At 36.7% G+C, this 72,089-nt stretch overlaps 4 protein-coding genes across 4 annotated transcripts; 2 read left to right on the top strand and 2 right to left on the bottom strand.

Annotated features, from left to right (window-relative positions):
* Positions 1–24,773: 24,773 nt before the first annotated feature.
* Positions 24,774–26,357, top strand: LOC140982364 (nuclear transport factor 2B-like). Its single transcript, XM_073448844.1, has 2 exons — positions 24,774–25,161; positions 26,057–26,357. Exons 1-2 carry the CDS (start codon positions 24,865–24,867, stop codon positions 26,129–26,131), a joined length of 372 nt encoding a protein of 123 aa, XP_073304945.1. The 5' UTR covers positions 24,774–24,864; the 3' UTR covers positions 26,132–26,357.
* A 14,326-nt stretch (positions 26,358–40,683) lies between these two features.
* On the bottom strand, positions 40,684–47,241 carry LOC140982735 (calmodulin-binding transcription activator 4-like). Its single transcript, XM_073449400.1, has 12 exons — positions 47,009–47,241; positions 46,232–46,357; positions 46,006–46,121; positions 45,561–45,649; positions 45,270–45,315; positions 44,504–44,939; positions 44,255–44,386; positions 43,962–44,173; positions 42,576–43,255; positions 41,856–42,444; positions 41,266–41,556; positions 40,684–40,925 (listed from the first exon to the last, which is right to left on the bottom strand). Exons 1-12 carry the CDS (start codon positions 47,019–47,021, stop codon positions 40,830–40,832), a joined length of 2,826 nt encoding a protein of 941 aa, XP_073305501.1. The 5' UTR covers positions 47,022–47,241; the 3' UTR covers positions 40,684–40,829.
* An 11,017-nt stretch (positions 47,242–58,258) lies between these two features.
* Positions 58,259–58,695, top strand: LOC140982211 (uncharacterized). The gene has a single exon (XM_073448635.1). The coding sequence runs from the start codon at positions 58,425–58,427 to the stop codon at positions 58,632–58,634; it is 210 nt and encodes a 69-aa protein (XP_073304736.1). The 5' UTR covers positions 58,259–58,424; the 3' UTR covers positions 58,635–58,695.
* Positions 58,696–59,876: 1,181 nt separating this feature from the next.
* On the bottom strand, positions 59,877–61,895 carry LOC140983545 (uncharacterized). The gene is made up of 2 exons (XM_073450632.1): positions 61,194–61,895; positions 59,877–60,240 (listed from the first exon to the last, which is right to left on the bottom strand). The coding sequence occupies exons 1-2, from the start codon at positions 61,579–61,581 to the stop codon at positions 60,224–60,226; spliced, it is 405 nt and encodes a 134-aa protein (XP_073306733.1). The 5' UTR covers positions 61,582–61,895; the 3' UTR covers positions 59,877–60,223.
* Positions 61,896–72,089: the final 10,194 nt, after the last annotated feature.

The raw sequence follows: 72,089 nt of genomic DNA, 5'->3' as shown, positions 1-72,089 counted from the left end.
TGCTCTGTAAATTCGAAGTAAGCGTAAAGAAACTGAAATGAAGCGGGGTATAGTATATATATGTGTGACGGTTAAAATTTTGGACACGTGTGAGTCCATGAAAATTTGAATAAAACGTGCGGTTGTGTGATAAAAACGTGTGTGGGACATGTGGTTCCATGTTTTAGAATACTATTCATTGAAAGACAGCAATTAATGCGCACACAAACAGTCACATCACTTATTATGGAATATTTAACGATTAATCAGTTAACTTATGGGGGAAGATCAGTTGGGTCAGCAACTGAGTGATCAGTTGTGAGCTGATTCAGTTCAGTTGAAGACTAACTGACTATTGTCTTCTCAGTTAACCATTTAAATCCGATATTCCCCCTCAATAAATGCATATAAATAAAAGATATGGTAAGAAAAACTCAGTCTGGATAAGTCAAAAACTTTCAGTTGACTTGAGTCTCTTCATCTTCTTCTATTATTCAGATAACAGTATGACTATACATAGGAATAAAGATATTAGATAACAACAAATGTAACGCCCGAAAAATCAGTCTACGTAAACCGTATGCATGCAAAAGCATTTTAATTGCTTAACTGTTTTAGTTAATTGATTTTAAATGCTAGCATGATATTTTTATACGATTAAATGTATGATTGTATGATTAAACGATAATATGACATGATTACATGAAATTAAGGATTTTCAAGACAAGAATATTTATTTTTCTTTAAATAATGACAAGGCTTCCTAATATGATTAAAAATGATTTAATTTTTCCTAAAAATGTTGGAGTTCGAATTATTTTACGAGCCGAGCTCGATTTTTCCCGGGAACTCGGTTTTGGGCAAACAAGGAGTTTTAAAAGATAAAAAATATTATTTTATGGAAACTTATTTTATAATCTTTTGTGTTTTAATTAAATAAGTGTTATTGGGTCCAATTTAATTAATTAAGTAGGCCCAATAACCCCTAAGCTTGCAAGCCCAAAACCAAAGTCTATTAGTATGCTAATTAAATTATAAATAAGTTTCTAGGTGTTTTAAACCTCATAAATCTCCTTCAATCAGCCGAAATCCTCCACTTGCACGCACAATAATTTTCGAAAAAATAAGGAGAAGAAAAGCTTGCGTTCTTCGTCGCCCGTTCGTCCTTCCTCGCCGACGATTGAAAATTAGAGAGTTATAAACACAAAGGCACGTTTCTTAAATTTTTTTAAACGTCATACAAATTATATTATGCATGATTTAATTGTTTTTGTGTGAAAAAAATAGGTGTTTAAATATTTTTTACGGTATAACGTTTATTTTCAAAAATACAATGTTTTTATGTTTTTATGAAAAACGTTTTTGGATCCAACGAGTACGCTGCCAAAACATGATAAAATATGATTAAAATATGAGCAAAACATGTCAATTTTAACAAGAAAAGCATGCTGGAACCGAAGGGAAAAATTCAGAATAGTAGCCGTGAGTTGTGTTGGCTTGGACAAGATGATATGGCTCGTTTCTTTGCATGGGTTGGTGGGGCTCGTCCAGGGCTCGTACAGGGGCAGTGGTGGTCTTGGTGTGAGGGTCTGGTAGAGTCCTAAGGGCTAGGGCTCGCGCAGCAGGGCTGGGGAGGAGTCCACGCTGGTTGGGGCTCTTCTCGGAGGTAATTTCTGGGGTGGTCGAGAGTTGCAGGGTGTGGCTCGGTTTGGGGCTGGGATAGGTGGTCCACCAGGGTCCTAGCGTGATGGGCAGGGTTTGAGCTAGGGGCTGGAGTGGCTTGGGTCACTGCTGGCTCGAGCAAAACGTGAGGAGCCAGGGGCACTCCAAGTAGCGCAGCTGGTGTCTTCCGAGTTCAGAGCTTCGTGCTTTCCAGGGCTGGTCTGGGTAGGGTCTGGCCGTGGTCCAGGGAGGGTTATGGTGTGCTGGGCTCGGTGGTGGCTCAGTTGGAAGAATCCTAGGCTAATTAGGAGTCCTAGAGCTACTATGATACACGCACACACACACATGCAGTACATGGTCACGTTTCAGCATGGTTTGAGCGAGCTAGGGCTAGGTTCTATGGGTTAGGGTTGGTCAATAGGGTCCCTAGGTGGTTTGGCTACGGTTTGGCTTGGGCGTGGCTCGAGTAAATTTGGAGATGGCTCGGGTGGTTCGATAAGGTGTCAAATTCAAAAATTAGAAGTCTAAAATTGAATCCATGGGTCCACGGGTGTGGCTCATGACTTTGAAGGGTAGAATAAATACTAAAAATGTTATGTTTAAAATTTGGGATCAAAATATAGAGTTTTGGATTTATCCGAGATTTTATCGCCGCATGAGACGCTAATTAAAAAATTAATCAAAAAACCTAGTTTTGAGCTTCATAAAATTTTGGAAAATTATATTTAAGCTTAAATAATTATTTAGAATTATCCCATGTCATTATAAGTGATAAAAAGATAAATTCGAGAATTTTTACGTCCAGGGGCAAAACGGTCTTTTTACACTTAGGAAAATAAGAAAACGGTTGGCAGCGTCCCGAAGAATCATAACGCATGTTAAATGTAATTATATGATTTAAAATGATGATTTTGATGATAATATGTATTTTTATTATTTATGGTAAATCTGTGCAATTTATAATGTTTAAAATGCTATTTTTGGAAAGCTGTCTTATTTTATGATTTTTAAAAGAAAAGAAAAAATATTTTGAGTGATGTGAATTGACTGTGACAAATGATATGATATATGATATATCAGATTGTGGAGATGACGTGAGGGCCAAAGCCCCAGAGGGAACCCATATTCGGTCCAAGGCCCCAGAGAGAGACCCTGTTTACGGGCCAAGGCCCATGGGGACCCCGTCTATAGGAAAAGGCCTTAGAGGGATCCCGACGATCGTATTTCTATGATGGAGCCTAGTGCCCACCCACATGGACCTAAGACTGCAATCGACCAAATGATAAAAGATAGTCACTTTCAAGGATCAAACTTCACCCAAAATGATATATGATTGAAAGCTTATGATAAAAATGATTTTATGATATATGATTTACGATGAGGATTAAAGCTATTTTTAAAATGATATAATTATGCTTAAAGCTTATTTTAAATGATTTTTTTAAAGGATTTATTTATGCTTAAAGTTATTTTAAAATGATTTTACGATTTATGATTTAATTATGCTAAAATAATTTTAAATGGTTTATTTATTTTCAAAAGATATTTTAAATAAAAATATGATTTTAATGCGTGTCATTGTATAAGTATTATTTGTTATCCATGTTTAGAACGTGCTGAGTCTTTAGACTCACTAGGTTTGTATGATGCTGTAGAGGCCTAAAAATCCTTACTTGAAAATTTGCGGAAAATTTAAAATTTTTCTTTTAAAATAAATGGAGTGCCTCATTCATACCAAAAACTGATAAAATATTTAACGTTCAAAACAGCAGCGGAAGAAATTATTACTTGCCAAAATAACAAGTTAAAGCATTCAATAACAAATAAAATATTTGAGCATCAAAATGGCAAGTGCTGAAACTGAGGTCCTCGGGTGCCACTACTGTCGACTCGAGCTAGCTCACTGGTCCCCGCCCTCGATCCCGACATCATCAGTACCTACAACAATCAAGTCTAGTGAGTCAAAAGACTCAACATGCATATATCGTAAATAACGAGTAAATATAGTAAAATTGCATGGGAGTAAAATTTCATGTCATGAGGCATATCGTAAAATGTCGTGTCATGATTAATTATAATACGTGCATAGCTGAACTGAAAATCATAGTGAAACTGTTTGCTCCTTGGAGCCCTGTACTGAAATAGCATATAATAATTTTCTGTGAGATTATGGTCTACGCAAGTGGTCCCTGAACTGAACTGAACTGAGCTGACCGATACTGGTGACCGGACCGATACTGGGGATCGGATTTACGTCTGATCAGACTACTGCCACAGTACTGGGTGAAACAACTGAACTGACCGGTAACTGGTGACCGGGCCGATACTGGGGACCGGACTTAAGCATGATAGTAAAGTGACCACAAGCAATATCGCATAAATCTCAAAATTTGTATTTTTGCACGTAATATAATTAAATAACTGAATTAAATATCCTGTACCCATTTTACTGCTTGGATTGGATCGCTCCCAGCCTCGCTGCAACCTAAATATGCCATGAAAATATGCAATAGATTTATGGGACCAACTATACCATAACCTTCAAAAATGTGACAATTACGCCTACCGACTTCGTATTAAATCATGACTCCAAGCCAACCAGAACCAACACTGAACCATCATGTAGTCATGATTAAAATACGTCTAAAATGATCAAATAATGCTCCTAAAATAGTGAGGGCCGAAATCTAGGTGAATGGAGGCCAAAACATGAAACGCTCTTTCGAGGGTCAATTTGGCACATCGCACCGTAAATTCTCGTACGACCTCAAAAATGATCCGAATCACGAATGGCCAAAAACATGACCTTCCTAACTTGGTGAGGTACTGTCCAGTCCAAGGCCATGGGCTAAAAGCCAACCGAGAACTCGAACGAGCCACTGAACCGTCACAGCAAGTTGCTGTCCAGAAATACAGCAGCTGTGCTTTGGTTTCTTGTGTCGTTTGCGAGACTAATGGCCATTGGGGCTTGAACCACCGACCAAAATCTCTTACCAACATCCCAAGGAATGATTTGAACCATGGCTAAGGGCTTTAGACCAGCCACAATTCGAAATATTCCAGCAACGACCCAAACGTTACAACCGAGAACAAATTCTGCACGTAGGATGCATTGCTTTTGTTTTGCTGTCACGAATCGTTCCAATGGCCATTTGATTGACCATGACACGATCTAGACATCTAGGGGCATGGTATGAACCGTGGCTAAGGGCCATAGGCCAACCAAGATCCACACCATCCACCAAACCAAAATGACACATGCTGTAAAAATGAAGGGCCGAAATGGGGTAAGGGCTGTTCTTGATGTTTTAGTTGAAAACCGAGTAACCATGGACCGAGCCACCAAAAGGGCGACTTAGTCACGTCTTAGACATGCTAGGGAAGTGATCCAACCATGGCTATAAGCCCTTAGGGCAGCCAAGATCAGATTCATTTCCCTTTGACAGCAACATGAGAAAATCGAAACTCAATATGGCAAGAATGGGAAGCTGCTGTCATTTCTTGTTTCCAGTGGGTGTGGGGCTCGAATGAATGGACCAAAGTGATCCTAATACATCCTATTACATGTCTAGATGTCGCCTTGGGAGCCTGGAATCGAACCAATACCTGAAACCCACAAAACAAAGCAACCCGTGAAGCACAAGAGAAAACCGAAAAATTCTGCATGTTGCATTTTCTGAAATTTCTTGATGTATTTCGGTTCATGCATGAAATGATGATCATAAATCATAAAAATAATGATAGTATGACTTGATTGAAGAGTCAAGGAAGAATATATGCATGCCTGGTTTCGTTTGAAAGAAAAACGAAAAGAACGAGACGATCCGGCGCGGAGGAGGTGGAGCGTTTTCTTTCCTTTTCTTCTACTAAATTTTCTCTCTAGTTTTCTCAAGTGCTAGCCACGATTTTTCTCTCCACAAACACTCTGGATTTCGAGACTTATGGAGGGGGAATGGTGGTTAAGAGGGTGAGGAGAATGGGTGCAAAATATAGGGAGAAAATATCAAGACCAAGTCTACTCTTTTTGAAATTTGAATTCTTGTTTGATATCAAATGATTTGTTGGTGCTTGTTGGGGTGAGGTGGCCGAATACTCATGTTTTCTAGACTAGGATAATGCTCACTAATTAATTAATTAAGGTGGATAAAGAATTAAAAAGATTAGTATGCTAACTCAACAAAGAATGGGTCAAAAGGGTGATGAGTTGGCAATGACTAGTCTAGATACTAAGGGGCCGAAAATTCACTAATATATGGAGAGGAAATGTTGATTATTTACTAAATTTATAACCCTTAAAAGCCTTACTTATTCTTTAAATAATTTAGTGAACTAATTCCTTAATTATGGAACTTAAACGAATTTATTTTCTACTCACCTCAAGTTGCTTAAATAAATTCTCAAACCTCCTTAATAACTTAAATTAACTTACTTGCTAGCTAAATTAAATTCTGGAAAAGTTTCTTGAATCTAAAATTTTATCTCTAAACTCCAACTCCAGTCCGGCCTAACTGAAATAACTGAAATGATAAAAATTTAAACTACTACGTAAAATAATCAAATTTAGAAACTCATGCAATAAAAATCATTTTAATTTAAATACTAGAATTATGCATGACTTATACGTAGTCTAAGTTACGGGTTCTACAGATGCATGATTTGATGATTTATGGGAGGTGCTGACGCTTGAGTGGATCGAGTGCAGCAGTACACACCCGAGGGCCATTTATGTTCCGCATTAGCTAGATAGATTTATGATTTAAAGATTGATGTTAATGATTTATTAAAGATATTTTTATGCTTTATTTTTATTGTTAGTTGATCTTTTCAAAGGTCAATTTAGGAAGTTTTGGTTAGTCGATGATTTAGGATTTTATTTTATGCACTTGAGATTTCATATGTTAAATTATTGCGATGGTTGATTATGTTAAATTGTTTTATTTAGTAATTTAGAATTTATGGTTTAAGATTAGGAAAAAAAATCGAGGTCGTTTCAACAAATCAGCAAACATGTCTAGTTTAAGCAGTTCCAACTTCTCGGTTTCTTCATCAACACTTCGTCAAATAGAGACTTTGAAAGAAAGCATCGAAGAGAAAAGTCTGGTTAGGTGTCATGTCTTCTTGGATTAAGGTGCATGAACTCCAGAGAATACGTCGTCATGGAGAGGTCCCTACAGCCAGACAAGGAGCTATTGCTAAGAAGTACTTTCGGCTATTTGAAGTCACCCATGTTTCACAGCTAGTTACTGATCAAGTTCTGGCAAGATGCCGTAGAGAGGAAATGAATCGTGTAGTTTGGTTCCGATTTTATTCAAATTGAATGAAATTTCGATTCATGGCTGTCTTTTCTTCAAGATTCATTGACATCAGTTGACAAATAGTTCACTAGCTGAATGAGTAATAACTGATAAAAGACTTAACTAAATAAAAGTGAATATCAACTGACATAGCAGAAATAAACTGATAAACTGACTGACATAACATTAACAAATTGATATAATTAAGATAAGTCAATTAAACCAAGTGTATTTCAAAAGTGATAAAACTTAGTCTCTGGTAATGGTTTGGTGAAGATGCCAGCAGCTTGTAGTTCAGTTGGCACGTATTCCAATCTGATTTCTTTCTTCAGAGCATGATCTCTGATGAAGTGATGCCTGACATCAATGTGCTTGGTCCGAGAGTGAATAACTTGATTATATGTGATTGCAATTATGCTAGTATTATCACAAAATATGGGAGATTTTTTTGTATCTATTTCATAATATTTCAGTTGTTGTTGAATCCAGAGCAGTTGGGCACAACAGCTTCCAGCAGCACTGTATAATCTGTATCTGAATATCCAACTAAATTGAAAGTAGAATCTTTAGCACACCATAATCCCACATTTTGCGTATCCTTGAGATATTTTAAAATGCATTTAGCAGCAGTAAAATGTGATTGCTTAGGATCTGACTGAAATCTAGCACACATGCAAACAACTAATACTATATCAGCACGACTAGCAGTTAAGTACAATAATGAACCTATTAAACTTCTGTAGAGTGCCGTCTCAACTGATATCCCCCCTTCATCTTTGTCAGTTTAAGTGATGAGATCATGGGAGTATTTGCAGCTGAGCGTGTTTCCATGCCAAATTTCTTCAGCATTTCCTTCGTGTATTTGGTCTGACTGATAAAAGTACCAGTTTTCATTTGCTTTACCTGTAGATCAAGGAAATATGTCAGTTCACCCATCATACTTATCTCAAATTTTTCCTGCATTAACTTAGCAAATTTCTCGCATAATTTGAGGTTAGTTGACCGAAAAATAATATCAACATAAATTTGAACAAGTAAAATGTGATCATTTTTAGTAAATTTGAAGAGAGTCTTGTCAACTGATCCAACAGTAAAATCATGATCAGTTAGGAAATTTGAAAGTGTTTCATACTGCAAGCTCTTGGAGCTTGTTTAAGACCATATAAGGCTTTGTTCAAATAATACACATGATCAGGGAAAGAATGATTGATAAAACCTGGTAGTTGTTCAACATAAACTTATTCTTGCAACTGACCATTTAGAAATGCACTCTTTACGTCTATCTGGTAGACTTTGAATTTTTAAATGATGCATAGGCAAAGAACATTCTTATTGCTTCTAGTCTTGCAACTGGTGCATAAGTTTCATCGTAGTCAATTAATTCTTCTTGCTTGTATCCTTGTGCTGCAAGTCTAGCTTTATTGCGCACAACTGAACCATCTTCATTTAGTTTGTTTCTGAATACCCATTTTGTACCTATAACAGTTTTAGACATTGGTCTTGGAACTAAGTTCCAGACTTTGTTATAGGTAAACTAATTTAACTTTTCTTGCATAGCATTTATCCAGTTAGAATCACCAAGAGATTCATCAGTTTTCTTTGGTTCCAGTTCCGAAACAAAAGCTGAATGAATAAATAAATTAAGTATTTGATTTCAAGTTCTTACCGGATCAGATGTATTACCTATCACTAATTCTGGTGGATGTGATTTCTTCCATCTGTACAAATCAACTGTTTTATCCATTTCATCAACTGCTTCAGTTGGCAAATGAATGTTTTCTTCAGTTTCAGTCAGAGCTGTATCAGTTGGTAACTGAATATCTTCATTTTGCTCCACCAACTGATTATCAGTAACATCTTCCTATTCAGCTGATTGATCCAGCACTTCTGGTTCTGGCGTTTGAAGGATATTTCGAATAATATGATTCTCTTCTTCATTATCATCCTCCAAACTAGTATTTGTTAAGCGATCATCTAGCTCAACTGGATCAGTTGGCTTATCAGTTAGCACAGATTCAGCAAAAACAACATGAATAGATTATTCAACGTTTAAAGTTTTTTTGTTGAAGACTCTATAGCTTTACTAACTAAAGAATATCCCAGAAATATTCCCTCTGCAGATTTTGCATCAAAGGTTTTTAAAAGATTTTTGTCATTATCAAGAATAAAACATCTGCAGCCGAATATTTTGAAATAAGAAACCACACTTTTGCATCCATGCCAGATCTCATATGGTGTTTTCAAATGATTCTTATTAATCATCGATCTGTTCTGAGTGTAACATGCAGTGTTTACTACTTCTGCCTAAAAATTTTGAGAAATACCTGAATCAGCAAGAATTGTTCTAGCAGCTTCCTTAAGGGTCCGATTTCTTCTCTCAGCTACACCGTTTTGCTGAGGTGTTCTAGCTGCTGAGAGCTCATGCTTGATTCCTGTACTCTCTAAAAATTGCGAAATATTTTGATTGATGAATTCAGTCCCTCGATCAGACCTTATTCGATCAATCCCAGCTAATTTTTCATTTAAAAATCTTTTGAAAAGCTTAATCAGTTGTGCAGCAGTTTGGTCTTTTGATTTTGAGAAATATAACCCTAGTAAATCTGGAAAAATCATCAACAACCACAAAAGTGTATTTCATTCCCCCTAAACTCATTACTGGTATAGGACAAAAAAGATCCATATGTAACAGTTCTAAGCATCGGGAAGAAGATTTACAACATTTGTTTTTAAATGAAGATCTTACTTGCTTACCTGCTTACCAAACTGACATGCTGAACCAATTTTATCTTTTGAAAAATCTAATTTGGGCAAACCAGTTTCAAGATCATGGTTACTCAGATAGGCAATAGATTTAAAGTTAAGATGGTTCAATCTCTTATGCCATAACCAGTTTTTAGACGAATTGGAAGCTTTAAGACAAACTGGTGCATAAGGTTGTTCAGTCCAACTGACTTTATATGTGTTTCCACAGCGATTGCAGTTAGGATAACCTCATCAGTTTAGTTTCTAACTGAAAAAGTCTGTCTATCGAACTGAACTGAGAAATTGTTGTCGCATAACTGACTGATGCTAATAAAGTTATACTTCAAATTCTCAACTAATAACACGTCTTGGATAATAAAGTTACCATGGATAAGCTTACCCTTACCCACAGTTTTACTTTTGGAGTTGTCTCCAAAACTGATGTTTGGACCATTATATTTGATTAGTTGGGATAGCAGTTTTGCATCCTCTGTCATATGTCGTGAGCATCCATTATACAGATATCAAATTGATTGTTCATGTGTACCTGTCACCTGCAATCACGCACAGTATATAATTTTGGTACCCATATCTATTTGAGTCCTGAATTGATTAGTCCTTTAGGAACCTAGACTTGAATCAGTCTAACTGACTTTACAGTAGCTGTGTTCCAAATGGTATGTCTTGGCTTGTGTGTGCTTCGTGTGTAGTGTGGATATGAGACGATATGAGTTTTAGCCTTTTTCAACTGGTTGTTCAGCCGATATCTTTTCTGAACTGGCTTGGAGTTATAGTTATAGAAATAGCCATTTGAAAAATTGTTATACCTTTTAGGTGACCAACTACTTGAAACATTTTGAGTTTTGAGGCTATAATCAATACCATATCTCCTGCCCTTGTTCTCATTTACAGTAGGCTGAACTGCTGGTTTACTTGGTTCAAATTGTTCTTGTACCACTGCTGATTTTACAAAGTGAATATATTTCCCTTCGTTTATGTTCAGCTTTGGCTGCGTATCACTGATGAAAGTTTCATCTTGGCTGCTGAACCCTAGGCCAGTTTTATCATCAACTGATTTTTGCTTACTTTGCATTTCAGTTAACATTGCTGATGATTTATCCCATGCTTTAATCAGCTTAGTTTTCTTTGAGTTCTCAAGTGCCAACTGTTGAATCATTAATTGATTCTTACTTCTTTCAGCATTGAGTTCAGCAATATCCCATTTAAGACTCAATAGATCAACTGACTTATCAGTTTCAGTTTTATTGTCTTTGTGATTAGTTTGTTTGCTCTGGCCTTCTCAAAAGATAAGGCAAGCTTGTGATACTCATTAACCATGTCATGCAGTGTGGAAATGAGTTAGTCTCGTGTAAAATCAGTTGAGCTAAAATCAAATACATGCTGACTGGTTGACTCCAGTTCTATGTCATCTGCCATCAGGCACTTGACTTCTTCCTCATCGTCACTAGAGCTACTCAAGCTTTCAGATTCTGACTCACTATCAGATTAAGCCCACTTTGATTTGCTTTTCTCAGCTAGAAGCACTTCATGCTTCTTTCTGTATGCTTTCTTGTCATCTCTTGATCTTCTGTTGTGCTCGTGAGGTTTCTTCACTTTCTTAGTTGAACTTCGACTGTCCTTCTTTGGTTTAAGACAGTAAGCAATGAAGTGACCAGTTTTGCCACAGTTGTAAAAGCATTGCGTTCTTCCTTTGAGTGATTCTTCTGGTACTGTCTTTGGAAGTTTCCTTGGCTTCTTCTCATGAACCTTCCAAACTTCTTGACAAACAATGACATTGCGTCATTACTCAGCTGATCAGCAGATTTGTCAACTGAACCAGTTGGTTCCATTTTGACAGCAGTTAAGGCGGTTGTTGCAGCTGGTGTAGAAGGTTATCTTTCTCTGATTTGCAGCTCAAACTCATATGCTTTTAAATCTGCAAATAAATCATGGAGTTCAATCTTGTTCAGATCCTTCGATTCTCGCATCGCCATGGTCTTAACATCCCACTCCTTGGGAAGACCTCTGATAAATTTCAGAACCATTTCTTTATTTGAATACACCTTTCCAAGTGCATTCAGCTCGTTTATTATCCCACTGACTCTTTCATCGTAGTCGTGCATGTATTCACCAACTTTCATTTTGATATTATCAAATTTCTGAACGGCAACTGATAGTTTGTTTATTTTTGATTTGCTCATTGCCTACGCAGAACTGTATCAGTTTGTCCCAAATTTCTTTGGCAGTCTTACACATCATTATCTTGCTGAAAGTGATTTTATCCAGCGTTTTGTACAGTATGTCCTTAGCCACATTATCCAGATTGGATTTTCTTTTGTCTTCATCTGTCCACTCATCTCTTGGCTTTTCAATGTGTTGAGGTGTCCCTTCAGTTAGGGCAACAGCTGTATTGGCTTTCAATATCTTCATGGGTCCGTCAGTGATAACGTAACACATGTCTACGTCTTGTGCAGCTAAGTGAGCCTGCTTTTTGATTTTTCAGTCATCAAAATCTTCTCTAGAAAACATATGAATTTTGTTGAATGAAGACATAGTGATCAGTTTGGTGTATAAGAATATTCAGGAACAAGATTCAACTCCTCTGATACCAGTTGATAGGATCAGTTAATAGCTGAAAGTGTGTTTAGAATAGGGGGTTGAATAAACACTTGAAGATTTTTACAGCTTCATCGAATATTGAGTCAGTTTAGTCATAAACTGAAACTCAAGAATCTCGTCAGTCAATATCAGTTGGTTAACAAGAAATTGTGCGGAAGTAAATCAACTGAAAGATAACATATAAAACTGAAATAGGAACACAAGATTTTTATGGATGTTCGGAGATTTCAAACAATCCTAAATCACCCATTATATGACAAGGATATGATATTCACTAAAAAGATTTGATCGATACAAGGAATTGCAAAGACCCACTTCAGTATTGGACTTAACAATGCCAAACTGAAACTCTTAGTTTACAACTCAGTAATTATGTGCTAGAAGCTCTGAATATAGCCTGAATGCTATTTGATAAAACAGTGAGTGTGAGCTTTCATTTTTTGATAATTTCAGCAGAGTGATAGCAAGTAAGTCGTAAGTTTCATAGTGTCTTGTATTTGTTCAGTTGCTCTACTCTGCTATTTATAGGCTTCTCTTCCAACGGAAACAATAAATATATTTGAATCTTTTCTATCCGTTGTTTGCCATGTCAACATTCTTTTGACATTCGTACACTGAAGCTTTTCTTAAATTCGGCACTGCCATTATAAGTTCCAGTCTGTTTTGTACAGTTGTCGGTTGGATGTCCTTGTTGTTGATGTATACAGTTGAGAGATCAGCTGATATGCAACAGCTGATAGGCTATAACTGTTTGTAGCAATTGATCAGTTTCCAACTGATCAGTCAGTTGTCTGCGTAGCTTATTCTCGCTTGTTCAGTTGCCTTAGATTTTCTTCACATTAATCTTCAGTTAAGGCAATCAGTTGGTACGCGTATTTTGATCATTTACCTTCAGTTCTCTCGATCAGTTAGTTCGAATAAATACGTACACAATTTGTCAAACCAATGAAATTAAGTTTCCAACACTTGGCCTTACATATCATCGTATTAACGTATTCGTATTAGTCACAACGAACTCCCTTCTTTCAAAAACATGCCATCATAATCATCACTTAATAAAACATGCATATACGTAAATTTTTCTTAAAATCAAGCATGCAACGTATTTTTCATATTTACATAAAAAGTCGTATCCATGATGACATAAACGTTTAAAACATGTAAAATCGTGTTTAGAGCGTTGCCAATACTAAAAACTCGACCCAAGTGAAAAAAGACTATTTTGCGTCTAGAAACTTTAATTGACCATTTTACCCCTGGATCTCAAAATTTCAACCTGAAGCCAACCAAACTCCTTAAAACAACTCAAAACATATTTATAAGGGTTTCTTAGACGTAAACATGAGCTCGTTACAAAACTTATATGATTCGTTTTAAAACTTGGACCGGGGTCCCGGTTTTAACTCGAATCAACCCGAAACTCAACCAAAACTTTCCCAACTTAAACCATGACTTGTACCTACTCGAACAGCCCCTAACCCACTCATTTAAGACCCCTTTAGGACCTACGAACCACGCCTGAAAGTTGTTGGAAATTTCCAGCGCACCTACCACGAAACCCTAGCCTCGATTTCTCGACTCTAGCCCAAACGCGATCACCTGAGAGCCACCCAAGAACTCCACCCGCGACAAACCTTGCTTCCTACACTCGATCGGCTTCGTGACCAAGTCCAGCAGCTTTCGAGCCATCATAGACCATGGCTTAGAACCACAATGGTCTGGTTCATGGCTAGGAACGATCCATGCACTGTCGGCTCACTCACTTCCCCCGATCTAACCAAGCCAAGCCTCGAAATATAACCAACCCGTCGACTTACCCTACAACCTGACCAAACACTTGACCCATACCCCTAACCAGCATGATCCTCGATGATGACAGCCCCCTAGCACACAAAATGGCAGCCCCTTACACACCAAATCAAGAAAACGTGAGTTATCTATGAAACATTGCATAATTCATGTCAAAAATTTGCAAAAACGATGCTACATGATAGAACCAAGAATTTATCATGCAACTACATATACATCAGCATATAAATGGATTAAATGAGGAGAAAAAGAGATACAAGGCGTGCCTTAATGTTTTTGTGCTCAAAAACTCGAAGATGCGTGCGTAGGACATGCACCGGAGAGGAGGGGATCAGTTTTTCTTGAAAACTAAGGAGGATTTCGAAGGAGGCTGCTGGTTTTTCTTTTGAAAAGCTGCTGAATGAGAAGGAGGGGGCGGCCACAAAGTGAATAATAGGTAGGGTTTAGTTAATTAGGTTTAAGTCATAAAATAATACATTAATGGGCCCTTAATTAAAAATTAAAGTGATAAAAATTGTTTTAGGCCTATTAAGCAATAAAATAAATCCGTCAAGCCCAATAACACTCTCGAAAAATATTTCGTTTAGGTACTTTTTTGAAAATATTGCCCAAGCCCTCAAAAAGTCCTCCGAATCGATACAATTTGCGTACCGGTTTAAAATACGGCTCTGCGAGTAAAAATACCCAACCAAGGCCCATTTTCGAAATTCTCCCTTAAATACACCTTATATTATATAATTAAAATTAATTATTCAATAAAAATATTTTTCCTAAATATCACCGATCTAAAAGTTTCTCGTTCGAGCGCGAAATTGCAACTTAAAAGCCATTATGCATGAACTTTAATAAACCATGAATTAAAACACATATCCATGCAATAAACATGCATTTAATGCATTAAAACAATTTAATAAAATACATAAATAATTCGATACCTTACATGCATGTGGTTCATGTGGACCTTTAAATTTTCGAGACGTTACAATGTGGCCCAAGAATGCCACTTTGTCAAGCCATAACTCACATTTACTAGACTTGGCATACAATCGATGGAACTGCAGAACCTGTAGTGCTGTCCACAAATGATGACTATGCTCCTCTCTGCTCTTTGAATATATCAGAATGTCGTCTATGAAAACTATGATGAACTTATCCAAATACGGCTGAAACACTCGATTCATGAGATCCATGAAGATCGCTGGCGCGTTCGTCAGTCCGAAGGGCATCACCATAAACTCATAGAGCCCATAACGCGTCCTGAATGCCGTCTTATGCACGTTAGACTCTCTTACCTTCAGCTGGTGGTATCCTGATCGGAGATCTATCTTCTAAAATATTGATGGTCCTTGAAGCTGATCAAATAGATCCTCAATCCTGGGCAGCGGATACTTATTCTTGGCCGTGACCCTATTCAGTTTCTTGTAATCAATGCAGAGCCGCATGCTGTCGTCCTTCTTCTTCACAAACAGTACCAGTGTGTCCCATGGAGAGAAACTCGAGCGGATGAAACCCTTGTCCAGCAAGTCATGTACCTGATCCTTTAGCTCTTTCATTTTTGCAGGTGCTAGATGATAGGGTGCCTTAGAAATATGCACTATACCTGACATCAGCTCGATAGAAAAATCAACCTCTCTGTCTAGTGGAATGCCTGAAACATCGTCCGGGAAAACACTGGGAAAATCCCTAACCACCTCGACGTCCTCTAGCCTCTGGCTGGCTGGCTCGGTCACTGTCATAATACACGCCAAAAAGCTTGGCAGCCTCTCCTCATGAGTTTTCTCGCACAGATGCAAGAAATGATGTGCGGCATCTGCTGTTGTCTGGCTACCTAAAAAATAAATGGCTTTCCGCTAGGCGGTCGGACAGATACTGACCTCCATCGAAAATCTATAGCAGCTCCGTTCGAAGAAAGTCAGTCCATAACCAGAATAATGTCGAACTCCGACAACGATAGCACAATCAAATCTACCTGTACCACATTTTTCTGAACCTCCAAACTCATCACTATCTGCGAGGTAACATCTGATCTCCGAACGGAATTGAAACCCTGAATCCCAAATTCATAGCCTCTGGTATGATTCCTAGTCGCTTGACAAATGACTCGGATATAAATGAATGTGTAGCTCCGGAATCTAGAAATACATATGCGGCTATACCTGAAATATATATTCTTTCTGCGACAAAACATACCATCAAATCTGACCGTGTTGAAATTTAAGAAATTTTCCTATCATTAATAATCCCAAAATTCTCGAAAAATCACTAATTTAGTCCTAGTGTTCTTTCGGTATTTACCAAATTTACCCCTAAAAATTTCGAAAATTGCAATCTCACCCCTAAGGTTTCTAATTTTTTACAATTTAGCCCTTCAATTTTTCGAATATTTCATCTTAGCCCCCAAAAATTTGAACCTACTCAATTTAGGCCTTAAAACTTTCAAAAATTATTAATTTGATCCCAAAGTTTGAAAAAAACGAAAATAGTCCCTCAAATTTTGATTTTCGCAATTAAGTCCTTATAATTTTTGGCTATTGCATTTTGGTCCTTAAAGCTCTTAATTAGATCAATTCAATCCCAAAGTCCACCTACTAGAACATGCAACCTATTTTATTCTATGTTCTCAATCCAAAATTAAACCCAACAAACAACATAATATTCCATGCAATCGAGGCGATAAATAAAAATTTTAAACATAAATGTTACCGGTTATCAGTGTTGAGTCTGGCTCAGCCTCCGCCTCCTCGGCATGCATCACATAGGCCCTGTCAGTCGTGGAGCCCTTATTCCTAGGGCAATCAGCTGCTTTGTGGCCCTCTTCCTTGCATATAAAGCACTTGAAGGTCCCTCACATACACTGTCGCCGTCTCTCATATCCAAGTACTAGAAGTGCAGCTCCAGTGATCGTATCCAACCCTCCGCCACAAAAGGGTTAGTAGTACCCCCGAACTCCTTCGGGTTGAGCCATCTGAACTGCTCAAAAATATCTGTCTGGGGACTTGGAGCCTGCTACGCTTGCTCCATCAGTCTCACAATACCCTCAAGGTCTCAGGTAGCTGCGTCTCCTGGCGGTGGTGGTGGTGGAAGGCCTCTATCGCCTCCAAAAATATCATTCAGTCTGTCAGTGCTAGGGACGCGTCTGGGAGACATAGTATCTGAATACATTCCAAATTCTAAACGTAATTCATCATGCAGTTTAATCTAGTTTTCAAAACATTTAATCCTTAAAGCACATAAACAGCTAAACGTATACCGTAAAATACATATCATATAATCATGCAAGTGATAGCATTAAACTATTTAAAACATTTAAAACATGCAAACTTAAAGACTTGAGGATTGACGAAGAAGCTTCTGAAGCTGGAAGTGACACAACCCTTTACAGGACCCTTGCTCTGATATCAACTGTAATGTTTAGTGATAAAATACTACTAGAAATATATATATTTTTTCAAACTATTTTCGAAAATTGCTCAACCACAACCATTCAAAAAAATATCATTCAACTACTAAGTGAAAATACTGCAGTTGAATAATTTTAATCGCGTCAAAGTCCTATACCATGGTTTTAAGAAATTCATAAGTAACATCCAAAATTTTGCTAAATCATCAACATAGTAAAAGATGAAAATGTATTAAAATAACAATGTTTTGCTCATGACTCATAAACATGTAATGTGGAAAACGTATATTCCTTGGGTTAACGTGCACACACCCAGCTCCGCCTACTCAGTTTTCAGCGCCTCCAGTCTCCACATCATCATGCTTACCTGCATCATTCACATCTAGTGAGTATAAAGACTCAACACACATGAACCGTGATAGCAAGTACATATAAATAACATACAACAGTGAAAAGTACTATAATTAAAATATCTTTCATGATCTTAAAAGCATGAGCTTAAACATAACGTGTCAAATCATAAATATGTCCATAACATATCTTATCATGTCAACATATACGTGTTCATTTTCATTATTTGAATTCAGATCATTAGTTATGACTTTCATATCAGCTCTAGTCGATGGATCCATCTACGTATAACCGCGGTACTCGGCGGCGGGGACATCAACAACAATATTACCCATCCACTGAGCCTTGGGCTTACATGTTTGTGTTCGTGTTTTTATTAGTCACAACTAACTCTCATCCTTCAAAACATATCATCATATTCATCACTTATAAAAATCACGCATATACGTAAATTTCCTTAAAATCAAGCATGTGACGCATTTTGATAAAAATTCATGTTCATAATATCATATACATTTTAAACATAAAATTTTTGGGTTCAAGGTGCTGCTAGGAGCGCTAACTCGACCCGGGTGCAAAATGACCATTTTGCCCCTAGAAGCCCTAACTGACCGCTTTACCCCTGGACTTCAAAATTCGATTCGAAGATAAACGAACTTATTAAAACACCTCAAAACATAATTACAATCATTTCGTAGACGTAACCTCGAGCACGTTCCATAACTTTTATGATTCGTTTTAAAAATTGGACCGGGGTTCAGGTTTTAAGCAAAATCAACCCGAAACTTAACCAAACTTTCCCAAATTTTAACCACAACTTATTCACACCCTATCAGCCCCTAAACAACACAATTCCAGCCATTTTGAACCCCTTAAAACCTTGTTGTAAATTTCTTCACCTTGCATCATTCAAACCCTAATGTGCCTAGCCCTCAAGAACTCGATCCTAGCCAAAACTAGACAAGACCAGCCCCAAACAAACCACTCCTAGCCCAACTTTGGACCCTCCTGGACCAACCTAACCACTGCCCTTATTCCCAGGCACACAACAAATGAGATCCACACGACGCAAGCCTGAAACCTTATCATGCAACCCTAACTCACGGCTAGTCCCTTCGATCTTCCCTTCACCCGAGACCATCTATGCATGGACCTCCCTAGACCACGGCTTGGACCCACCAAGGTCCGCACCACATCCTGGTTCATCCCTTCTTGGTCGTAGCTTCCTCCTCCCTTCACCCGATCACCTAATAACCCTAGATCTCCAAAGATCTGATTGGTCCTCTCACCTAGCCATGACTCGACGTGCTCTCGGCCCTTTTTCATCCTAGATCTCGGCGTGGACAGCCTTTTAGAACATAGATGTAGTAGCCCCTTGCACAAAACCATAGAAAACGTGAGGTAAATGAATAAAAGTATCCATGTTTCATGTCAAAACCATATAAATCCGGTGCACACGATAGATCTACGAATTCCTCATGCAAAAACGCACAAATCAACATATAATGATGCAAATGATGAAAAAATTGAGATTTAGGGCGTGCCTTTGCATATATACGCTCGAAACCGTTGAGATATTTACGTAGAACTTGCACCGAAAAGACGAGGAAGGAATATTTTGCAAAACTTTGAGGAAATTCAAATGTTGCTGCTGGTGTTTTTCGAAAGTGGCTGCTTCTGAATGGGGGAGAAACCGCCAAAGTGTTTAGGGTAGGGATTAGGGTTTTCGATGGTAGGTTTAATATAATATTTAGTGTGTAATGAGCCCTTAATTAAAAATAATGAGGTTAAGTAAAATTTTGAGCCCATTATGCATTAAATAATCTCATTAAGTCAAAAAACACTCTCGAAAAATATCTCATTTAGGTATGTTTTTGAAAATATTGCCCAAACCCTCAAAAAGTTCCCCGACTTGCTAAAATTTGCGTATCGGTTAAAAATATGACCCGAAGAGTAAAAATACCCTACCAAAGCCCATTTTCAAAATCACCTTTAATTACACCATTTAATTAAAATAATTATTTAATAAAAATATTTTTCCTTAATTGTCCCCGATCTCCGTTCCTCGTTCGAGCGGAAAATACTACTAAAAGCCCTAATACATGAAACCTTAAAAAACCGTGAAATAAAATACATATCCATGCAATAATCATACATTTAATGAATTAAAAATAATTAAATACATATTTTAGTAAAACCCTAGATTTCATGCAGTCAGGTTATGTAGTTCGAATTTTCTAGCCCTTTTAGGTTCGGTCATGGTTCGGGGTTGGTTTAGGGATTTGGACAGTAGGTTAGGATGTGGTTCATGTGTGGGTCGAGTCCTGAGTCGATTGGTACATCCTAAATGGTTCTATTTAATTCGAGAGTTGCACGCGTCCGAATGCATCATTAGGGGCTGTTTTGGGCATTATTTGAGGATGTTGTGGCAGCATGTCCGGGGAAGATCCAACGAGGTCCGTGATGTTCGTAAGTATGTATGACATGCAAAATAATTATTTTTGAGGTATGAGATTTGTCTTGTGGACAATTATGTTTATGGGTTTGTAAGCCGGAGAACGTGTACGGGAACCTCTCCAACTTCTTCGAATGAATTATGTTGTATGTTAGGGAGTAAGCATCCAGTCCAAGGGCTGTGGTGATCCCTGCCTGCCCAGTATTATGGTAAGTTTGATCAGACGATTTTTTATATGGACCACTTGCATTGAACAGAACTCTAAGCAAAATCATTTATGATTATGATTATGTATGACGAGCTTGAAAATATGATTTTATGAAAATTTTTATGCAGGAAAGTCGCGTTATACATATTTATACTCATATTATTCTATGTACAATTTATGTTTAAATTGCATGAATTTTATTGTGTATTACTTGTTATTCACGGTTTATGCATGTTGAGTCGTTAGACTTACTAGACTTGATCGATGCAGATGGCTTAGATGAGGAGACAAGATGCGATGACCAGTGGCTGTGCAAACCCGAGGATCTTGTAGATCACGATATTTCATTTACGCACGTTTTAAAACTATTTACTCTGATTTTTATTTATTAGTGTTGGAGACAAGCATGTTGAAACTTATTATGTTGTGTTAGATTTTTCCCAAATTTAAGCAATCGTTATTAACTTGGGATTTTTATTCTTGTGGTATTCAAATGGTGGAATTTATTATTAAATTTATTTTGTAAAATGCATGGTGATAATTATTTTATTTTAAGAGCTATGTTTTTAATTAATTATATAGTAAGAAAATTTTTATTTTTCCGCAAATATTAAAGTAATATTATTTTAAGTAACGGCTCGTTATACACGGAAAGCTTATTTTCTTTGTTTTACTCATTCCCTTCACAGAACTGAATCAGCTTCTCTCAAATTTCTTTTGCAGTTTTGCACATTTTTATCTTGCTGAATATGTTTTGTCAAAGGTTTTATAAAGTATATCTTTTGCCACATTGTCAAGATTCGCCTTCTTCTTATCCTCATTGGTCCATTCGCTCCTTGGTTTTTCAAGCATTTGAGGAGAACCTTCGGAGATGGCTATAGCTGTATTAGCTTTTAGTATATATCCTCATCGGTATTTCTGTAATGACAAACCACATGTCATATTCTTGAGCAACTAAGTGAGTGTAGAGCCCAAATTCAGTACACATAAAACCCATGCATTTATTAAATTGTCAAATTGTTTATTTAAGTTTAAGAATGGGGCATTTTAAATGATTTATCTAGTTTTTAGCATTTTAAATCCAAACTTATTTATTTGGTGATTTTAGGAATTTAAAACCTTTAAAGTTTATCAAGTTTGTATTTTAAACTTTAATTTGAGGCTTGTTAATAAAGTTAAAGGTGGGTTAATATTTCAATTAGTATTTTAATTATCATTCTTAATTGTGTAATTAAGCAATAATTTTTCCCCTAATTACCCAAATGCACGCACACACCCTTTTTCCCACACACACACTCACTTAAAACACACACACAATTCTTTGCACTTCTATTTCAGATTTTGAGAGCTAAAAACCTAGGGTTCATAGAGAAAACTCAGCAGCCGTCCCCCTCCCTTCAAAGATTTCAGCAATTCTCGCCCTTTTCTTCAGGAGAAATCATGCCACGTTCGTCTCGGATCAATCCTCGCATCCTTCCCGCTTCGGTGTCGTCGTTTCGGTAAATTTAAAGATTAAAAGCATGTATAATCTTTTGTTTCTGCATCGATCTCGTCATATTATGCGTTGTGATGTTCATTATGCGTAAAAATCCATGTATGTTGTACAAATTTTGAGCAAAAAAAATTTATTGGATCGATTTTGAAATACTTTTGGATCTAAAAACTCAAAATTTGTTGTCATTTTAAATACTGCGCTTTTTTGGTCAATTTTCTGGAAAAGCTTTCAACATATAAAATATATAACTTTTTGATACCTTCGATTTGACAGTAAATTAGTAATTTTTAGACAAGAAACGAGTGAGTTATGATTGTTTTCGTTGGAATGCTCAAACTGCGTTTTTATGAAAATGTGTTCTTGACGTGTTCTTGAAGTTTATTTGTTGCAGGCTTCGTTAGGAACCGTTGGGTGATCGCTGCTATGTTTAAGTATGTTGAGTATGATGTTGGGATGATTTTTGGTGTGTCAGTTCGAGTCGATAGGCACTTGATTTCGTTTGAAGTCGTAGGATGTGTTTTGGTGTCAAAAGGTCGTGTTAAGAGTTGTGTTGAGTTGGTTGGAGTGCGTAGTTTCTTTGGGACGTTTGTTTGAGTTTTTATCAGTGCCATAGCATCTTAGGATGGGTCTCGAGGTGTTGGTTCACGGTCTGTATGATCGATTGAGTAGAATGAAGTCACAAGTGTAGGGAATTCCGTTTGTTCACGATTCCAGCACTTACACGGACCTGAAGCCGGACCTGTGCACGGGGTCTGTGCACTTTTTTCCTTCAAAATGTGATTTTCCACCACCTACACGGACCCCGTACAGGGGTCCGTGTCCTTTAAAAAAAATAAATTTTTTTAGGGATTGTTTTGGGGTTTGATGTTATAATTTAGTACGATTATTAAACAAGGTCAAGTCCCGAGAGATTTAAAACGTTTTGTCATTTTTGGGTGTGAGCATGACTATACGTCTAAGTTATGCAAGATAGGTATTCGAACTCATTTTAGTATGTGCAGTAGTGGCCCCAAGCGAGATCCAATACGGGGTCCGTGTCCTTTAAAAAAAATAAATTTTTTTAGGATTGTTTTGGGGTTTGATGTTATAATTTAGTACGATGATTAAACAAGGTCAAGTACCGAGAGATTTAAAATGTTTTGTCATTTTTGGGTGTGAGCATGACTATACGTCTAAGTTATGCAAGATAGGTATTCGGACTCATGTTAGTATGTGCAGCAGTGGCCCCAAGCGAGATCCAACGAATCCCTCAACGCCAAGTAAGTATGTTCGACGTGCAAAAGAAAATACTTTTATGTTTTTTAGTTATGCTAAATGTCTTGTGACCAAATTATGAATGGGTATGGAAGTCGGTGAACGTGGCCGAGGACCTCTCCACCCAGGTAAAGCATGTCCGGGTTTAGATCAGGATTAGAAAGCGGTAAAGTATGACCAGGGAACAATCCACCCGTTAAAGCATGAACGAGGATCTCATGTATGTGGTAGTGGACTTTCCCTGCCAGCCCAGTACTGTGGTTTAGTCTGATCAAGCACTTTTATGTATGAGTCACTTGCTTTGAAACATATCTCTACGCAAAATGATGTTATGTATGCTCAAGTATGTATGATGCAAGTATGTTTAAGAAAAGTTTTATGATGATAGCACGTCTACGTTTATGCTACTACGTTCATGTTTCAAGTATGTTTATGCTAATACGTTCAAGTTTCAAGTATGTAAGTCCTACTTTAAAGATGTATGTGGTTTTATTATATATTACTTGCTATCTACAGTTTATATATGTTAAGTCTTTAGACTTACTAGACTTGATCGATTTAGTTGAGGATAACTTTGAGGAGACGAGGGGTGGGGACCAATGAGCCGGCTTGGACTGAGCAGGAGTCTAAACACGAGGACCGCCCATGTTTTTAAGAAATTATGTAATGTTTCAAATACTCTGATTTCACGTTATTGTTTACGATATTTAAACAAGTGTTTTTAGCAAACTTTATTTGTGATATTTTCATTGCTAATATTTTGAATGATCAGTTTGTTGTTATCGCAAATTGAAGGTTTCTATTTAATTAAGAAATTTTTTATTTTTCCGCAAATTTTAAAGTAGTTAAAAGTATGGTACGTTACAATGAGTCTGCATTCTTATTTTCTAGATGAGAATTTTACTGAATGAAATCATTGTAATCAGAAATATTTAGAATTCATAATAAAATTGCTTTGAAAAAAACATTACTTTGATTGCATCATCTTCTATTTAATCATTACAAGAGATAATATATTTTAAATTCAAATCTTTTGTTTCTAATTAGAAATTTTTTTAGAGGAAAAGTTAAAACTCTTAAAATATCTACTTCAGATGAATAAGAATTTCAGGAAGAAATTAATAAAATAAATTGACAGATAAACACACTTATCATTATTAATAATAATAAGATAATAATAAGTTCAAATTCGGGAAATCATTAATAATTTTGAAACTGAGATATTTGTGGAGATGAGGATTTGATGTCTGCGATTACTTCCCGAACCCAAAATTACGAGAATCGAGATGAATATGGAGGCAGTGATAAAATTCGAATATGAAAATAAAGATGGTAAAGCACCTCGCCCTGTTATCGCCCCTACTCGGAGAATACTCAGTTCAGGCATCTTATACACCGAAGTGAATAATTAAATTGAAGCATCTTTGTTTCGTGCCTTAATTATTTTTTGGGCCCAATTGATTGACTATTTTACCCTCGTTTATTAGCTTATAAACCACCCCTCGTCTCCTCTCTTCTCTTCGTCAGTAATAATCGGCGGTCGCGAGCGCGTAGTAAGAACCTATCAACGGAAGGGAGTATTCGTACAGTCAATCGATGGATCCGGAAACCTTGTCGAAGGCATTTGTTGAACACTACTACACTACATTCGACGCAAACAGGGCTGGGCTGGCGGGCCTTTACCAAGATGCGTCGATGCTGACTTTCGAGGGCCAGAAATTCCAGGGCAACCAAAACATTGTTAACAAGCTTACCAGTTTGCCCTTTCATCAGTGCCAGCATCAGATCACCACCGTCGATTTCCAACCTTCCGGTCCCGCCGGCGGGATGCTTGTTTTTGTTTCCGGTGACCTTCAGCTCGCTGGGGAGCAGCATAAGCTCAAGTTTAGCCAGGCAAGTTTTTATCCTTTTTGGGTTTTGGATTGGATGTGTCCCCCACGATGTATGAGTGTCTTGGTATTGATTTTGGGGGTTGATTGATTGAATTAATTGGAGCGTGGAGCATGATTTTGTTTTAGTTTGATTTATCTATGTTTTGTTGGTGCAAAATTTGTGTCGAGCGGTGGATTATTTTTCACTAGGTTTCTAATTGGGATGGATTAGAATCGTGTTATTGAATGCTAATCACACCTTTTTAGCTCGGCTTAAAAATGTGTTGATGGTGAAACTTTGGTGATTCAATAGGTTGTGAAGTGCAGATCGTTTGAAATTTTCTTTAGATATTAAGATTGGATTTATTATTTATTCTGTTTGATAAAGTGTGTGGTGCTCAGGCTTTAAGAAACTCATGCACTTTACTGTGCTAATGAAATTTAGCTTGCCTCTGATAATAAGCATCAGTGTTTGATGGTTGGTTGATATCTTGGAACAAATTTAATTTTTGGAACTGTAAATAGCGTGGTGAAAATCTTTTTTTATTACGAAGGATTTTGATTCCTCGTAAAGAACTAAGATTGTAATTTCCATTCTGGTTTGATGTAAGTAGACAACTGTGAGAGCAGAGAAGTGGAAGGCGTTGTGCAGAATTTCCATTCTAGCTTTTGTTCGCCTTATTTCCTAGTACACTTATCTAGTTAAGGAACATAGAATAAGTTACAAAATGGGGGTGAGAATGTGTATAATTCTGTAATAAAAGAAGTGTTTTTTAAATATATAAAATTTTATCCTGTATCACTCTGTTTAAAGTGATGTTCCACAAGCATTTTTAAAATGCAGTCTTTTTTACTTGTACATACACCAATTATATCTCAAGTTTTTATAAATCCCACCTTGTTTACTTGTTTTCCAGATGTTCCATTTGATGCCGACACCGCAGGGCAGCTATTATGTGTTGAATGACATCTTCCGGCTTAACTATGCTTAACAGCCATTCATCAGAGATACCGCTCAAAGTTATTGTTGTTTCAAGTGCTCTAAGAGGGCACATATCATATCATATCATATCTTTGGTGGTCAAGGCTCGTTGAAACGGACACCTAGCGATTTTATGGATGCATCTTTTTTCTCTTTTTTATCATGATTTATTTCATGCATTTGGTTTGTAGCATGATTGAGATTTTATTATTGATGGTTAACTCAACTATCCCGAACTGTCCATGCATTTTCTTCGATGTGATTCTTGTGACAAACTGTTGTGAATCGTGTTTTCTCATGTCTAAACGCAGCGGAAGTTTTAAAAATTTTTAAATCTTGACATTCAAGATATTGTTTTGAGCATTCGTATGGTTTTAATAAACAAACATATATAGGATGTTTATTATATATTTTTAATGAACAATTATCACTTGACTCCAACTACTTCGGTTAAGCGGACGTAGCTCTTGTTGTATATACCTACGAACTTTCTTCAAATCTTCTTTCTTCAATATCCTAATCCGGTCCATGACTGGATTACTTGTTCCTCTTCCAACTTGTAGTAGAAAGTATAGAAAGATTTTACGTTGAGATGGTAGCCGAAATCAAGGAGAATGAAAGGAGATGTTTTTCGAAAATCCCTTGGCTTGGAGGCTAGGGTTTCGAAAATTGAGAGTGAATTATTGTGTTTAACCTTAAGTCTAATACACATATGTATAAGTTTAAGGCTCGTTAATTTAAATTAAATACTTAATGGACTTAATCAATTAATTACTCTAGTCCAACTAGTTTAACTAATTAATTAATATTTTAAAGTCTAATTAAGAACCTTAATAATATGTATGTTGGTCTTGTACTTCTACAAGCTCATTATACATATACCCATTACATTTAATTTAAATCATTTATAAATTCAACATTTGAATTTAATATTTAAATTATAAATTCAACTGCTTGAATTTATTACTTCCAAAATTTAATAGTCATAATTTCAACTCTTTGAATTTATTTCTCAATGTTTTCTATAAATTCAACTCTTTGAATTTATTATCCCAATATTTTATATAAATTCAACTCTTTGAATTTATTATCTCAACCGGGGCAAAATAATCCAGTACTTGTGTGATCCTCAATGGTTCAGGGATACATATAGACGTAGGTTCACAACTCTTTGTGATTCAGGATGTAATACTTTATTCTGACTTACCCTAATTTGCCACATTCTATGTATCAACAATTGATCATGAGAATGTCAGAAATCATATTTCTGATTAAACCCATCGAATCATGGTAAGAGCGTCTAGTAGCATCGCCCCATGATTCCCTAGGTATCACTGATAGTGCCAGCAAGAATCAATCGGTTATGATTAACGTACAGTAAGGTCCCTTCATATCATATATCCCTATCGAATATGTAATCATTGGTTCATCGAGAGTTGCATAAGAATTCGATAACTCTGTGACACATCTTTGATAATAAATAGTGGCATCGAATATACAATTGGAGAACTCCTTCTCTAATGTACATCTCATACTCTGGCCAGAGACTCCATGCACTATTATTTCATCAGATCACACAGGATATCTACACTCGTAGGTGAGCTCCGAATTCCCGACTACAATGCACTGGCTCCTACATGCGTCGCAATTGTACCCAATCTCGTTACCTGATGACCCTCCTGAAGTTGGTAAACGAGTCAAAGCACAACCCTAGCATATAGAGCCTCAGTGTTGTCCCGGATCGTAAGGACTAATGGTGTACAATCATATCCACAGATTTATCCTCTCGATGAATAATAACTACTTGGAAAGTCCTAGCGAGGGCAGTTCGGTACAATAATAATATGATTACTCATCTGTATAACAGTATAACACATGCTAGTCTCGAGCTCAAGCAATCTTTATCCATGTTTTATGTGGTTGAATCGACTAGGAACAAATTTAGATTATACAGTGTTTACAAATGAGTTTCAACATCGAATTACGATTCATTTGTATTAAAATATAATCAAGATCTTTATCTATGTTGATCACATGGGTATACAGATAAATAAATAACAAATAATGAAATAATGAATTATATTGAAATAAAGATGGTTTATTACAACTCATTCAATAAATTCTCTAGCCAACAGTTGGCTTACCAGTGTTGTCACAGTACACCGGGACTTGATTAACTGCATTAGGAATAACGCCCAACTCTTGGACAAAATTTCTCATCCAAACTGCCTCTTTTGCTGCAACAGATGCAACAATGTATTCAGTTTCAGTAGTGGAATCCGCAACGGTGTCTTACTTGGAACTTTTTCAAGAGACAGCCGCACCATTTATCATGAATACAAAACCAGATGTTGATTTCAAATCATCTATGTCACATTGGAAGCTAGAATCAGTGTAGCCTTCCAATTTCAATTCTCCACCCCCCATAGACCGTGAACAAGTTCTTAGTCCTTCTTAAGTACTTAAGAATATCTTTCACGGCCTTTCAATGCATTAGACCAAGGTTCGCCGGATATTTGCTTGTAACACTCAGAGTGTAAGGTCTAAGAAATTCGATCTACGTAACCTGAATGCATGCAATCTAGAGTTTTTATTTAAATTATGTGTTTAAATATTTTTATGCATTTAATGCATAATTATTGCATGGTTAGAGATTATTTGTTGTTTATTTAAAATTTCATGCATTAGAGTTTTAAGTTGCATTTCGCGCTCGTTTTTGGAACGGAGACTGGGGATTTTCATGAAAAATGTTTTTATGGGATGATTAATTTTAAATAATCATTTTTAAGTGTTTTTAAGGGTATTTTCAAAAATTGGGCCTTGGTGGGTATTTTTACTCGCCGAGTCATATTTTTAACGATATGCAAATTTTATTTATTCGGAGGAGTTTTTGAGGGCTCGGGCAATATTTTTAAAAACATACCTAAACGAAATATTTTATGGAGTATTTTTGAGCTTTCTTGGTCTGTTTTAAAGCTTAATGGGCTTAAAATTCCTTTTTAATCCTTTTAAAATTAAAATTAAGTCCATTAGTGCATGTATTACCTATTTAAAACCTACCCTAGCAAACCCTAACCCTATTCCCTCTCCTTGGCCGCCCCTCCCCTTGTTGCTGCACATTTTCGAAGCCTCGATCAGCAGCTTTCTCGAGTTTCTCCATTTTTCTTTCAAGCAAGGTCATTCCCCAATCCTCCGGTGCCTCCCCGACGCGCACTTCTTTGAGTTTGTGAGCATTATCATGATAAGGCACACTTGTATTTTCGTTTTCTCCTCACACACGTCATAAGTATGCTGAAGTTTATGTATTTGTATGAAAATTTTATGATCTACATCATGCATACGTTTTTGAATGAGTTTGACATGAAAACCTTGCATTGTTCTTACTCCATCTCACGTTTTTCATGAGCATGTTCAAGTGCGGCGGGTTTTTTTTTGCTAGGGGGCCGCTCATCTCAAGGGTTACAGGACTTAAGGGCTGGAGTCGTGGCTTAGTCGAGTAGGACTCGTGTTTGATGCATAGGACGAGGGGTGTGGCTTGTTAGCTCGATTTTGGTGTTGTCTGATCGAGGCTGCTGAGCGAGCCGACGGTGCAAGGTCGATTCCAGGCTTTGGACCAGACTCTTGTGGGTCTGAGTCATGGTCTGGAGAAGCTGAAACAATACTGGTCTTGTCTTTAGTGCCGCTTGGAGTCGTGGAGTTGAGGTGTGCGTGAGTGGAGTCCCTCGGTAGCTACGCTTGCATGGGGCTGTAGCCATGGGTTTAGTAGGTCAAGAGGGGTCCTAGACTGGTCTAGGAGAGGCTGGTCCCGGCGGTTTTGCTGTAGGGTCGGTGAATGTGTGCTAGGGTCACGGCTAGGGTTCGACTAGATTGAGTAGAAAAATTCCAGCAACTTCTCGAGACTGATCAAGGGTCTTAGGTGGTCTGGAATTATTGATTTAGGGGCTTGTCTAGTAGAGTTAAGTCATGTGTTGAGTTGGGATAAATTTGGTTAAGTTTCGGGTTGATTCGGGTTAAAACCGGGACCCTGGTTCAAGTTTTAAAACGAATCATTTAGGTTTTGGAACAGACTTGAATTTACGTCTAAGAAATACTTTTAAATATGTTTTGGGATGTTTTAAGGAGGTTGGTAAGCTTCGGGTCGAAATATAGAGGTCCAGGAGTAAAATGGTCATTTTGGGCATCTAGGGGCAAAATAGTCATTTTTCACCCGAGTAGAGATTTTAGTCCTGCCAGCTCCCTGAGCACAAATTTATTATGTTTTGAATGTTATGTATCACATATATGATTTTTATGAAATTATGAAAATACGTTGCATGCTTAGTTTTAAGGAAAATTTCGTATATGCATGATTTTGTTAAGTGATGAAAATGATTATGTTTTTGAAGGATGAGATTTGGTTGTGACTGACGATATATGTAAACGGTATATGTAAACGATGATGATGAGGCCTAGGCCCAATGGACGGGTATTACTGTCGCTGAGGTCCGACAACTGCCGGGTATCACGGTTATACGTAGATAGATCCATCGAATAGAGCTGATACGATACAGCTGATACTAAAGTCACAACTAAAGAACTGGATTCAATTATAGTTAATGATTATGTATATGATGTTTCGATGAGCTCTTTTGACTCGATATGATTACACATGACATGTTTACGTTTATACTTTTAAGTTCATGAAACGTATGTTGCTATCCGTATATTTAACTGTTGCATGTAGGGTATATGTATTTGTTATTATCAGTACAGGTGTGTTGATTCTTTAGACTCACTAGGCATGTGTGATGTAGGTGAACATTTTGAGGAGGAGACTGGAGGTGTCGAACACTGAGTAGGCAGGGCTGGGTGTGTGCACACGACCCGAGGACCACACTTTTCCGCACATCACGTTTTTACGAGTTTTGAGTAGACATGATCAGTTTTATACGTTATTATGTTATGATGATGATTTTCAGGATTTTACACGTTTTATTTTGTTCAGGCATGGTCGAGGGCCGAGTTGGTAAATCTTAAACTGCATTATTTTATCTGTTATTTGATCACGATTATTTTTAAAAAAGTGTATTTTTCAGTAGTTGTGCATGCATGCAAGAACTCTAAATTTTCGAAATTTAGTTTTAAAAAAAAATAAAAAATTTTGGGTGGTATTTTAAGCAGTAAATGTTTCAGTTGGTATTAGAGCAAGGGTCTTGTGTAGGGTTGTACCACCGCCAGCTTCTGCAGCTCAGTCTTTAAGCATCAAGTCTGTAAGCTTTTATGTTTTAATTGTTTTACTGCTATCACTTTCATGATTACATGATTTATGATTTTCAGCAATTGTTTAGCTGTTTTTATTGATTTAAGGATAAAATGTTTTGAAAACTAGATTAAATTGCATCATGTGTTACGGTTAGAATTTAGACTGTATTCAGATATCATGCCTCCCAGATGCGACCTCAGCGTAGACAGACAGGACGATATTCCTGGAGGTGGAAGAGGACCACCACTACCACCGACGTCGATGGATGCGGCTATCCGTGTACTGGATGGTATGGCTAGGCTTTTGGAGTAGGTGCAGCAGGCTCCCCGACCTCAGACCAATATATATGAGCAGTTTAGATAGCTGAAGGAGTTAGGGGGCACCACTGATCCATTCCTAGCAAAGGGTTGGATTCGATTCTTGGAGCTTAATTTTCAGTACTTGGACATGAGGGATGGCGACCGGGTCAGGTGCGCCGCATATATGTTGAGAGATGATGTATCGCTCTGGTGGGAGGGAGCAGCTCACGGACTGGACCTGGCTACCCTCACATGAGATAAGTTCAAGGAGGTGTTCTATGGTATGTATTTAACAGCTGATGTCAACGGTGGTCGCCTGACGAGGGAGTTCATGAGTCTTCGGCAGAGAGACTCATATGTGGCAGAGTTCATCCGGAAGTTTGACAGAGACTGTCATTTTGTGCCCATGATTGCTAGAGATGCCGCCCAGAAGCTGAGGCATTTTATGGATGGACTGAGGCCCACTTTGCGCCAGGACGTGATACTGATGAGGCCGGCTAGTTATGATGAGGCGACTGGCTGCGATTTTCAGGCTGAGCGGGCCTTGAGGGACATTGATTTTGAGATGCAGCGGAAGCGACATCAGGCCTAGTCCAGCTCCCAGCCGCAGAGAAGGCAGTTTACAGGGCCACCGAGGCAGGCGGGGCAGCAGAAGGCCCAAGGACAGGTTAGGGGGCCCCAGTAGCAGAGACCACCGCGGGCGCTAGGGGCGCCTAAGCCAGAGGACCGTCGGCCATGCACGCAGTGCAACAAGGTCCACCTCGGCAAGTGTATATTGGGATCTACAGATGCTTCACATGCGGACTGGAGGGTCACAAGGCGGCAGAATGACCTCGGAACAAGGGCCCTGCTACTGGCAGGGCATATGTGATGCATGCCGAGGAGGCTGAGGCGGAGCCAGATTCTACATTGATTATTGGTAACCCTTATGTTTAAGATTTTAATTTATCTTTTGATTGCATGGATTATGTGTTCGGTATGAGAATTGAATTATGGGTTTGATAACGTAAAATTTATTTAGGATGCATGCTCTACCTAGTTGGATTTAAGTATTAAATTGTGTGAATTGAGACTTTTAAGGACCGAATTGTAATAACCGATAATATGAGGACCTTTTTGCAAAAATTGAATTTTAAGGGGCTATTTTTGAATTTTCTGAATTTTGGGAACTAATTCTTAGTTTCGAGAATTTTACGGTAATAAGGGGCAAAAAATCAAAATTGTGAGGAGTAAAAGATGCAATTTTCAAAAATCTGGGTAAGGCCAAATTTGTAATTTTCGAAACTTTAAAGGCTAAACTGCAAATTTTGAAATTTTTTGAGGAATACTTCGGTTAAATCAGTAATTTTTCGAGGATTTTTGGATAATTGCTGGTAGAAAATTTTTTAAGTTTCAATGCAAACAAATTTGATGGTATGTTTTGTCGCATGAAGGATATAAGTTTCAGGTGTAGCCACGCATGCATTGCTAGATTCCGGAGCTATACATTCGTTTATATCCGAGACGTTTGTTCACCGACTAGGAATCATACCGGTGGTGATGGATTCAGGATTCAGAGTATCGATTCAATCCAGAGATCAGATGTTCACTTATCTGATAGTGAGGAAATTGGAGCTTCGATTGTAGAAATATGCAGTGCAGTGCAGGCAGACTTGATTGTGCTACCGTTGCCGGAGTTTGATATTATATTGGGTATGGACTGGATTTCCTTGAACGGAGCTGTCATATACTTCCGACAGAGATCAGTGTCTGTCCGACCGTCTAGCGGTAAGCCGTTTATTTTTGAGGCAGCTAGAGACCAGCAGATGCCGCAGATTATTTCCTGCATGTGTGCGAGGAAGCTCATGAAGAGAGGCTGTCAGGCGTTTTTGGCCAGTGCTGCCAGAGGCTAGAGGACGTTGATGTAGTCAGAGATTTCTCCAGTGTTTTTCCTGAAGATGTTGCAGGCATTCCACCAGACAGAGAGGTGGATTTCTCTATTGAGCTTATGCCTGGTACAGTGCCGATCTCTAAGGCACCCTACCGTCTAGCACCTACAGAGATGAAAGAACTGAAAGATCAGATACATGATTTGCAAGATAAGGGTTTCATTCGCCCTAGCTTTTCTCTGTGGGATGCGCCGGTACCGATTGTCAAGAAGAAAGATGGCAGCATGCGGCTCTACATTGATTACTGAGAAGTGAACATGGTCACAGTAAAAAAAAAAATATCCGTTGCCAAGGATTGAGGATTTGTTTGATCAGCTTCAGGGAGCGTCAGTGTTCTCGAGGATATATCTCCGGTACGGATACCATCAGCTGAAGGTTAGAGAGTCTGACGTGCATAAGACGACATTCAAGACGCGTTATGGACACTATGAGTTTTTGGTGATGCCCTTCGGTTTGACGAACGAGCCAGCGATCTTTATAGATCTCATGAATCGTGTGTTTCAGCCATATCTGGATCAGTTTGTCATAGTTTTTATAGATGATATACTAATTTATTCGAGGAGCCGAGAGGAGCACAGTCAGCATCTGAGGACGCTACTGCAGACTCTACAGGATAGACGACTTTATGCCAAGTTCAGTAAGTGCGAATTCTGGCTTGACAGAGTGAATTCTTTGGCCACATTGTATCTCAGGATGGCATAAAGGTGGACCCCAGCAAAGTTGAGGCAGTCAGAGATTGGCCAGTGCCTAAGAGCGTAACAGAGATTCGTAGCTTCTTGAGATTGGCTTGTTATTACATGAAGTTTATTCAGCGTTTTTCTTCTATTGCGGTACCCATGACCGCCTTGAAGAAGAATGCCAAGTTTATTTGGAAATCTGAGTGCAGGAAAGGTTTAACAGACTGAAGCAGGCATTGACCACTGCACCAATTCTAGCTATGCCATCAGGGCAGGGAGAGTTCGTGGTTTATACAGATGCTTCGAATCTCGGTTTGGATGCAGTTCTGATGCAGCATGACACAGTTATAGTCTACGCATCCAGACAGCTGAAGGTCCATGAGAAGAATTATCCGACTCATGACCTCGAGCTAGTAGCAGTGGTATTCACTCTAAAGATTTGGAGACATTATATGTATGAGGAGAAGTGCAGGATTTTCACTGACCCCAAGAGCCTGAAGTACTCCTTCACACAGAAAGAGTTGAACATGAGACAAAGGAGATGGCTGGAGCTAGTGAAGGATTACGACTGTGACATTAGCAACCATCCGGATAAGGCTAATGTGGTTACAGACGCCCTGAGTAGGAAGAATGCATTGATTGCTCATCTGACGGTACAGAGAACGCTGCAAGCGGAGATTCAGGGATTTGAGCTTGCAGTTTATGTCAGGGTCGGTGCCCCAAATCTTGCTACTCTGACAGTACAGCCGACATTGAGAGACAAAATTCAGGCAGGGCAGGCTTCTGACAAGCAGTTGCAAAAGTGGAGACAGAGGGATGAGGCTAAAGGCCATAGACTATACATAGTTTTGGACGACATAGTAAAATATAGGGACCGTCTACGGGTTCCTGAAAGTGATTCCCTTAGAGCAGAGTTGTACATCATAGAGATAGTCAGACTGCATGGGATTTTAGTGTCCATCGTGCCAGACAAGGATCCGAGATTCACGTCTGCGTTTTGGAAGAGTCTACATCAGGCATTGGGTACTAAGCTGCTATTCAGTACTGCCTTCCATCCTCAGACTGATGGACAGTCAGAGAGAGTTATTCAGATTTTGTAGGACCTACTCGGAGCATGCATGATCGACTTCCAGGGCAGTTGGGAGCCAAAGTTACCTCTTGTGGAGTTCACATACAACAACAACTATCAGGCATCGATTGGTATGGCTCCATATGAGGCACAGTACGAGAGGAAGTGTAGGTCTCCAGTGTATTGGGATGAGGTAGGAGAGATAGCAGAGATAGGGCCGGATATTGTCAGTCAGACTGCAGAGTTAGTGGTCAAGATCCGAGACAGGATGAAGACCGCTCAGAGCAGGCAAAAGAGTTACGCAGATCAGCAGGGCATATATCTAGAGTTCGCGTGGGAGACCATGTGTTCGTGAAAGTCGCACTGATGAAGGGTGTGATGAGATTTGAACATGAATTGTAGAACCAGAATCAATCCACCATGTTTTTATCAACCATATTAGATTCATAACAGACAAATGAAGTAGGAATACCTTTCTTTTCAAGTCAGTCCTTAAATTTAATGCAATCCTTCTTCATGTGTCCCGTCTTTTTACAGGAGAAACACTTGGATTCTTTCTTGATGTCAGGTTGGAGTGGAATTATTCATTTCCCTTTTCCCTTGACTTTGGCTTTCTTCTTATACTTTCCTTGTGTAGTCATAAATACATTATCACTCGTTTCCATCAACAACCTTCCTTCTTCTTGAACACACATGGTCATTAATTCATTGATTCACCATTTATCCTTATGTGTGTTGTAAGAAATTTTGAAGGGTCTATATTGTTGTGGAAGAGTGCATAAAATGTAGTGCACAAGAAAAGTTTCAGACATTTCCACTTCAAGTGTCTTTAGTCGAGCCGCTATGTCCCACATCTTCATGATGTGCTCTCGCACACCTCTCACACTTGAGAGCCTTAATGAAGAGAATTCCATAATTAAGGTGCTGGCATGTGCCTTATTTGAATACTGAAATTGTTCATCAATAACCTTCAGTAATTCTTTGACATTATTATGCTGATCGACAGAATCACACATACCAGCAGAGATTTTGATCTTTATGAACATTACGCAGAGTCGATTAGATAGCTCTCATTTTTCATAAAGACCAACATCATCAGGAATGCTGTTTTAAGTAACAGCATATGGTTCGTCTTTCCGTATAGCATAATCAATATCCATCCACCCTAATTGAAGAAGAATTCTTTTTTTTCCATATTTTATAATTTTCGCCCTTTAGTTCGGGAATGTCACATTTCATATCAGAAAAACTCGTAGGATGCATAACTGCACAAAATATCATATGTTTAAAATTTTGAAACAATATCATGTTTTACCAATGTAATTAATTTTTTAAAAAAATCTAGTGACATAAAATTTTTCTGTGGGCTAAAATTTTAATTCAATAAGATTTTTCTATAACTTTATGATAAAACTATCAAAATGTATTTTCCTTAACTCCTGTGGGTAAATTAAGAAATATAATTTGATATTTTAACCTAATTAGTTATATAAATATAATAAAAATCCATGTGGGATAAAATTTATTATGTTTATATAATTAATTACAATTGATGTTCATTATGTGATCCAAATCCACTTAATGCATAATTTTTCATAATTAAGGATGATGTGGCTATTCCTCAATTATTTAAAATTATACGGTTCACTGGACAAAATTTTGGCTTTACTTTAATACTTTCTATAATAAATATTTAGTAACATAATCAACATTTTTCAAGAGTGCTCCAAGAAAAGATAGGTAGTTCTAAGGTCCTTTAAATACCTAACTCCTAGTCAAAGCAACATTCCTCAGGGAGACCAGTGGATAGTCAAGGCAATTTAAACCGATCTATGAAGAACTCCCCCAGATCATGTTTTCTCATGTCACCTTATAATTATTATTCCCTTTAATTATCCACATTTATGTGAATCTTTATAAGCCAAAATTTTTCATTAAATAACTTTATATTCACATTTTTACTTAATATGAACAAATACGTTCCTCATCAGTTTTTCTCTTCAATCAGAGTAGTGATAAAGTGAGGATCACATTTACGTGAAAATGTGAGCTCCTCATAAGTTTTTCTCTTTTATCAGAATAGTGATAAAGTGAGGATTCTTTGTTCATTTGTGAACATCTAAAATATTTTATTTTATAATATTATATTCACATCTTACTTAATATGTTCATTTCAAATTATAAACAATTTAATATAATTTAATATGAACATAATATGAATATTGATGTACTAATTATTTTTAATATTATTTACATTTTAAATTTCAAAAATAAACACAAACGTAATATTAAATTTGCATGTACACATCAAATACTTATTCATAATATTGGACATTATATCTAACATGAAAAAATAATTTCTAAACATGTATTATAAATTACGTCGAACTTGAAATTATTTTAATGTGTACAAATTATTTAACCAAATGATATATGTATACCGAATTATATATATAACTTAATAACACATTAATCATTATTTATTTATTTATTTTTTATTATTTTTTTATTTTAAAAACAATAATAATAAAAGACTAAATTGTTACGGTTGGTCTCGCATTAATTAATTAATTTTTTTTAAAAAAAATTAAAAAAATTTAATTGATTACCGACAATAATTGCATTTTATCAAATTAATATGGGTCCCGCACTAATTAATTTTTTAAAAAATATTGATTAAACATTACCGACATAATTTAAAACGTGTAGGCTCGATATATTAAATACATACACGTTATTGCACTGATTGAATTATAAAGAATTCCATGCAATTCATCTTTAAAGCATTCTCCTGCAATTTCTCTTCCCGAAAGTTATGCTTTCAAAATTTTCTCATTTCATTTTCAGATTCAGAAATTTTATTTAATTTTCAAGACTTCAAGGAAGAACTTCAAGGTGCAACCGAGAACACAATTCTAAAGTAAGTTTCTTAATATTATTACGTCTGATCTTTAAATTTCAAGTTTCTCACATAAAACTTAAAATTCTTTTCCCAAAATTTCATGATATCCGATTTTCAGAAAATGAAAACGAATATTTTCAAGGCGGAGGTATCTGGCTCTGATACCAAATGTAGGACCGAGCGCTTGCCGTTTTACCAAAAGCTATAGCTGGTGGTAATGATGCAACTCAAATCTTTTAAACTGCACAGCAGCTCAAGCACCATGGTTCGATTGGTCTACCAAGCAAGGACAATTATTGCACCCAACAATCTCCCTCCCAATAATTGCACTCCTTGCAATCAATGAGAATTTAACCCGTGACCTTGGCTCTGATACCAATTGTAGGATCGAGCGCTTGCCGCTTTACCAAAAGCTATAGTTGGTGGTAATGGTGCAACTCAAATGTTTTAAAACGCACAGCAGCTCAAGCACCACGGTTCGATCACTCTACCAAGCAAGGACAATTATTGCACCCAACACCAAATGTTAGACATTTTTCTCAAAATTTTGTTTCTACGTATATATGAACATGGTAAACAATATGTGGAAATAAATCGATTGTTACCTCCGACCATTGAAATTTTTTAATTTCTCTGATTTTCTTCCGATTGAAGTCTTGTAAGCACTTCACACACTCTATAGCTGGTGTATAATTTTCTTATGTGGTGTGTGCTTAGGGACCTCAGATGATGCTATTTATAGGCATCTCATACCATCAACGAGTTTATTGTGGGAGCTTGATTGTCAAAAGAAGAGTTGCGTGCACGTCTCAATTTTCTAAAGTTGAGACGCGTACGCATCTTTTGTAGGCAATGGTCATCGTCAATTCCTACACGATACTTCTTTTAATATGAGTCATATTTCTTACATTGGAAAGCCATGATGAATATTTTCACTAGAGAGTTGATGCAACGTAAAAAGCTTTTCACGACTTCAAAAATGCACGATTTTTATCCGTCAACTGACATAAAGATGATATGTTGATCAATATGATGAGTACCTGAGAGTTGTTGAAACAACAACAATTGATTGCTTGTTCAAATTTTTTGGTTGTGTGATTGAAGTATTTGGCGAGCGATACCTACGAAGGCCCAATGTTTATGACAAGCAAAGTTTGCTGGAAATACATGAGCAGAAACATAGATTCCCTGTCATATTGAGTAACCTTGATTGTATGCATTGAGATTGGAAAAACTATCTGGTTGCTTGAAAATGCTAATTTATGTGATCAGGTGACTATGGTCCCCCAATAATGCCTGAAGTGGTCACGTATGCAGACTTTCAGATATGACATGCTCTTTTTCGTGTTGCATGGTCAAATAATAATAGCAACGTGCTTACAAGGAAATGCACCTGAGGTAAATTTTATAGTAAATGACGCACAACATATCGAGGAATACTAATTAACATATGAAATATATCCGGAGTGGCAACTTTTGTGAAGATCTTTTCGTTCTCTCGTGACCCTAAAAGAAAGAAGTTCAAGAAAATGCAGGAGATTGCAAAAAAAAAAATGTCGAGCGAGCATCCAAGGTGCTATGGGCAACTTTTGTGAAGAGATTTTTGTTCCCTTATGAACCTAAGAGAAAGAAGTTCAAGGAAATGCAAGAGACAACAAGGAAACGATATCGAGCGAACATATGATATGCTACAATCCTGTTGGACAATAATTAAAGGTTCATTATGATTTTGGTATAAGAACAACTTGAAGGATATCATGTATACTTTTATTATTTTGCAATACGTGGTGGTTGGTGATGAGGAAGATATATCATCCAATTGGTCGGATGAATGCATCCAGAGTACGATCAGAGAATTTATGAGTACATCAAGGGAAATTGCGAGCTAGGTGATAAGAAAATATATCAACAACTTCAATCCAACTTAGTTGAACATATTTGGGCACGTTACGCCATCAATTAATTATTTTTATATTTTATTTTACAAATTGTTTATAATATTTTTTTGCTTGTACTCCTTTATTTGGAAGTTTTAAATAAAATATCGATAATATTTTTTGTTTTAATATTTTTAATAAATTTTTATTAAGTTATTTAAATATATATGATTAATAAATTATTTTATTAATTTACTTTATTATTATAGATATATATTTACTGAAAATCAGAAATAAAAAGAGTATGAAAATATCGGGAACGAATGAGATTGGACAGTGGGCCCAGAAAAAGGTTCGTTTTTTGGTTTACCATCGGTGAAAAATTATTTAAAAGTAGTGGGTATATAATTTTTGATGTTGCAAAAATAATTTAAAAAATGGGTTTATCGTCGGAGATGCCCAAAGATTCCTTTCCCCGGCCCTTGTAAGAATCATGCAGTGCTTTGCTTTAATTAGTTAAATATGTGATCACTGAGTCAGAATCTGCAGCACGATTTTACATAACATATAAAAACTAAAAACCATCTTTCCGAGTAATGTGATTGATATACATGCTTCATAGGTTTTTTATGTCCAAAGCAAACCATATACATATATAATACACGGCTTCAAAGCCGAAACACTTGAATCAAATAACAGAAAACACAATGTCAACTAGTAAATCTCAGAATTCGCACCGTCGGGAAAGTCGAAGTGAGAAGATAAGCCGCGAAGAGGAGATGTATGGGATTCTCCATTTTGAAGCTCAGCCTGCCACAAAGTAAGAATCAATGCTAGCATGTTCACGTACGGTAATGCATGAACTAAAAGGGGGAACATTGGGTGCGGTGCTTGATAGCCTAATTAACGAGATAATATTTCAACAGGTAATTTTTTTTAATGTATAAGTTTTTTTCAGAGATACTAAATCCCTCCTCTTAATCTAAAACCACGGTTTCTCCTCTGCATAAACTTGATGCTACCATATGAAAATAACATTGTACTAACGGAGAAAAATAAACCATCACAATAACTATGTTGAAAGCATTTGAGCTTTAACGTAAGGAGCAGAAAAATTCAGCCTTATATCAAGAGGCGAAACCTAATTTACCTTGGCTTCGCGATACTTTTCAAGAATGCGGCGATATTGCTGGCGTGCTGTCGGAGATTCAACCATGGAAAGCACTCTAGAGACAGCTTCATTAATAGCTGCCTCCACATTCTTCTTGCGAAACACTTTAAGGATGTCATCATCGTGGAATTCGTGAATTGTTTCGGAGTCAATTTGAAATCCTCGGAAACCAACTCCTCGTCGGAGCCATCGGAGAATAACCTTCTCCAGAATACCAACTGCCCAGGAAACATTGTATTTTTTCCTAGCTTGATGACCTCTGACATGAGCCTACAATCATAAAAACTAGATGTCAGTCACTTATTACCTTAACTGATCAAATGATAAAATATGTGAACTGAAGTTGGCGATCTGTGATTTTCAAGTTTCTTTACGTCAACAAAATTCCAACCTCCATTCTTTCATACACTGAAAAGCACTATGTATGAGAAAAGTACAATTGAAATTCAGAAAAAGAAAAGAAGAAAAAGATGCCAGATTACTACTTTATTGGTGCATATAATGATAACCACCTTTTATCAGATGATAATGAGCTATAAACCTCCTTTTACTTGAGAAGAATGACCGACCTGTATCTTGACTACTTTCTGACGAAATGAAAGATAGTCCTTCCGACCTTTCCAGCCTCGATATTTCTTCTGAATTGATAAAGCCGCTGAGCTGTAATCACGTGCATTGCAGAATACCCGTTTTGATACAGCAGAAAGTCCCTGTATATCACTCTCTAACAGACTGTATTCATCACCATAAAATCTGGAGATGGCAACTGCGGCTTCCTTCTGTTGCCTTTTCCGGAATGAATGGGCACGAAATGCAGATTGTATAAGTGCAGCAGCCTGAGTAGCATTACGAACCGCCGCTAAGGTATCTTTCAGAGCACCCTGATCTTCATTCAAAGAGAGACTTGTGTTGGATAAACTATGTACCGTTTTTTCTGCTTCTAAGGCAGCCGACCCCTTCGATAGTTCGGTTTCTTTCAATATGAGGGACGAAAGATGATCTGTTAGTGCCATCTCTGAAAGATAACCGGCAAGCCCCATGTATCCGCAGTCAGCTGCAATTGATGCCGGTGTTTTACCAGTTGGGTGCTCTGAAGTAGGATCCATAATGGCTCCTGACGATGCACCAGATGCCACGAGAGTAGCAACCACCTTTTCCCTGTTCCAGCTAAAACATTTATTTTTGGATCTTATCATAGCTGGAAGCGCAAATGAATTAAATTGAACTTGGTTTGACAAACAGATAAATGTTATTGGTGGAAACAAATCATCATATTATGTCAGACATACCTCCCAAATCTTGCAGCCCAATGAAGCGCAGTCCATCCTTTCGAATCACGAAAATTAGCACTTACTCCAGAATTCAAAATTGGCAATAATGCCCATTCATAGCCCAATCCAGCAGCCATATGAATGATACCTTGTTCTTTCTTTGATAAAGAACAGCCCTTTTGATTACTCTTCAGTGATCTAGATGAAAGCCACAGTCCCAACTTGTCTTTCAGAAGTTCTTCCAGAAGCCAATTAAGAGTGCTTGACGATGTTGAGGTGCCAACCGAAAGAGCGTTGATAACTTGGCTCCACATGCCTTCTGGCGTTTTATACTTGGCCAACAGATCAAAATCTGTTTCAGTGGTATCTCCTTTTGGTGACTGATCTGACAGTAGCATTTGCACAAATCTGGCCATCAACAAGTGCTCTTCTGAGCTCTTGTTGTCCTCTGTTTCAGGTGAATTACTGTGCTTGCAAGCAATGGGCTCAGCACGATAGACAAACTCCCTTACTTCACTACAAGACTCCCTATTTCCGGAAGTGATGCAAATATTGACTTTTCCAGCCTGCAATTGGAGGGGAGCATGGCAGCGGATGACACCGTCCCGAATTATCTGAATTGGAACTTCAGTGTCACCAAACATACAAGCCCAAGAACACTCAGAAGGGTCACAGAGGAAAGACCCAATAATGATGATCTGCGAGATAAAATCTGATGCCTGAATTGCCATCTTTAATAGCAGCTATCTAATGAAACTTATAAATTAATTTAAAGAATTTGTTGTTTTACACTAGCTGTGCTGAGTCTAAAATTCAGGGGACTTCAGTTTGGTCATGCGCATGTTATTATGCCTATAACAGAAATGTTGATATTTTGGAGCTTGCGTTTGTTCAGATAGAGACTTGAAACATGCATAAATTTGAAAATGCACCAAAAACAAGTATGGAGAAGGGCTAATACATATAGACACAGCAGCCGGGCGTTATTCTGCTTGATCTACAGTAATCTTATCCACCGATATATATTTAAGTTTCTCTCGCATAGCTACGAAAACGAAACCCACTTGGATTTTGAGTTTAGTGAGTTCGGGCACCGGGGTGAATCCTCATATAAAAGACTCCCGTCTTTATCCAGGATTACTGACATCATTTGCTCATTGATTGGTGAAAAATATTTTCGTAAGAAGGCATCTACTTTGAGTAAGCACCCTTCCTTAGGTACATGAACTTATGGTAAAGATTATTAGCCACCATTTTTCATGGAGAAATGAGAATTAGATGGCCCATTTTAATATTTCCCTGACACTCTTTGTCATGGTAATACAAGATATCCACATGTAGAGAGGATGATATAAATGTTACTCCTGAATAGCCTTTATTGAACTTGATTCTGAAGATATATACCTTTGCACTTTCAGAGGTGTAACACCAATCTGGAGATATCTCTTGGATTGTGAACATCTGCTTAGGGGCAATAGTCAAACTTATGTAGTCTTGAACAGAAATTCCCAAACTATCTTGGCTAGATATGGTTGAATTGGTTCCATAAGCATCAAGTACAGGAGAATGAGTAAGATAGTCCATAGATTCCACTTCCAGAGGAATCATCGTAGAAGCTGGAAGAATAAAAGTGTTATCAGGCCATTGGCAAACTCAAAAATCTATAAATTGAAATTCCATCCCTGGTAGTATCTTACAATTTTGAGCATAATGAGGACCAAGGAGTGATGGTGATTCCACACCTAGTACACTTTTGAAGTCAGCAATCATATCATCCCAAATGTCGACTTCAGCCCCAGGGAGTGGATGACGCTGTTGAATGCCCTGATCTAAAAAGCAATCCCCATTAAAATACATTTTTATCACACTCCCATATAATTTAAATTAGAAGATTCAGAATTAGTCATAGAATTGAACAAAAGAAAGAATTGGTTTAAGGCTGACACCTGAAAATTGTTGCAAAAGAAGATTGTTTGCGTCAGTTGGTATTTGAGGAGACAAGTCAAAATTTTTCAGAACATCTTCCAAATCATTAGAATACTCATAGCCTAGGTAAGACGAAAATTTTTGTGTTTCATCATCATCTAAACTCAACTGGTTCTTAATTGTTCGCAATGCTTGACTAAACTCAGGCACTGATGAACTATAGTCATCATCTTTACTCTCTGTGATATCCAATTGATCCAGCCCTTGACTCCTGACAACGTCACTTGAATTAATCTCCACAGAAGTAGGACATGTTTGATTAACTTGCCGTTCACGTGATTCACTGATGACAAAAGACAAGTCAGGCTGCTGCGTTGCAAATGAGCTAGGTTGGGGAACGAATGTAGAAGATGATAAAGGCGACACCTGAGATGTTGAAGAAGTACTCTGTCTTCCCTGAAATCAACAGAAACTGGATTATCTTGACATGAACTCGATTTGATGAATGAAAATACAAATAAATAACCACTCCTCATAGACTAATAAAAAATCATGCTAAATTTCATCCAGTAAGTCCAGAAAGCATAAATTCACTTATTTGTGGATCGGAAATTTCAATTCTACCTCTAGCAGAAGCTTTCAATTAAGGATAAGCCGGAGAATCAATGGAAACACAGGCAACAGTGAAAATGAGTGGAGTTTATATGATTAAATTCATAATATGTAGAATAAGAGACAGTGATTAATAGGTCTGGTCTGCCCTTGAGCGTGCTTTGGAAGACTCACCACCTCAGTGTCTCTGTAGTGAACGAGAACAATGTGCTCAAACTCTCTGTTACGTCAATAAAAAAAAATCTATGTTAGAAATGAGGAATTGCTGACGAAATAACTGTCAAATAACTTTAGTCCACGATATCTTATGAAAATCCTCATACAACATTTTACTGTATCCCCAGCACAAAAAACTTTATCCTATTGGATTGGTTTTTCCAACTCCCATAGCTTTTTCTTACCCTCAGTTACACGAGTTCTGAGCAAATGGAGGAATATTGCAATTGAATTAGTGTGTAAACTTACGGATCCAAAATCCAGTAGCTACGTCTTTGAAAATTATGGTTGTGTTCTCCATGAGCATAATAACAATTTAGGGCTTCAACATTTCCAACCTAGAAAAAAGGAAAATGTCAAGCACAGTTTCAGATCAACAAATATCGTATATAGTAAATTCAATTTGTTAACTATCTCATGGACTTGTTTTGACCGAAACATGAAAAGATGCTGGTATTGAGGCATCGGGATATAATGTATTGACATGCCCCAAGGACCAATAGCAGAATTACTTCAAACACAAAATCAACCTTACTAGAAGTTGGAGTTAGTCGATTACACTGTACTTCATCTTTTTAAGAGAAATTGTATTGGAGTTTAAGAATGGATGAAGGTGGAAAGACATTCAACAGAAGAATGAGAAAAAAATTAATGAGAAGATTAAATAACACTAAATGAGAATATCACCAGCAACCTTTAGCCGCTCATGTGCTTCAGCAATAGTTTTCTGATCCCTCCTTCTACGCCAACTATGACCATCCTTTCGGAAAAATTTTAGTACTCGCTTATTGAATAAATACAGGGATCCACCTGTTAACTCAAAAAATAAAGTAATTAGACAAAATAACCATTACTTGTAACATGCCTTAATTTAAAAGGGACTTCCATGCATGCAAAAAGGATACACAAAAGAAAATTACTAGCTGGTTGTTGAGGGATTTGGTGGGTGAGTTGGTTCTCCTCAAAATTCTTTAGTATGAAATACACTTCTGCCGGCTTTAGCCACCGGGTTTGAGCTTCCAAATGAAGATGACGGATATTGTATTCTGTAATTGAGAAAAAAATGCATAATAATCAAAACCTTAGCACTAGAAAGGATTCGGCTAAGAGAAATGCACGCTGGACATAGAATTTGATGAGGGAAAAACCAAAGAAAAGAACAACAACAATTAATGGCTGAGACCCAGAAAAATGCACTCATCAATTATGGCTGATCAATGTGGTCGTAGTTGGCATATGTTCTATTTCATTTCATCTTGTTCCCAAAAGAAGTACAAATGCATTTCTTCGATACGCTTTTCCTTCTCAGTTTTATACTAAACTCAAAAGAAGTAAAATATAATGAAAAAAATGGCAAAACAACACCTTTTGTTTAATTTCAGGTTTAATAGGTGCCTAACATCCGTCAGTCGTAGAACCTCATCCATCCAAATTCTTAAAATACTCAGCCACCGACAGATCATTACAGCTATGAGATCATAACAGCTCAGTACATAACCTATATCAATTCAACTACCCTAATTTAACTATGATTATACGTGACTATAAAATGATGGATGACCTGCAAGAAGATCACGTAATTCAACAAAAATAGAAAACTCTACACACAAATCAAGAAAGAACACTTGAATTGCAACAATAATTACTCGTAAGAAAATACAAATGACTGAAAACTGAAGGCAGTGATTCGATCATACCGCCCGTATTCATGTCTCCACTGGAGCTAAATAAAAAAAAAAGTGCAAACTTCACGAACTGTGGGGCAATCACTTAACCGGCGTTCAGTTGAGAACATTTCATCAAGCAGACGCATAGAGCAAGCTGAACACTCGACGGTCGCCGCCGAGCGGAATATCTTACGGTAAGTAAAGTGATCAAATGTGTCGCAGACAAAGATATACCAAAAATAAATTAAAAATAGTAATCGGAGGACTTTATGGATTCGATAGTGGTTTTTATTTATTTAATCATATTAAGATATTTTTTAATTGCGTGGCGCTTTCCATTTTTAATAAAAATAAGATAAAAATTTGTGTGAGACGGTCTCACGGACCGATTTTGTGAGACGGATCTGTTATTTGGATCATCCATTAAAAAATATTACTTTTTATGCTAAGAGTATTATTTTTATTGTGAATATCGATAGCATTGACTCGTCTCATAGATAAAGATTCGTGAGACCGTCTCATAAAAGACTTATTCTAAAAATAATGATCAAGATGTATAATTGTAGCTCCTCAAGTTACTCATTTTAAATCTATAGATTTCGATTATATTTTATGTTTATTAATGAAATAATAAATTTAAAATCATATACTATTTATTTATATATTATATAAAGTAAAATGAATTTCAAATGATATCATTATTGGATGAACTTGAAATGCATTCTAATCAACGTGAAATACTATATAAATATGAAAAAAGTAGATTTGAAGTTTATGGTGTTATTTCTCTGAACGACAAAAATACATTTGAAATATATGAATTTGAAATATTTCTAAATTATCCCAACTTGTTATGACACACTATTATATTATTTATCACCAATTCACCATAGTATTAAATTATTTACCTTGCCCACGTGTTTAGACTTGAGCATTAAAAACTTCAGATCAATAGTGCGTGTGTAATAAGAATTCAATAAAGATATTGTGTGCGTGACCAATTCCTGACCGAGTCCACTTGCTGCTATGATTGCTACTTTTGATTAATTTCCAGGTTGTTACTTAAAATGATCGTAACACTGATTGAGTTTAAATGGGGTCATGTGATTCATAGTTTTATGTTTATATCAGGATATTTACACATAATTTAAGATGTCTGAGTTCAAAATTAATATTAATTTTTTTTTTAAATAGATTTATTGTGTCGTTGGGATATCCATTGAGATTCACATGACGCATCATAGTGCGAGTACATTCTTTAAAAATCGATTATAGAATCAGTATTGATAGTTAACATGTGATGACTCCATTTCTGTTATCGATAAACATGAATTAAGGTACCATTACTTAGGAAAATTGCAGTGTTTTCTCAGCAGCTAGTTCTGAACCACCGAATCAAATTAAAACTTCAGAAGGGTGTTCGAAACGTCCGAATCTAGACCGAAACTTCCGAACCGGTGATCAGACCTTCCGGTGTATCATATCTAATGAGCATCAACACAAAGGAGTTCGAAGCATCCGAAGAATGGATCGGAGTTTACGAACGTCGAGGTGTCAAGTCGGAGATGACACATTCGAACTGGAGTTTCGAGCTTCCGAACTCGGCCTATGAATAGGCATCCAGATTTTCAGATTTTTCACACCAAGTATAAGTTTCTCTATCGAGTTCCAGTATATTCTAGGATTTTCTAGTTATTCCATAAGTTCATAGGAGTTGCGCAAAGCTCGTGGAGTAGGAGAAAACTCGAGGACAAAGTTTCGAATCTATCATCCGTAAAAGATTGTTGTCAGACAAAGGTATGATGCGAGGACCTTAGTTATAATTGAGAGATAATAAATACATCATGTTATAGAGAATAATACCGTTTTTGTGTTTTAATGTCTAGGTTCGGTGAGTAGACATTCAATAGACCTCATACTAGTTGTAGAGATGCGTAGGTACTAAATGAGATATCCAAGAGAGTATGCATTCTTATGTGTTGCATTTTACTTGTCATTTGATTGCATGTTTATATGTTATGTTTTATGTTCCATATTCATATCATGTCGAGCCTTGTATACTTTGAGAAAGATATTTTGAGTAGGGTCTCTTAGCGCTATTTCTTGTACGATTGGGTATCGTGAGGCGCCAACTAGATCTACAAAAGAGTGTGCGATAATATAACTGTAATGCCCGAATTTTGAAAAAAATAAAATTGTGGGAGTAGTTGTGATGGTTTATGGCTTTACGTTATGGTATGAATGGTAATGAATGTTATAGAATGGAATAGATAATGGATTGGTAGAATCAAAGGTTGAATTTGAGCTAAATAGGTAATGGAAGTGCAGAAACGGTATGAAAAATGTGGCAGTAGTTGTGGTTTTTAGCATAATGTTTTGTATATTGATCCAATTGAAGTGAGGCCACTTTTATTAGAAAGATAAGACATAAGGCTATAACTTTTTTATTTTGAGTTTTGGTCAAATCATTAGGGAAGATGAGCCAAAAGCGCCCCGAAGTGTGTCATGCGTATCGTCGTTCCTACAATGACACATGTTGGGAGATTGAGCATAACTTTTTATTCAGACCTCCAAATGACATGAGGCTAATTGGAGATGCAAGCCAAGACATAGGGCTACAACTTTGTAGTTTACCACTTTCACAAATTCTGAAGTTAAAAATACGTTTTGGGCAGAATTTCGCGCGCTATCGTGCAGGATCCGGCGCCCTAGCGCGCCGGTTGCTGAAATTTTGGTGTTTGGGCAGTAAGGGGCGCGCGGCTGCGCGAAAACACGTGCCATGGCGCCCAGCACTTGTACAAAAAACGTGTTTTGGTGTTGGGAAGGCATAAAAATCGAATGGTATCATAATTTTCCTCATTTTTCTTCTTTCTCTTCCAACGAAACCCTCCTTCCTTCCATTTTCTACATTTCTTCAATCTATGGGAGAATTATTCAAGGAAATTATGAAATGAAGTTAGATTTACGATCCTCTCTTCAAGATCTTCAAGATGGTGTAAGTATGTTATATTTTATTCAAGTTTGGAAATGGGTTGAAGTTTAGAATTGATATTTGAGTTGATATTTGAGATATTGAGATGTTGGAGATGTTGAAATTGTGTTGGTTTGAAGTTTAAAATGGAATTGAAGCCAATGACAAAGTAAATGAGTTAACTCTTTAGCACGCATGTCATGTGTTTGATAAAATGATTCAATAAATGTTTTTATGGCATATTGCGGTTAAGACATTTACGGATCTTGATTCGAAGCAGTATTGAATTAATTATGAATTTTGAACAGAAACTACTCTGTTTTGATAGATGATCAAAGTTCTTGAGTTATAGTAGAATTCGAAGTTTCAAGACTTCTCACCTACTCATTTCGATCTTCTTTTGGTAATATTTGAAAGGTATGTTACGGTCGGTAACATACGAGTAAAAGTATCAATTTTATTTTAAATTGAAAATTCTATGGATCGATGAATTACTTGTGATTTGATGATGATTGTGGCCTTGAGATGGATTTATTATAATATCGAAATGATGATATTGATTTGCATCATTACATTGCATATTGAGCCACTTGTTGATTCAGATTTGATATGGCGGAGGTCGCCTTGATTTATTGATTTGTTGGACGTATGGGGCTATAGTTGAGTTGGCATAGTGTATGCGGAGGTCGCTGCTATGGCCTGAACACTCTCTATATGCGCACCATAGTCCTGGGATTGTAGAACACAGCACCCCACCTCGAGCGGATGAGTCGGTGGATGTTGCTGGGGGATTCTCTTTCCTTGGGTACCCTATGACCAGATGATTCACTTGATCTTGAGATTTATTGATAGCCCACAGCTTCTGATCATGCATTGCATTATATTGCATCTTTATGAATTTAATATGAAATATTTGTCACTTTAATTCTCATATGTTATTGATTGTATCATACTGGGTTTATACTCACCGGCATGTCCGGTACCTCTTCTTTTCATGTGCTTGACGGTAGGTGAGGCGAGGCTTGGGATGCCAGAGTCCAGCTCAAGGCGAGGAGATACGAGTTAGAGTGGGATTCTCGGGTCTTAGGAGCTATTTTATGATGTTGGGATTTCTTTATTTTGGCATGTTGAAAATTATATTTCAAACATTTGAGACAATTAAAATATTTTGACGATGTTTATCTGGATTTGTGAACCACAAATTATGTATTTTACTCGATCATTTGGTTTGTTACAATTATAATTATTAGTATTAGATATCGGACCCGGAGCCCCACAATAACCTTGGACATCATGCATCAAAGATAATTGATGAGTGTGTGAGGAATCAACTGGATCGATGTTGATCCTTGATCACTAGTTAATGGTTCATTCATGCGCTTATAAGTTTGTATACCCATACTGTACATACTACGTGATATGTTGCTCACGTTCTTTTTTCATATTGGACACCCTATTCCATGGGGCAGGTCTCCCGTTGGACGGGCTAAGATGAGCTGATGGTGGCCAGTAGAGATCAGGTGTCTTTAGGAAAGTTTCTTCCAAGTTTTACCGCTGAGATAGCGGAGATATTGGGTTATGATTTTATAATGGTTTACTAGGTTTCGCACTTTATGTTAAATCTCTAATGATTTATTAAGTTTATTGTTGCATGCTAGTTAACTTTCAATGTAGGTGTCTCGGGTAAGGATTTTCAACAATAAAATAGTTTTATGAAAGAAATGTCACTACTTTGTGTTGACTATGCCATGTATTTTATCTCAATCATAATTACTCGTTCTCCGAGAAGAGTCAAAAATAATGTGCGCCCTGAGAATATGAAAAAACGATGTGAAGAGAAAAAGGCTTTGTTGTCAGGATCTATCTTTTCCAGCTTAGTCATCTTACCTCGGGCAACATCTTTGAAGAGACAAAGGCTCCCATCACAAGAATTCAGCTAGCACTAGATCTACCCATTTTTCAAGCATAATAATTGGCACCGTCTTTGGTAACCAGATCTAAGATGTAGATATGGTTTTCACTCACAAAACAATCAACAAAAACCACCGAGAAGAGACCTCCAATGCAGGGAATCGGAGAGGAACAGGACCTAGCTTTGGAGATTTAACTTTAGATCATCTAACATGGATGATCAAGAAAGTCGTGAAGTAGGTCATTGAGGAAAAGATTCAGCAGGAAAGAAAGCAGACATGCCCTAAAGAAGAGTTGTCGAAGGAGAAGCTGAAGGAGAGAATTTGCGAGGGGTACGAAGATATGCACTGAGAGGAGGTTGTTTCTCGAGCGATGGTAGAAATGGATCTCGATTTGATGACGCATATGGAGGAGTTGAGAGAATAGGTCAGGTGGATGAAGGATGAGGTAGGGCGACTCCAATCCTCAAAGAGGGGTAGACCTTTCTCATTATATTTTGTGGAGGAATCCTTGCCGATGAATTATAAACCACCTTGGTTTCAAGAATATGACGGGAATACCGACCTAGAGGATAACTGTAACGCTTGAAAACTCGAACACACTAACAACATGCATGCATGAAAATTATTTGAAATTTATTTAAATATGTGGTTTAAAAGTATGTTTTAAGTGTTTGTATAGTTTAATGGTTATTTAATCGAATGTTATGAATGTGAACTTTCTGTAGTCGAATACGCGAGGTATGGCAAAGGCGAGAGAACCGGAGACGATTTTGATAAAGTTTCTACTTTGTGAAAGTTATAAATAGAAACTCTATCTTTAGTAAGTCCAAATTAGGAAAGCGGCAATCTGTTTATAGTAAGGGACGAATTTAACTGGTAACGAATTTTTGCTAGAAAATGAGTAGTTTCAGGCGTGCGATTCTAGAAACGAGTGACTCCAAATATTTCTTAAAGACTTTTGTTAAATACTTTTGATGATTTTATGGATTATCGCTTTTATTTATAGACTTTTAAGATGCTAGAATTTATTGAGCTGAATTTAGACTTTTATTGATTTATTTACTTATTCCGCATGAATGGTTTTGGATATTATAGAATTCATTTATTGATTATTTATGCTAGTTTATATATTATAAATTAATTATGCATGGTTTAGGCAAAACTAGTGTAAATTAAATGAATTTAGAAGTAGTGACGTTTCAATTGGTATCAGGGCGGTGGTTCTTGAAAAAGATTATGCCTACTGCTGTTTCCAGGGAGCTCGAGAAGTCACGCCTCAAGCTTGTGAGTTTTAATGCTTTAAATTTTTTATATATATATATGCAGTTTTTTATTGCCTAGATTTACTTGTTTATATGACTGTCAAAAATAAATGTTAGATGTATTTTATTTTAAAACTGCTTGGTGGTTATCTGTTGGGTTGGATGACTTGTACAAACATGCCTCCTAAATGAGTTCTTTTCAGAGATATTGAGGATAGGCGGGAGGAGAAGATTCCATAGCCTCCTCCTAATCAGGATGCTAGTGCCCGTGTTCCAGCTGGTATGGCTCGATTACTAGAGCAGCATGTTGGTAATACTACGAGGGTTTGACCAGAGTCAGTTTATGAGAGGTTAAGGAAGATGGACCCCGAGGGCTTTTCTGGCACCACTGATCCATTCGTTGTTGAGGGATGGATTAGATATTTATAAGTGATTTTTAGGTATATGGATATGGCGGACGCTGATCGGGTTCGTTGTACTATTTATTTGCTGAAGGACGACGCTTCCTTATGGTGGGAGGGAGCGGAGCGAGGAGTGGAACTTGCGACATTGACTTGGGAGGGCTTCAAGAGGGTATTATATGAGAAGTACTTCACTGCCGATGTCCGCTCGAGATTGAAGAGAGAGTTTATGAGTCTCCACCAAAGGATGCATCTGTTGCTAAATTTGTCCAAAAGTTTGACCGGGGCTGTCACTTTGTGCCCCTGATTGCAAATGATTCTACAGAGAAGTTACGTGATTGTTGGTGTTTCGTTTCGTGTCGTTAGGCACTTGGTTGAATTAGAAGTCGTATGAATTGATTTGGTGTCAAATGTCGTGTTCACATATTGGGTTGCGTCGTTTGTGATGCGTAGTTGTTTTGGGGTGTTTGTTGGAGTTTTATTAAGTGTCATAGCATCCTAGGATGGGACTCGAGGCATTTGTTCATGGTCCGTACGATCGAGTTAGGAGGAATAAGCCTTAGGTGTAGTGATTCCCGTTAGTTCGCGTTTCCAGCACCTACACGGACCCCGACACGGACCCTTCCCTTAAAATATTTTTTTTTTTAGGGATTGTTTTGGGGTTTGATGTATGATTTAGTACGATGATTAAACGAGGTCAAGTCCCGAGAGATTTATAACATTTTGTCATTTTTGGGTGTGAGTATGACTATACGTCTATGTTATGCAAGAAAATGAGTGGTTTCGGGCGTGCGATACTAGAAACGAGTGGCTCCGAATATTTCTTAAAGACTTTTGTTAAATACTTTTGATGATTTTATGGATTATCGCTTTTATTTATAGACTTTTAAGATGCTAGAATTTATTGAGCTGAATTTAGTCTTTTATTGCTTTATTTACTTATTCCGCATGAATGGTTTTGGATATTATAGAATTCATTTATTGATTATTTATGCTAGTTTATATATTATAAATTAATTATGCATGGTTTAGGCAAAACTAGTGTAAATTAAATGAATTTAGAAGTAGTGACGTTTCAATTGGTATCAGAGCGGTGGTTCTTGAAAAGGATTATGCCTACTGCTGTTTCCAAGGAGCTCGAGAAGTCACGCCTCAAGCTTGTGAGTTTTAATGCTTTAAATTTTTATATATATATGCAGTTTTTTATTGCCTAGATTTACTTGTTTATATGATTGTCAAAAATAAATGTTAGATGTATTTTATTTTAAAACTGCTTGGTGGTTATCTGTTGGGTTGGACGACTTGTACAAACATGCCTCCTAAATGAGTTCTTTGCAGAGATATTGAGGATAGGCGGGAGGAGGAGATTCCATTGTCTCCTCCTAATCAGGATGCTAGTGCCCGTGTGCCAGCTGGTATGGCTCGATTACTAGAGCAGCATGTTGGTAATACTACGAGGGTTCGACCAGAGTTAGTTTATGAGAGGTTAAGGAAGATGGACCCCGAGGACTTTTCTGGCACCACTGATCCATTCATTGTTGAGGGATGGATTAGGTATTTAGAGGTGATTTTAGGTATATGGATATGACGGACGCTGACCGGGTTCGTTGTACTATTTATTTGCTGAAGGACGACGCTTCCTTTTGGTGGGAGGGAGCGGAGCGAGGAGTGGAACTTGCGACATTGACTTGGGAGGGCTTCAAGAGGGTATTATATGAGAAGTACTTCACTGCCGATGTCCGCTCGAGATTGAAGAGAGAGTTTATGAGTCTCCGCCAAGGGATGCATCTGTTGCTAAATTTGTCTAGAAGTTTGACCGGGGTTGTCCCTTTGTGCCCCTGATTGCAAATGATTCTACAGAGAAGTTACGTGATTGTTGGTGTTTCGTTTCGTGTCGTTAGGCACTTGGTTGAATTAGAAGTCGTAGGAATTGATTTGGTGTCAAATGTCGTGTTCACGGATTGGGTTGCGTCATTTTTGATGCGTAGTTGTTTTGGGGTGTTTGTTGGAGTTTTATTAAGTGTCATAGCATCCTAGATGGGACTCGAGGCATTTGTTCATGGTCCGTACGATCGAGTTAGGAGGAATAAGCCTTAGGTGTAGTGATTCCCGTTAGTTCGCGTTTCCAGCACCTACACGGACCCGTAGCCGGACCCTGGCATGGGGTCAGTGCAGTTTTTCCTTCAAAATGTGAATTTCCAGCACCTACACGGACCCCGACACGGACCTTTCCCTTAAAAAAAAATTTTTTTTTTAGGGATTGTTTTAGGGTTTGATGTATGATTTAATACGATGATTAAACGAGGTCAAGTCCCGAGAGATTTATAACATTTTGTCATTTTTGGGTGTGAGCATGACTATACGTCTAAGTTATGCAAGATAGGTATTCGAACTCGTGTTAGTATGTGCAGCAGTGGCCCCAAGCGAGATCCAACTAATCCCTCAACGTCAAGTAAGTATGTTCGACGTGCAAAAGAAAATACTTTTAAGTTTTTGAGGTATGCTAAATGTCTTGTGACCAAATTATGAATGGGTTTGGAAGTCGGTGAACGTGGCCGAGGACCTCCCCACCCTAGTAAAGCATGACCAGGTTTAGATCAGGATTGGAAAGCAGTAAAGCATGACTAGGGATCAGTCCACCCGTTAAAGCATGAACGAGGATCTCATGTATGTGGTAGTGGACTTTTCTTGCCAGCCCAGTACTGTGGTTTAGTCTGATCAGACACTTTTATGTATGGGTCACTTGCTTTGAAACATATCTCTATTCAAAATTATGTTATGTATGCTCAAGTATGTATGATGCAAGCATGTTTATGAAAAGTTTTACGATGATGGCACGTCTATGTTATGTATGTATGTCCAAGCTTATGTATGCAATGTTCAAGTTTCAATTATGTACACTCTATTTTAAAGATGCATGTGATTTTATTACGTAGTACTTGTTATTTCCAGTTTATACATGTTGAGTCTTTAGACTCACTAGACTTGATCGATGCAAGCGAGGAAGATGTTGAGGAGACTAGGGGTGGGGACTAGTGAGCCGTCTTGGACTGTGCAGGAAGCTAAACCTGATGACCGTCCATGTTTTAAGATTTTATTGCATGACGATTTTAATATTCTGATTTCACATTATAGTTTACGATGTTTAAACATGTATTTCTCCTTTAGCAAACTTTGATTGTGATCTTTTTGTTGCAAATATTTTTGTTGAACAGTTTATGCATGATCGCAATTTGAATGTTTCTATTTAATTAAGAAATTTTTATTTTTCGCAAATTTTAAAGTAGTTAAAAGTATGGTACGTTACACATATTCTTGTGTCTAACGTATATATCATTGTTGGGGCTTATAAATACAACATCTTGAAGTTCAAACAAGAGCTTTTGAAGAGGATTTCAAAGCATGGGCAGTTAGCATGAAGAAATCAGCTAGTTGAGAGCATAAGCCCTTGTGTGAGGATACATTTGAGATGTACACTATAAAAGATAAATTTCTCACACACAATCACTCACACATATACAAGAGAGTTGAACTTCAAATATTAGTTGAGTGAGTCTTTACATAAAGACGTAAAACATTGTGTTTGTAGTCTTTGCATATGAGATATTAAACGATATTCCGATTGTGAGGTGCTGCCTACAATCTTGAGTGCTAGGAGTTCAGTTAGGCATTAGTGTAAGATCTAAACTGAGTGGGTTTGTACATTGTTGTATAAATCAAAGTCTTCTAGTGGATTCTTCCCAGGGGGAAGAAGGGGTGACGTAGGAGTATTTGAAGTCTCCGAACATCCATAAACAAATTCAATAAACAAATTCAAGTCTATTTGTTTATAGTATTTACTTATCATTTTCATAGTTTTAAAGATGCATTGTCGAAGCATTTTTGTGTTCTTCAAATACCAAAATATTGCATACAAAGTGTTTGATAAAATGCTTCAACTAAAATATTTTTACTCATTCAACTTGCATATATTTTAAATGCTTTACAAAATATTTAATTGGTTTCTACGAAGGATTATTTCGAGTGTCTTCCGCTTGGTTTGAACACTAAACTCGATTTAATTTATTGGTGTTCATTATTTCAAGAACCCAACTATTGTAGCTCAACGATGATCCCCCTAACCGATCATGTCAATGTCCTATTTGTCATCACTTGTTTTATTCGTTCATTTACTCGAACTGATATGTTAAACTTACGTATGTCTTATTCATTCAGTACTTTGAGTTGTTTCCGCACTTAATATTATAGTAGTTCATTTTACTCAGTTTGGTTGGAATATTAACTTGAACTCTTAAGACAGTTTAAGTTTTGCTCATTCAAAACTATTATTTTTTATCCTAATACATTCAAAACATGAACACGTGAAGTAGATGTAGTTTAAAATTATTTGATGATAATCATGTCCATTTAAAGAATAATAATTGATTATGATAATAATAATAATAATAATAATAATGAGTAAAAGTTAAGGTGTATGTAGACCATTTGATATACTCTTCATTTTCCTTCTCTTTTCTAAGTAAATTAAACTTTAATAATACTTCCATATGGTCTAGTTGATTTTTATATGTAAATTAAATTCTTTATTAATTACGCCATGCATTTCTAATTATTACTCGCTTTAAAAAAAATAAAAATAATATTAATTGGCCGTCTTCATTATTGCATACCTTCCTTTTGAATTTCTGATAATATTCCAATTAAGAAAATATAATTTCACACGTAATGACAAAAATAAGGAATGGTTGGACAGTATTAAGTTGATCCAATCCCTTCAGCCCCACTTTTCCTTCCCCAATTAATTTTCAGGTCTATTCATCGTCTCCCAAAGTCCCACAATTTCACTTTCCAAATTAAAATCAAATTTATAGAATTATTGTTATTATTATCGTTGACTGAATGGCGGATTGGGGATCAGTCTTTGTGCCCGTGATGCTGTTCGTTTTGCTATCGCCAGGGCTACTTTTCCAGATTCCAGGACACCGCCGATGGGTGGAGTTCGGGAACCTCCAGACTAGTGGCGCCGCCGTCGTGGTTCACGCCTTGTTTTATTTTGCTCTCGTTTGTGTTTTTGTGCTGGGCATTAAAATTCATTTGTACCTTGGCTAAATTCTAAAATTAATAATAATAATAATAATAATAATAAAAGGGGATAATATTTCGTCTTTCATTTTATTGTCTATCTTTTGCAAATATTTTGTCGTATCTTTTTTTTAAAATAATAATAATATTATATTCAAAGTCTTTTAAGTTGGGTTTCATATAATTATGATAGTATCTGGTCAAGAAGAGAGTGAATATAAATTTTCGGAGGGGGTGGGCCTTGAATTTCCTTTGCTGATCCAGCCCAAAATTCTAGGCCCAATCGTTTCAGCCCAAAATTAGTTCTTACGAGGCTCCGATGAGTTCATTTCACATTAATTAATAAGGTTAAAGTCTATTCACGTGACACGAACTGCTAATAATATATATTACCGATAAATAAATATATTAGCTCTAATATATTCCTCGCTATACGCCTATACTTACTTAACTTAATCACACGATTAAAATATAAGATTTTTTTTAAATCTTGATCGATTATTTATTTTTAAAAAAATTACCTCCTCGAATGCATTTATAAAGTTGTTTTCTTTAAAAAAAAAATGTTGGTAAAGGTTATTTTACAAATTTCACATCATCATCTACCTCATGTTCACGTTTACACCGGTGATGACTCCTCTTCTGTGATCGATGTAATTCTAGTTTTGATTTGTATATGGTGTTTTTTTTTTATATTTCACTTTTTTTAAAAAAAATTCTATTTCTGATTTATTAGATTGATGAGCAGGTCTCTTGTGAGACGGTCTCACGAATCTTTATCTGTGAGACGAGTCAACCTTACCGATATTCACAATAAAAAGTAATACTCTTAACATAAAAAATAATATTTTTTCATGGATGAGCCAAATAAAAAATCTGTCTCACAAAATACGACCCGTAAGACCGTTTCACACAAATTTTTACCTAAATTGAATGTTTTGCATTTGCTGTCTCTGATTTTTAACTTCGGAAAATAAAAGAAGTCATTATTTATATTGTTTTATACTATATTCTGACTTAATATGCAAAGATTTCAAATACTTTCGAAATTTAATGCATATCACCATTAGAATAAATATAAAGAAATCCCCAAAATTAGCCACCAGAATTCGGTCAATTGAATTTTTTTTATTAAAAAAAAGAAAAAGATTGGTTTCATTGTGCTTTTAGTAACCTCTGACAACATCAACGGCATGGCAGATAATATCTCTGCCAGGAAGGAGAGAATTAACCCAATAACCTGATCAAACATTTTCTAAAACTGTAGTGTTATTTTAAAACTAAGTTGATCATAACATGGGTAGTTCCCAATGGAAGACATCGGTCTTAGAAACGAGAAATTATACAGTTCGGTTTTGCTGCTATGAAAAACCAAAGAGTTACAAAATACATTGACATCCCAGCTCTGGAGAACACGAGCTGGATAATATAGAATAAGAAGATGAGCCCAAGCACCATTTCAGTCTTCAAAACAATCTATATCATATATATAGAGAAGAATATCCACAGAGTTCTGCTGCTCCCGGAACCGTAAATTCGAATCATACAATGCGAATGTCGTTGCTAAATTGCGCCCCCCACGCCACAAGTATGTTATTATCCAGCTATACGAGTCCTCACAAAAGCTTCCATGCTGCAACAAGGTAAAAATAATCAGTTATCTCACCGTGTTCAAACATCATTGTAACACAAACTACAGTGACAACTTAGAGCAGTTGTAGAAGTTCTTGATCTTATGTACGATTATCCAAATGTCAACGCTTCCTACAACTTGAGGTGATGATATTCCGACTCTGATGCTCAGTAAATAATGCAGGCATGGATTAGTTTCCCGCAACAGAAGCAAGCAATGTGAAAAGATCAAGAAAGGCCCTTTCCGACCATGCAAAAACAATGAATGTAAAGATCCTTATACACAGCCTACGATCTCCTGGCTTCCTGTCAACAAATGTGATATGCGCCGTTCAGTAAGTTTTTTTCCCTGACTGGAAGTATGGAACCTCTATTCCTGCAACTTATTCGGGGTCTAACTAGGTCGAATACATTCTGGAGGATGTTTCTTTTAAGGGATACAGACTTTTTTGTCACTGGAATTATCAAACATTTATTTCATATTTCAACATTCAAATCAATTGTTTAAAAGTTACAAGGGAACTGCAAATGAAATGCCTGAGCTAGCACTATTCCTAAAACGGACCTTCTTCAATTCATCACCATCCGACTCGAAGCTAAAAATTTGTTCCCGGGAAGACAAAATAATATTGCCAAAAAGTCCCGCAAAAAGGTAAACTTATGCCTCCAAAGAATGTCGAAAACAATCAAACCAACCCAATCCCGTTGATTTACCATCAGAATCACCAAATCCAATTTCGCTAAAAGAAACAACAAGAAAGCAAAAAACAAATCCCAACAACCCCCACAAAAAGTATGTTATTAAAGTTGCGACGTCTCCGTTCTTAACACATATTATTGACGCGAGTTCCTTCCCAATTATTGAAAGAAAAAGCCAAAAACAGAATCAGTAATCACGAAGAAATCTCAAATGAAATTACTTACAAAAAATATCAACAAGAAAATTATTCTTACAAGGGACATCTTTCGACGGAGAAGAGGGGCCAGAATTGTTACATAAAATTGCTCTACCAATCATCGAAATACTCGAAACAATCCCGACAAAGTAGAGAAACATCACTAAGCCAATTATCCAAGGCATCAACATGAATCCAATGAAAAAAGTGACCGATCCGCACAGCATCAGAGCCAAAGAAATCCCAAGAAGCAAAGAGGCAAATCCAGCAGGAGTTATCTGCTCAAGAGACGTCGCCGCCCTCCTCCGGTGATGGATCGCCGGGGTTTGATCCGAAAAACCCACAGGCGACGGCGGGGATCGCATAATATTCATAACTAAAGATGACAACTCATAGAGAATCTTGGAATTGTGATCTGTTTGAGTTTGCGGGTTCCCTCTCCTCATAGTCGCAGCTTATTCTTTCAAAAGGATTGATTTTGTAGATTTTAATTATCAAAATATGCTGATTTGAGGTGGGAAATTAGTGCGAAAATCGAGGTAAATGGATAAACTTGGGTATTATGAAACGGATAAGATTAATGATATTAATGAGAAATTTGTGCTCTCTTTTTCCGACTACAACTGGGAGATCATCAAGAGAGGCATGATATGATAAAATGATCACAAAATACGCAGAGGGTGGATTGATCTGCGATGTAAGAACAAGCTGGGGTTCTTCAATGGCAGATTTTTTTATATAAAAATAATTATAATAACTTTTTGTGTTATTATTATTTTTCCCAATGGTCACTGTTCGTTTTCTTCCACGTTAAAGTTTTGTTGACTTTTAAAATCCGTTGCTTTTGAAAAAAAAAATTGGGAACCTACGTTATGCACTTAATTATAACAGATGAGACTATTGTGTATTTTTTTTGAGTATGTATCCAACGAATAAATTTATAGCTTCAATTTTATTGATTCTTATATAAAAAATAATTTTTTATTTATTAATATTTTACGGTTTTATATAATTATTACATTTACTTTATCTACATATGCATACAAGCTATATAGATAAAATACTAAAATATACTATAAGTATCATGAAGTATGTCTTGCAACGTAAGATCATGAAACACATTAGAAAATATGCAATAAATTCTAAACAGGTTCATATTTGAATCAAACGCCTAAAATAAAAATAAAGATCGTTTATGCTTGAGACTGGCATCTGTGATGTAAACGACATGTTTCAATGATAAGAGCATGAAGATGTTCATTTATACAGATGAATGATCATATGATGATGCACCGGACAACCCTCCATCGGACTGTCCAAGTGGTTATCACTTATCAAGTGAAATAGTCAGCAGTTATGGTTGTAAATCACTAGTCTTTAAACCCGAGACAACATAGAAGCTCTGTGTACTAGCATGTACTTTGATTAGTTTACCGACTCTCTATTGAGAGTCATCAGGTGGCGAGGTTGGATGTAGTTTCGAAATACGCAGGAGACAATACATTGTAGTCGGAGATTCACCGTTTGCCTACGGGTGAAGATATACTATGTGATTTGTTAGGATCAGTTGGGTGAGAAAAGGGTGTTTAGAAGAAGAGGTTGAATAAACACTCTACAATTTTCTCTCTTCTTCTAAGATCGAATCAGTTTAGGAAAAACTGAGTTCATGAATCTTGTTGTCAATATCAATCGGTTAACTTAATATAAGTGCAGAAATAACCAAAAGACAGATAGAATATAAAAGATAATAGAGAACGCATGATTTTGTGGATGTTCGGAGATTTCAAATACTCCTACGTCACCCCTTCTATCTTGAAGATAGGATATTCACTAAAAGAGTTTGATCTATACAAAGATTTGTACAAACCCACTTCAGTTTGGACTTAACACTGTCAAGACTGAAACTCTTAGTATCAATACGATTTATCAGTACTCAACTGATGTGTGATTTCTTAGCACAACTGATCTTGAATGATCAAATACTACTACAGTAAGTGTTTTGTGTTTTAACTCAAATATATAGCCTAAAAGCTATAGATGTGTATGATAAACGTGAGTTTTTTGAGAGTGATATTGAAAGAATTTGTTTAAGCTTGAAGATGGATAACTTGGTAGGTAATTCGGTAACCCTTTTTCAGTTGATCTTCTCACCTATTTATAGGCTTTGCTTCCAACTGTAACAATGAATGCATTTTGAATCTTTATATCCGTTGATAGCCACGTCAACATCTTCCTGACAATCGTACACTGTAGCTTTTCTGAAATGCGATGTTCCCACTACATTTTGTAGTCTGTTTTTGTACATTTGTCGTTTGATAGCTACGTTCCTTGACTGATGACGTGTAAAGTCGATGACTTAGTTTATCCTTTTAAGCCGATAGGATAAACTGATGGTTGTGTAACTAATCAGTTTCCAACTGATCTTTCAGTTGTCCACACGACTTAAGTCAGTTCAGTTGCCCTTGATTATATATTGATCTTCAGTCCAGGCAACTATCGGTTACGAAACTTTTAGTTCAGTTACCTTTAGTTTTTTTGATCAGTTGTTTAATGTTTTAACGCTGAGTTTGTCAAAATCCGAAATTAAGTTTACAACAATTTTTCTCTTTTAGGTGTTTGACAAAACCTAGAATATGTGAACTGATCAAACTTAAACTGATTTATTGAAGACTCTTTCAATGTACAGATTCATACAAAGAATAAACTTTTAGGTGTTTGACAAAACATGGAATATATGAACTGATCAAACTTAAACTGATTTATTGAAGACTCTTTCAATGTACAGATTCGTACAAAGAATAAAAAAATATCTGAATCAAAGAATCTACCAAAATTCTCAACTGAAGAATAAGACGATCTTCTAACTAAAATGGACTTGTAAGGTCCAAAATTAAGACGACGTAATATAACTGCGTGCAAATCTAGAAAATATGAAAAAATGGCTAATTAAATAATTTTAATTGCTAAATAGATTATGTGACATGTTTATATGATGTTTTAGTAGTTTTTCTACTTACATGCATTAAAATGTATTTTTAAGAGTTATTCGAGTTGCGATCGAGGAACGGAGACCGATGGCTGAACAATAGAAAATGTTATTATTAAATAATTTTTTTTTAATTATTTAAAATATGATTGATGCTTTTTCTTATTTTTTAAAATAAGGGGGGTTTGAGGTGACTTTATACGCCGGGACATAAATTTTATCGGGGTTGGTTTTTCAACAAAAATACGAACGTATTGGCAACCCGGCTACTAAATTCACAAACTTTATTAAACAAAATAATTTTTAATATTTTAATTAAACACTAATGAGCCTAATTAACTCCACTAAGGGGCCTAAGCTTGTTTAGTGATTAATTAAACTATATAATATACAAACCCTCCCCATTAAACCCTACAACCCCACGCCTCCTCTCTTAATTCCATACAAACACTCCCAAATCAATCACGGCACACACAAGGAGAGATTGAAAGAAAATTCGAAGCCTTCAAGAGAAAAACAAGCCAAGGTCATTCGTCGCCGTTATTCGCAATCGTCAATGAATAATCGTGCGTGAAACACGCAAAGGCACGTCATATTTCTTTCCTTCAAACATCTATCACACCATAGTATTTATCTAAGCATATTTTGAAGGAAAACATGGCACACAAGTTGTTATTTTCGTAACTATATGCATACATGTTATAAACTTGTGATTTTTTATTCCAAAATTATTTTTTATGTTTTTCAAGACTCTGCCATGATTAAAAGATGATCAAGCATTGTTTTACATGAGTTTAGAGTCCTAAGAACTCACACAAAACACTGAACATCAAGAAACGATCAAGCTGGAACCGAAATTCTGTCATGGTGTATATAGGACTCGATTTCATGGGATGGTGGCTGGCTTGGTCTCGGCTTCGGGACAGGGTTAGCTAGGGTCTGGTATGAGCCAGGGAGAGAGTCCTAGCATGTCGATGGTCATGGCTGGGAGTAAGAGGCTCGGCCAGGGGGATCAGGTCTGGGATAGGGTGACTCCTTGGGATCCTAGGTGGGTGCACAAGAGGCTGGTTCGAGGGCTGGGTCGATGCTAGGTCCTAGGCTTGAGTTCAAGGAGCCCATGTCATGTAGGTCTCTCGGCTGATTGCATATCCTAGTTGCTTAGCTTTGGTTTCGAGCTAGGGGTCAAGTTTGTTGTTTCCATGGGTCCAGGAGGGTTGCTGGAGGGGTTGGTCAGAGTTTGGCTCGGGGTGGCTCAAGCTTGGCTCGATGAAAAATCAAAATGGCTCAAGGGAATTGCTTCGAGTACTTAGGGTTTTCGTTCTTGAAAAATAAATCGAAAAACGGCTCATGGGGGTCGAATCATGGTTCACGAAGGCTAAAATAATATAAAAAGTCTTAGTTTTGAATTTAAGAATTTTATATTAAAGTTTGAAATTAATCGGGATTCAAACGCATTAAAAATGATTAATTAAAGGATAATTAAAAACCTACTGTTTAAGCTAAATAAAGTTATGAGAATTTTAATTTAGGCATAAATAATTATTTGGGACATGTTAGAGTCAATGAAATTAAGAAAAAGTCAAAAACGTGAAATTTTACGTCTAGGGGCAAAACGGTAATTTTACACCCGAAAATTAGTAAACGTCATGACAGTGTCCTGAATGCTGTTTTATATGCTAATATGATTATTTTAAATCTTTATGAATTTTTATATGTTAAATTATGATTTTTAAATGTTTATGGATTTTTATGATTTAATACTGACATTTAAAAGATATGTTACATGCTTGGTTTAAAAGAAAAAATGATATTATATACATGTTTTTGTTAAGTGATGAAAATACAAAATGTTGAAGGACGTGAAGGGATTGTGACTAATACGATGATATGTTGGAGATATCGTGAGGGTTAAGGTCCCAGTGGGAGCCCGTCGATCGTGTTTCCATGGATACGAATACGTTAATATGTTAATACGTTGGCCAAGGCTCAGTTGACGGATGAGAGTGTCGCTGATGTTCCCGTCGCCCAGTACTGTGGTTTTTTATAGATGGATCCATCGCTCGATACGAATATGAGTCACAATCACGATCTGAATTCAACAAACACGAATATGAATATGAAAATGTTTATGATGAATATGAATATGAATATGAATATGTTGATATGAATATGAATATGAAAATGTTTATGTTTAAAGTTTATGCATTATTATGAAAATGTTATTTTAAGTACAGGTATTTTTCACTGGTGCATGTGATCTGTATATGTATTATGTTGTTATCAAGAATATGATGTGCTGAGTCTTTAGACTCACTAGGTGTGATTGATGCAGGTGATTACGATAATAATGTTATTAGAGGTCTTGATGGTTGAACTGACTGGACTAAAGGTGCACATAACCCAAGGACCAGCGCTTCTATTTTTCCGCACTTATGATTTACGTTTATGATTTATGTTAAAGATTTTACGACTTTTTATTTATGCTTTTGAGAGGTTTTGAGAGGTGAGAGTATGAGCTATACTTTTCAATTATTGCTTTTTAGGTTTGGTAAAACGTTTGACGATTTCATGTTTTGACTATTTCCTTTGATTTTCAATTACTAGTTGGTTGTTTTATTTTAAAAATGGTGCAAAAATAGTTTACATATTGGTATGAGTGTTCGGCCGATGCATTAGTAAGGTTTTTTTTTTTTTTTAAAAAATATTAGTACTTTTTAAGAAAACGAGTAGTGGACGTTTCAGGACTTCTTCATTTCTTTGCTCTTTTATCAGCTGGTCCTTGATCAGTCGGTTGACTTGGCCTGTTCTTAGAAGATTACTCATGTTGTTTGTCTTCCTCTTCCCCCTTTTTGTCAAACCCATCAACTTTGCTGGTTAATATACGGACTTCTGAGGTGATATTGGATATAGCATTCAAAATATGTTCTTGCATCAGATCCATTCTCTTTGCCACGACTGTTTCCAAAAACTCAATGCGATTTTTGAACATGTCTTGAGTCTGGAAATGCGCTTGAATAGTCACTCGGTCTTTTCTTAATTGATCTAGTTGGAGAAATAAGGAAGTGATATAATTTGTAACCTGCTGTAGGTTCTTCATAGTATTCTTCTTGAAATAATCAATCTTTAGAGTGTGCAGCAATTGGGTTGACTTTACATCATAAATGGATGACATTAAGTGGTGAAGGTTTGACTGAATATCTTCTATCATAGTATCAGTAGCCATTGGTATCTGGGGAGACAGAGCTTCAGATGATTCTGGTTCTTGCTTCTTGTCTTCTTCATTAAAAATCACCAAGGTCCTATTTGTTGATTCAGTCACAACTGTAGCCACTTCTGTAACAATTTCTTCAGCTACCTCATGTTGAGGTTCTTGATTAGGAGTGGAAAACTGAACAGCAGTTGAGCTGGTAGGCTCTTTAGTTGGTTCATCTGCTGACACATCAGTTGGTTTTTCAGTTGGCACTTCTTCAGTTGATTCAGAGTGCAACTGGACCATGTCAGCTTCAGCTTGGACCATTTGTTCAGTCGTGGCAGGCAACTGAACTGGTTCTAGAATTTCTTCTAAAATAGCCTTCGAGGCTATTTGCTCACTTTTGCTCTGATCTTCAACTGTTTCTTCAGTTAAAACATTCAACTGGATGTCATCGGCAACTGATTTTATCACTTCATCAACATATGCTAATGACGTGTAAAGTTGAAGACCTGCTGGAGGAGATGGAGGACCAGAAGAGGATGGTTGAGCATCCTTGGAAGAAGAATCGGTTGCTTGCTCAGATTTTTCAGCAACTGCTTCCTTGGATGACTCTGACTAATGAGTTGACGGTTCAGCCTGCTCTTCTGAGGATGAGCTCTGGGAAATCGATGGAATAAACAATTTTTGACCCATTTCCTAGTTTTTTTATCTTCATTTGTAATGTGATAAGATCCGAGTCCAACTGGTCATAAACTGCTTTGTCATTGAAGGCAGTTGGATTGGTAGGATCAAAGTTTGTGCGTAGCTGAGCTATGATTTGAGCTCGCTTTTTGGCATGCATCTGATCAAAGAAATAAGTCTTCCTCTCCAGCGCCTGAGCAATTTTAGCAGCTTTCACTACTTTGAGGACTATCGTTTCCAAAGCGATGAATTTATCCAAAACTTTTGTCTTCTGCAATTGCTTGGCAAACACCTCAGTCCTCAATCTGACCCATTCATTGTAAGCCTTCAGCTTTGATTCAGAAAACTCATTTATTTCTTGCCATATCAAATCAATATGAGTCTGAATCGCATTGGTTGGTCGGGGCTCTTCAATCGCCTTGTCCTTTCCTTTTGGGTCAGTGAGGGCATGAGTAAGGCTCAGCCCTGATGTTGTTGAATTCACATTTTCACGAATCATCACTCCCTTTGGTCTGGGAGCAGGCAAAGTAATAAACCTGGTGACGTGATAAGTGGTGCTCTCACTCCAACTGGTGCAGGTTTATCACTAGATTCAGTGATAATTTTCTTGGAGGGATCAGTTGTAGGAGGTTGTGGAGATTCAGTTGATGAAGCAACTAGAACGACCCTGATTAGTATGGCTTTGATGGGCTCCAGTTGGCTTCAGTCTTTCAGTTGGGATGGCTTCAACAGTAGCAGCTGGTTTATTCTTCTGGGTCCTTGGCTTTATCATGATTTTCGGAGAAGAGATTTTCTCCGATTCAGTTTCAGATTCACTCACAATCAATTTCCTCTTGATTGTTTTCTTTGGATTAGCCAGGCCCTTTGTCTTCTTGATTTTTTTGGGAGCTGCCTGCGTCCCAATCTCTTTTTTATTTTTAAGAACTGCTCTGGAGATATGTCCAGCTTTGTCTTGGGTGGCTGAACATTCTTAGCAGTGAAGACTTTGAATTTGGATTATTTTTCAGCTGAATCATCCAACAAACCATTGTGCTTGAGAAGATAACTGATTTGTACAACATACCCTTTGGACTGTTTGGATGACTGGACCATGTTCTTCAGAATGATGAACAGGATGGCTAACCTGTTCATCTTTCGTCCATTTACTAGAGTAGCCATAATTTGAAATTTTTCAAGGGTGAGGGCAGCAAAAGAACCTGCCTTGGCGAGAATACCTTTTGCTACCATGTCCGCCAACAATTGATATACAAACTTTAGCTCTTTTTTGGGATTAGAAACTTTTATCTTTTTCCCATCAGCAGATAAAAGTGTTTGCATCTTCTCAATGTCAGAAGCTTTTACTTCGGAGAAGTGTGAAAGACCATCTGAAGGCAGTTGGAAGAGTGTGTTGAACGATTCTTCATCAATAATTAGTAAGTTGCTGTTGACAGTAGTCGTGATCTTGCCATCAGCAGAAACGAAGATGTTATTGTAGAAGTCTTGAACTTCCTTTGAATAAATTTCCTGAGTGGATGACCCAAGAAATTTCCTTAAGCCAGCAGCTTCCAACTTCAGAAAGATGCTTTGAGTGGATTCATCCTTAACAGAAAGGACTGAATCGAAATCAATAGCCATAGCATTTAGCATGTAAGCGGGATCTGGGGTTGCCATTTTATGAGTAGTTTAGAGAATTTGCGTAAGAGAAAGCTTAGAAAATTGATATGCTTTAGTAAATCAAAATGCTTGTAAGAAACTGAAATGAAGTGGGTTCATTTCTTATATTGGTGACTGTTAGAATTTTTGGAAAGATCAATCGAGGTAAAAACGTGTGTACGTTGTGTGTAATCCTGACTGAAAAGTACTTGGACTACATGGGGCCACATGTTCAATAATGAAAGACATAATTAAATGTGTAATCAAATCAGTCCCCCATCACTTAATATATAATATTTTTGTTTAATTAATTAACTCATGGATAAGATCAGTTATGTCGATAACTGAGTGATCAGTCGATAACTGAATCAGTCCAGTTGAAGATGAACCAACTATTGTCTTATCAGTTAATCAATTAAATATCGTCATTCCTCCTAAATAAATGCATAAATAAAGAAACGATGGATATGATAAAAGAGTAATTATAAAAGAAATCTTATTTTCAGAAGATGAATCGTCAGAGATAATGATTGTGTCTCTTCAGATACCTCGAAACTTGGTTATAAATAAGAGTAGCAAGGTCAGTCACCGAGTATCAGTAGATAAAGCAGTTGAAGAGTTAGCAATGGATAAAGCAGAGAGTTCGAAGCAACAGGATCTTGTAAATAATGAACACCGATGAATTAAATCGAGATTGGTGTTCAAACCAAGTGGAAGACACTTGAAATAATCCTTCGTAGAAACCGATTAAATATTTTGTAAAGCACTTGAAATATATGCAAGTTAAATGAGTAAAAATGTTTTGGTTGAAGCATTTTATCAAACACTTTGTATGCAATAATTTTGTATTTGAAGAACACATAAAATGCTCCAACAATGCATCCTTAAAACAATGAAAATGATAAGTAAATGCAATAAACAAATAGACACGAATTTGTTTATGGATGTTCGGAGACTTCAAATTCTCCTACGTTACTCCTTCTTCCCCTTGGGAAGGATTCACTAGAGGACTTTGATTTATACAACTACTTGTACAAACCCGATCCGGAAGGACAGCACCCAGCTAGAACTCCTACCACTCAAGATTGCAGGCAGCACCTCACAATCAGCATATTGTTTAATATCTCATATGCAAAGACTACAAACACAATGTTTTACGTCTTTGTGTAAAGACTCACTCAACTAATATTTGAATTTCAACTCTCTTTTATATGTGTGAGTGATCGTATGTGAGTAATTTATCCTTTATAGTGTACATCTCAAATGTATCATCACACAAGGGCTTGTGCTCTCAACTAGCTGATTTCTTCATGCTAACTGTCCATGATTTGAATCCTCTTCAAAAGCTCTTGTTTAATCTTCAAGATATTGTATTTATAAGCCCCAACAATGATATATACGTTAGACACAAGAATATGATCGTTTGAAAAGTTTCTGTACTGTTTCTGAAATTGCAACGGTCAAATTCGCCTTGCTAGACATTTTTCCGAGTGGTCAATGCTGAAACTTAAAATTAATAATTTATTATATGTTAAAACCTATATTTTAAAATTTAAGTTTCATTAAAATTATAAAATTATGTTATTTTAGTATTGTGTGTTTATATTTAAATGTCTTACTAAATATGTTTTATTTTCAGGTTTTCTATGTGTTAGTAAAATAATGATAAATCAAGCTAGAAAACTCAAATGGAGGTGATTCAAACATGTTTGGAATTCTTGAGAAATTATCTACAACTTTACAGAAGACATGATTGCCTAAAAGGTTGGTTAAGATGATCAAATTGTGAAAATATCAAAAGGAGGACAAATTTACTTTCACCATGACCAGCATATAATAAAAAAATCATAACTATTTCAATATTTAACCAAATGAGGTGAACCAAGTAGCCAAATTCATCTACAGACAATTTCCCACATGTTTGCTGTTTTGAGCAGAGTCAAATTCGATGATTAAAGTCGTTGAACAAAGCATTGAAAGAAGGGACATGGAATTGAAGTTGGAGGAGACAAAGACTACTATTACAACTACATTGCATTAATAGAATTTTTGACCCTTTCTCTCATTTGGCCTATAAATAGAGGCCTTGTGCTAGCTTGAGAATCATTCTATGTCATTGTAAAATATAGTGTGAGTGTGTATAAAAATTCTAAGTTCCAATATATTTTTCATTTTCCAAATTATGAGTGATGTTTTTAGTGTTGATCAAAAGTAAGTTCATGGAAAGCTAAATCTATTATGTCAAGGTGAAGAGGATGAATTCTTGGTGAAGTAAGATTGTTTNATAGCGTGGCTCTGACGGTTGTTCTAAATGAAATATTATGATATCTAACAATCTAACATTTACTTTATCGCAACTAACTTTTACTTTCCGTATCTAACATTTAATTTATCGCAACTAACTTTTACTTTCCGCACCTAACTTTTACTTTATCGCAACTAACTTTTACTTTCTGCATCTA

This window comes from Primulina huaijiensis, chromosome 8, assembly GCF_012295235.1.
Source record: "Primulina huaijiensis isolate GDHJ02 chromosome 8, ASM1229523v2, whole genome shotgun sequence".
In the NCBI taxonomy this organism is placed as follows: domain Eukaryota; kingdom Viridiplantae; phylum Streptophyta; class Magnoliopsida; order Lamiales; family Gesneriaceae; genus Primulina; species Primulina huaijiensis.
This window is presented reverse-complemented; position numbering and strand designations above follow the sequence as displayed.

Coding starts and splice junctions, on each gene's coding strand:
- LOC140982364 (XM_073448844.1), top strand. CDS start 24,865: ATGGATCCGGAAACCTTGTCGAAGGCATTTGTTGAACACTACTACACT. Junction 25,162..26,056: donor ATAAGCTCAAGTTTAGCCAG/GCAAGTTTTTAT, acceptor CTTGTTTTCCAG/ATGTTCCATTTGATGCCGAC.
- LOC140982735 (XM_073449400.1), bottom strand. Junction 44,940..45,269: donor ACTACAGAGACACTGAGGTG/GTGAGTCTTCCA, acceptor TGTTGATTTCAG/GGAAGACAGAGTACTTCTTC. Junction 41,557..41,855: donor AGAAAGTAGTCAAGATACAG/GTCGGTCATTCT, acceptor TTATGATTGTAG/GCTCATGTCAGAGGTCATCA.
- LOC140982211 (XM_073448635.1), top strand. CDS start 58,425: ATGGCGGATTGGGGATCAGTCTTTGTGCCCGTGATGCTGTTCGTTTTG.
- LOC140983545 (XM_073450632.1), bottom strand. CDS start 61,581: ATGAGGAGAGGGAACCCGCAAACTCAAACAGATCACAATTCCAAGATT.